Source organism: Nicotiana sylvestris, chromosome 6, assembly GCF_000393655.2.
Source record: "Nicotiana sylvestris chromosome 6, ASM39365v2, whole genome shotgun sequence".
Classification (NCBI taxonomy): Eukaryota; Viridiplantae; Streptophyta; class Magnoliopsida; order Solanales; family Solanaceae; genus Nicotiana; species Nicotiana sylvestris.
In genome coordinates this window covers 150,317,457-150,389,545 of record NC_091062.1, presented here as the reverse complement: position 1 = coordinate 150,389,545, position 72,089 = coordinate 150,317,457, and the positions used below count along the sequence as shown (strand labels likewise).

Below are 72,089 nucleotides of genomic sequence, written 5' to 3'. Positions count from 1 at the left end.
AGTTCATGTCCGCGCCCACAGTTAAACATTGGGAGGCTTTAGACCAGATCCTATGTTACTTAAAAGAAGCTCCTAGACTTGGCATATTATACAGTAATCACGGTCATTCTCCCATTGATTGTTTTGCAGATATAGATTGGGCTGGATCCAAGATTGATAGAAGATCTACTACTGGTTACTGTGTATTTGTTGGTGGAAACTTGGTATCATGGAGAAGTAACAAACAAAGAGTATAGAGCTATGGCACAATCCACATGTGAGATAATGTGAATACATCACCTTTTAACTGAAATTGGGTTGAAGCATCCTACTCCATCAAAACTCTAGTGTGCTAATCAAGCTGCACTCCATATTGCCTCAAATCCAATGTATCATGAAAGAACCAAACATATTGAAGTTGACTGTCATTTTATTCGTGAGAAGATTCAGGAGAACTTGATTTCTACTGGCTACGTGAAGACAGGAGAGCAGCTAGCCGATTTGTTCACTAAAGCATTGAATGGCACTCGAGTTGATTACCTTTGTAACAAGTTGGGCATGATCAATATATATACTCCAGCTTGAGAGGGAGTATTACAGAATGAACCTAGACACTTTACACAATGAACATAGACTGGTTTTTAGTAGTGTACATAACCCATATATATATAGCAGATTTGTAGGAATCTCTTTTATTTCTTTCCTTAGTTAGCACCTGATGTACATGTATATATATGTATCACTACATGGAATAATATGCCAATTTGATTCTTTCATACCTTGTTAATTACAATTTTTAAGCCAAAAGCCATAAGTTACGAATTTTAGCTTTTGACTTTTGGCTTATTTTTGTCATTTTAGCTTAAAAACAAGTGTTTAAAAGCACTTTTTTACTTTATCCAAACACTACAAAATGGCTTAAAAGCCATTTTGGCTTAAAAGCACTTAAAATAAGTCAATCCAAACGGGCTCATAGTCTACAAGAAGTACAATTATCAACAGTTAAAATCATGAACTTATGACAGAATTTCTGATAAGAACAGATCCATTCTAAAACAACAGAAAGAGAAACAGAATGGGATAATCTTTGAAACTAAGTCGGTTTCCTTTATTCTAGTAGGTTACGCTCTTTGACGTTCACCACATTATGCCATTTTCTGTCTTAAAGCATAGTCAAATTCAACATCTGCTGAACCTTACACAGTTGGTTCTGTCAAATGATACAGTATAAAAGAAGGAACTTTCAATTAATGTTCAGTCAGCTACAAACATTTTCCTGAAGTTAGTAATTTTGTAACATGACAAGATAGGTAACGAATTAAAGAGAATCTTCAATTTGCAACTAACTATTGATGAGTTCAGATAAAATTAACATAGAATTTATCTTTCAGAGGAAGGCATATGATGATAGGCTATAATTGCGTATTTTAGTCGCTTATTACATTCAAATTTACTGCACTTTAATTGAGTTTGAGCTTTAATCGCTAGTGTCTTGCACTAATTATGTGTTTTATGCCTTGTAGGATTGATTCCGAGCTATGTAGATGTTATGGAATGAATTCAAGTGATTTGGAGCTTTAAAGTCTGAGTAAAAGCCCAAAGAATTAAGCTGGGATCGTATTCAGGGATCAACGGATGATAAAGCAACAAAACGAAGACTCGAGTAGGCATATTGCATACTGTCTAGTAAAATGCACATAACTTTTTGCTCAGAACTCCATTTGGGCTCCACAATATATGGTTGGAAAGCTAACTTAAAGGGCTACAACTTTCATGTTTTACGTTTTTTCAAATTCCAAACGGAACAGGGTGAAAAGCGCGGTCGAAACCGCGACCGCGAAGCTGAGGCGGGCTGAGGCAGTATACCTGCCATATACCGTGGTTGACCGCGTTTGACCGCGGCCGCGGCAGTCCAGACGTGAAATATTGTCCCTTTTCGCGTAGGAGAAGTTATAATTGTTTGGGCCCGACCCTACTTGGTATATATAGATGGAAAAACGGTATTTTTAAGGGGGGGACACACTTTTGACATAAAAATTAGACCTAAGGAGGCTAAGAACACAATAGGAGCAAGGCGGGGAATTCTTCAACGAGTTTTTCCTTCCTCTTCCTATTTTTTATTGTTGGTTATGATTTTTAGTATTGTAGTTTTACATACTATTATGAATAGCTAAATTGTTATCTAGGGTTTTGATAGAACCTTTTGTAGGATAAATTCTTGTTATGTTTTTATATAATTGAGCCGTTGGATTTCTCTACTTGTTCAACTACGTGTTTATTGTTGTTGATTGAATGGCCATCGATTGACTATGCCTATTTATTATGTGTTGCTTGAGAAAGGATACATATTTAGGTGATTGTTGAACAACGTCACTCCTAACGTATGTAAGAAATCAATACAGCGGGTTTAAAGGTAGGTTTAGAAATAACAAAGCCTTGACGTGGTCATAATGAGCGGTTAGATAAAGCCAACTAGCGTAGTTCGAGAGAATATGTCTAGTAAATTGTTGTAGTTGCTCGACAGAGAATTACGGCACCTAAAGTGCTCACGATCAGTAGATAATACATTGGCGAAATTGTAGGGAATATAGCTAGAAGGATTCCGACAATTGGGGAAATCATAACTCTAGACCTCTTTAATTTAGTCTCCAACCCTTTGTCTCGTTAGTTGATAATTTTACCGTTTTCTAGTATTTGCTAGTTAATTAGTTAGAAATATAAATCTCAATCTTTATAATTTAGAAAATTGTTCAAACTAGTCTTTTTAGTGATATTAAACAGATATAGCTAAGCCTTAGTTCTCTGTGGGATTCGACTCCGGACTTTTAGACCGGATTATATTTGCAGCAACCGCTTATCCTTTTTAGGACTAGAGTTGGGCGTGATCAGCATACCTTTTGGTAGGAAAGTCCAAGTTGCTATCTTCTCCTCTATCCCAGAAACAATAGGATCCTGCAGCACGAGAGGCAAGAGAAGATTTCACAAAATCAGAACGGGAAATGCAGAAGTTATCAAGTATGAAGCAATGAGTTTGTCTTAAAACAACTGATACCATCTGAAGCCTGTAAGAAGTCATCAGCTATTATTAAAGGGAGCAATCATCAAATTATTAGATTAAAACAACTGTGTCAGGGATGGGGCGGGTATTGCCAAGTGGATCAAAGGCAGTGGATTGTGAATTCCGAACACGCGGATTGAGTACCTGTCGTTCACCATCAGTAGAATATGTGTGAAATACTCTGATACATAAAGGAACCAAATCTTGTTTAGAGATGTTTAAGATACTTTGCAAAATAAAGAAAAATAAAACACACACCCATAAAGCTCAATTCTTGGATCTGCCTCTGTGGACAAGGATACTTCAACCAATTCCCCCTTATCTGGTACTGACATCATGGTTTAAGAAATAAACCAGAACGTAGAAAATAAACTACTTGGTATTTGGATACTTAGAAATAGTAGGGGATCAATACCCAATTTGTGGCTTGCAGAGAAATTACAAACTACCAGACACATCAACTGGGAAGAATTACGAATCAAAGACTATTATCACCGGGGATCATCTAACCCCAGCACGATCTCCTACCAGACTAAGTGATGGAAAATGTTCATTCAAAGCTTGAAAAGTGAAGATCCAGAAATTCCAAACACTAGCACAATGATAATGCAAGTGAGCATATGGAAATTCGAGCTGTATAATCACATTATTGACAGATATAGCACTAAAGTCGTCAAATTAAATGTATCAAAAGGAAGATACAATATAGTAAGATGGATAAGTGTGAAAACGAACCTTAGCTTTGGGAATGAACATTCCGGAGCTAGTCCTAACCTCACTGGTCTTACTATTTCCAGACTCATTATCTGCCACAGCCGATCTCTTCAGCTCCGATTTTGCCTACCGCAATCCCCAAAGTCAATACAAAATTCAGCTTCGAACACAAAACAGATCAAAACATACTATTAAATAGAAAATGACACTCACGAGAGATATCAAGTGATTGCATTCTTCATCCGTAAGAAATCCTTCATATACAAATGCTCTGCAAGCAATCAACATATTATTTGGCGAAACAGAAACAATTTCATTAAAAAGTTGAAAACATAACACGTTTAATTACGATTTTTTTATTTTAGTCCCTATGTTTCAATTTACGTGAACTTATTTCCTTTTTAGTCCATGCTAAAAAGAATGACCTTTTTCCATATTTGGAAACAATTTACATTTATCCAATGATTTATAGCTACACAAAATATATGTGCTTCATTTTATACCACAAGTTCAAAAATCTTCTTCTTTTCTTAAACTACGTGCTCAGTCAAATGAGTTCACATAAATTGGAACGGAGGGAGTATCATTTTAAATAGGGAATTAACAACTAGTAGAAGCAAAAAATACCTAGGTTTCCATGAAATTTGCTTGGCTTTGGATGGATTGATGATCGCTGAGCTGGACGATTCGCGCACGAAAGTTATGATGAAGAGGAAGAAGAAACGAGCGAACTGCAAAGAGTTGTTCATGAGTTCAAGCAGTTGAGTTAGGGGAAGTGTTCCAGTTTCGAACGTATCTAATTCTGAATCTAAATCCAGTTGACTTGAAGTAGTAAACTGACAGAAGAGATAGAGATAAGTTCCTATAGGCTGGCTGCTATAGACTGAGCTACAAAATTACAAACCACCGTGTCGGAGAAGTTTTATTGCGTTGTTTCGTAAAGTTATGTACCCTAATTTTCCACAAAATTATGAGATAAAAAAATATGAGACACAAAATAAAAAGTTTCGCCGTATTGTGTGGGTAATTTGTATTCACTTATCTTTTTCACTATAATTACATCTCTCGCCCTAAGAACGACACTAATTGAACTATCTTTTTCTAGTAATAAAACCAATTCTACCGCCGATTGTTAGTTTTTCTTTTTCACGAAAAATAGGCTAGGTAGGTATAAACCCTTAACCGCAATGAATAAATAATGATCAGACTTAATAAATACTACATGTATACAACATTTTGTTTGACCAAAAAGTTTTAGGTCATTTTTGTTAAACGAATTTAATAAGAAGATAGAGGTCAAATCTTAACCAAAGACAATCACTTCTAGATCAGGAATCACAAACAGATATAAACCACTATAGTTGAGTGTGAAAGGCCAATATAGTCCTACTTGTACTCCACAATATAACGAAAGAAGGCAATTTACATAATATCAAATCGAAAAGAGAAATAGCAACAGAAATAATTCACCCGACTGTGGGCTAGACCGATCTGTATTTTCTTGAGAAGGTTGAATTACAGATAAATACCAAGATTCTAAGCTTTTTTCTCATTTTGGCGATGGATCTGAGGTCATGGACCATCTTTCCTCTCTGAAAGGTGTGTTCTTCTTGGATCTTTGGACTGCCCCCTTTTGTTACTCTCTCTCATAGTATTTATATAAAACACTTTCATTACCCATTGGTCTTTAACCAGTGTACCCCCTCTTTTGTATATCATGTGGAATAATCTTTTAAAATGGCTAACTGTCGAACTAGCCGCACGAGCCTCATGAGTGCTCGACTTCAGCTATAGTTGTGCCGGTGTGTTGCTTCCTAACCGTGACTTCGGCTTGGCCGACCCCAGGCCGTTCTCCCTTAAATAGACTTCTTTTGATCAGATTTTGACCCATACAGTTAGTCCCTCCGCCTATCGAGGTCGTCTTCGGAAGAGCTCGATGGGCGGACCCCGCCGATTTGCGAGTTGAGAAATCTAAGCATCTTGATCGAGGTGCGAACCCTTGATGGCGAGATAATGATGTGACACTTTAAGATCTGATCCTAACCGTTACGTCAGTTTCGAATGACATTAATCTGTCATGCGTCATTATGGCGCACGTTTCCGATGCGTTACGTTGTTACCTGTGCCTCTTCCGTTCTGGAGTTAATGTGGCGGCATTTGGTTTTCCCGCTCGGGATGTTTGTGTTCTTATAAATAGAGAAGAAAATTTCTTATTTGGGTTACTGAGTTTCTTAATCCTTCGAAAAGCTTCAAGTTTTCCCTTCTCCTTCTTCTGATTCTTGTGTTTCCATCTCCCTTCCTATAAAGTTTCCTGCCATTATTACCCTCTTCTCCTCAGCACTCCTCATCTACGCAACCAACAAGGAGATGACTAGTGCATCCTCTAACTTTGATAGAGCCGCCGGCGCCCCTATGTCGGAAACTGATATACCCTTTCATGAAGAAGGGGTAGTCATGGCGGAAGATGAGAATTTCCCCACTGTGGATGAAATAATTCCACGTTCGGGGAAGACCAGGACTAATTTCAAAAACTTTCCTGACGGTGAGCCTGAACCCGTTGTTTCTGAAATGGATGTTGCGGCGCTCACTGCACTCAAGGCTAAATGGAGGATTCCTGACTACGTCGAACTTATACCTGTGGGCAACGATGTCGTGCAAATACATCTCCTAGGGTATTGCGCGTTTTACGCTTTCCCGTTCGTCATTGGTTACACACTTCCCTTCTTTCTCTAGAGGAGGACTTCTGTCGTTATTATGAGGTGTGCCCGACTTAGCTCTCTCCGTATATATACAAGCTCTTCCTCATGCTTACCAAGTACACGGAACTTGCCGGACGGGGGATTTCTCTCTGTCACTTGCTTTACCTCTCCGTACCCAATTCTCACAGGGGTACTATGATACATCTTCATCACCACGGGGCCAAGGGCTTGGTAGTGAAGATGGATGATAAGACTAATCGCCGCTTTTGGGCGAACTTCTTCTTTGCGAGGACGGAGCACGTGGTGTCAAATCCTAATGGGTTTCCTGAGGAGTGGAATTATGCCCATAAGTTTTTATTTTTTTTCTCAAACGTCTGCTCGTTGTCCCCTTTCGATGATCTGATTGTTCTTCTTTTTCTCTTTTTGTTTGAAGTCGAGAAGGAACCTCCTCCGCTAGTTGCTAATATCCGTGAGTGGGTGAGCTAGGTTTTGCCCCATTCGATGAGGATTCATGAATGGTCGTCGTTCCCCGAGAGATTCGGGCGTAGACCCTCTGCTAGTGAGTCATCTCGTCTTGCCCTTGGTCACTTTACCCTTTGTTTTGTATTTTCCTCCCCCCTATTTCCTCTTTCGTTTAAGCTTCTCTTATTGGTAGGTCGAAGGGTCACGAGGAGGGCGAGGGCTCCCATACCTGCTTTCTGTCAGTCGAGTCTCTCGATTGAACCTGTACCTATTGCGGTTGCAAGTGAGAGCATTCAAGCCGCTACTACTTTAAAGACTACGGCCCCTCCTAGACTCGGCCGTTGGGAAGTTGCTCGTCAGGAGGAAGCTCTGATTCCCGCAGTTCATTTGATAGAAGAATCGTCTCAGGACGATGGCGAAGAAGCTCCATTAAAGAGGCGGAGAATAAGGGCTTATGAGGTACCCGGGATTGAGGGGCCTTTGAGGGGCGATCCCGTGTTGGCAGTGCCTGATCCTGATGGTGATGCTAATTTAGACGAGGAGATCGTATTACCCTTGGGTGTGGAGGTGGTGCCCATTTCTGGCATGGGGGATTCTACCGTGGTAGGGGGCAGAGCTCAAAGGCTGTTGCGATCATTCCGAGTGGTCCATCGACTTCACAACAGGCACGTGCTCCCTCTTCGGCCAGCGAGACGGAAAAGGGCATGGTTACAGATGACTATGAATCTAGTTCAGATATTGACCCTGAGGACATAAGCATGTTTGAGGCAGGGTTCACTCGAGTTGAGGTGGGAACAACCGGTTCCTCCCGCGTGATCGAGATTTCTTCGGATTGCGATTTGTTAGAGGACACAGTAAGCCTGGTGCCCCAATTTGCCCTTCTTTGTTCCACCACTGAAAGTATGGCCCTTTAGGAGATCAGCGATGCTGGCCTGTCACGGGGCGTAGCTGGAATGGCTTTGAGGGTGAGTTCTTTATTTCTTTCTTCATTTTACGTCTTCCACTCTTGCTGACTTTTTCTTTCTGTTCTCTTTTCTTTCTTTAGACTTTCATTTTGGAGACTGAGAGTATCCTCCATGAGGAGGGGCGGGCTACCGCTTTTTAGAAAATAGTTTCAAAGTACCGCCGATACCGTGACAAGTGCCGCGAGATGCATGCACGATTTAGGGCGGGCGGCGATTTTCAGTCCCTTAGGGAGGAGTTGGAGCGGAAGGACGAGGACCTGATGCGGTCCATTGGCAGATAGAGCGAACTCGAAGGGCTTCTTAGGGCTAAAGAAGAAGAGCTCGAGGTGGGCAAGGAGGTTGCGACTGAGTGTGTTGATCTTCAGGCGAAGGTGGTGGCCCTGCGGGCGGAGCTTGAGCAGAGTGCCACCAGAGTCTCCGGTCTAAGTATTGAATGGGCGGAGAAGGTGACCGAGTTGGAACGGAAGGCGACCGAGCTGGAGATGGCTAAGGGAGCCTGAGTAACGGCTTTGGCAAGGGTTGCGGCACTGGAAGATTCTATCCGCATTTTTAGGTCTGAACGAGCAACTGAGATGGAAATGGCCGCTCTAAGGGAGGTGCGACTTGATGAGCGAATTGGTGGGCTTGAGGGAGATGTATTGAGCCTAGGTGATCAAATTGCTACTCTCAAGGCTGAGAGGGCACGATTGTTGGCTTCGACTCCTTCTCTTGCGTCCACCTCTGTTGACGTTCCTTGCCCTTTGTACGAGATGTGGATCCACGTTAAGGCTTAGCGGGATAAATATAAGGGCTTGTTGGCAGTGGGGAATGTTCCTGAAGCCGCTTTCGAAGAAGTTCTTGTTAAAACGCATGAGGCCCGGCTTGCCTGCGGCTATGACCCCGCAACACCAGAGGCCGGTGGAGATGATGAGGTAGAGGACGGGCTTACCTTTGATAATGAACATTCTGATGGAGAGGGTGATGGTGGAGGTGAAGCCGCTGAACCAAGTGGGGAGAGAGATGACAGCGTGGATGGGGATAATGCTAAGTGAAGCTTTTGTACTTAATTTTTCCTCTTGTACTTAGTTAGTTGGGTGGGGCCTCCTTTTGGCCCTTTGTAAAACGCTATTTTTCCTTTGAATGGAACAGTTTATTTGTCCTTGATTGTACGTCTTTGGCCTTTCCTTCTCTTTTCTTTTTGAATTTCTTGGATCTTCTTGCAATAAGTCCCTGACTTTTGGTAGTTAATTCGAGCGGGGTCGAATGTAGCTTGTTAATTTGAGCGAGGTCGAATTTGACTTGTTAACTAGAGCGAGGTCGAATTTGTCTTGTTAATTTGAGCGAGGTCGAATTTGACTTGTTAATTTGAGCGAAGTCCAATTTGTTTTGCTAATTCGAGCGAGTCGAATTTGACTTGCCAATTAGAGCGAGGTCAAATTTGACTTGTTAATTCGAGCGAGGTCGAATTTGACTTGCTAGTTCGAGCGAGGTCGAATTTGACTTGCTAGTTCGAACGAGGTCGTATTTGACTTGCTCATTCGAGCGAGGTCGAATTTGACTTGTTAATTCAAGCGAGGTCAAATTGGTCTTGCTAATTCGAGCGAGGTTGAATTTGACTTTCCAATCTGAGCTAGGTTGAATTTGACTTGTTAATTCGAGCGAGGTTGAATTTAACTTGCCAATTCGAGCGAGGTGGAATGTACATTTCCTGTGTTGGTGTGATGTGTAAACTTGGTGGAGTTACGTAAGAATTCCGTATGCTGCTTCGCTTACTCATTTATTGGAGAATACTACATGTTGCTATACGGTCCGTACATATATTCAAAGAGTCCCAGTCTATCTAGTCCCTTCATCGCTCGATCTGGAGAGGTAGTTGATAGGTCGGGCGATGGATGTCTTGCTCAAGCTCTAGGACGTCTTAATGTATGTACGAGATCGAATTTTAGCTAGTTGTGTCGTCGCATAGTGGCTTTGGTGAGCGCGTGAGTGAGTTTCACACACTTGTGTTCTATCTGCATGTTGGAGAGATTCGTATGTTTTCGGGCTAGTGACCTAGTCCCAGTCTATACAGACTTTTCCTTTATGGAATTGAGTACCAACTTATTTGGGGGGGGGGTTCACTCGACCGTTGCCTGCCGAATGATATGGTGCGGAGCGTTTTCTTGGTGTGCTATTTTGATGGCATTTGTTACCTGTTCGCGTGTCTGTGAGGATGCCCCTGTTCCTGTCCCACTATAAAAAGAAATAGCAAGTTAAAGTCAAACAAAATCATTTGTTACCTCGACTGATTGGTTGACGAGTGGAAGGGAGTGACTATGTTCCCTTCTTTGGCTATGCTTCGTAGCTGCTATCATTGGTTGAGTTGATATCCATCGAACTCGGATGACATCTCGTGGGTCTTTGTCTTGGTGTTTTTTCCATCTCTGCTACTTGTATCTGGAGAGTCCCTTCGATCTGATTGGCAATGAACTAAGAGTGCTAGCTTCAGATCCGAGCGAGGTCGAATTTGACTTGTTAATTCGAGCGAGGTCGAATTGGTCTTGCTAATTTGAGCGAGGTTGAATTTGACTTGCCAATCCAAGCGAGGTCGAATTTGACTTGTTAATTCGAGCGAGGTCGAATTGGTCTTGCTAATTCGAGCGAGGTTGAATTTAACTTGCCAATTCGAGCGAGGTGGAATGTACATTTCCTATGTTGGTGTGATGTGTAAACTTGGTGGAGTTACGTAAGAATTCCGTATGCTGCTTTGCTTACTCATTTATTGGAGAATACTACATGTTGATGTACGGTCCGTACATACATTCAAAGAGTCCCAATCTATCTAGTCCTTTTATCGCTCGGTCTGGAGAGGTAGTTGATAGGCCGGGCGATGGATGTCTCGCTCAAGCTCTAGGACGTCATAATGTATGTACGAGATCGAATTTTAGCTAGTTGTGTCATCGCATAGTGGCTTTGGTGAGCGCGTGAGTGAGTTTCACGCACTTGTGTTCTGTTTGCATTGGAGAGATTCGTATGTTTCCGGGCTGGTGACCCAGTCCCAGTCTATACAGACTTTTCCTTTATGGAATTGAGTACCAACTTATTTGGGGGGGGGGTTCACTCTACCGTTGCCTGCCGAATGATATGGCGCAGAGCGTTTTCTTGGTGTGCTATTTTGATAGCATTTGTTCCCTGTTCGCGTGTCTGTGAGGATGCCCCTGTTCCTGTCCCACTATAAAAAGAAATAACAAGTTAAAGTCAAACAAAATCATTTGTTACCTCGACTGATTGGTTGACGAGTGGAAGGGAGCGACTATGTTCCCTTCTTTGGCTATGCTTCGTAGCTGCTATCATTGGTTGAGCTGATATCCATCGAACTCGGATGACATATCGTGGGTCTTTGTCTTGGTGTTTTTGCCATCTCTGCTACTTGGATCTGGAGAGTCCCTTCAAACTGATTGGCAATGAACTGAGAGTGCTAGCTTCAGATCCGATCTTAGCCACGTACTTAGCTTTGGCGTTAGTCGAATCTGGGCACCTTATGGGCTGATGACTTACTTCCCCCATTGGGATCTTCGAGTTCAAGTCCCAATCCGATCCAGTCCCGAGTGCATGCAGATACGAAAACATAAACCACACCACAAGCACACATGCGGGAACGAGTTTTATCATTTCGAGGAATTACACAACAGGTTATTATTTCTTTCTAAGAGGGAGAGGCTGTATGCACAAGGTATAGATTAGTATCTAGTGCTAACATGGTGACAGGATTGTGGACGTGCTAAATACATGACGGCCACAATCCTAGTCCGATAGCTTGTATTCACAACGTGCCGGAACTATAACTACGTCGAAGCATGGTTTTCGTATAGATATCAGACATAATTTCAATATCATGCAAGGGTCTAGATTAAAAATTGGTTTGGCTATTTCAAGATCTTGCCTACGAATTCCTCAAATTTGTATTCGTAGCGAAAGGATGAAGTTACAACAAACGGGAAGTAGAACTAGAAACGAGTTTAGATCTAGAGGAAGCTAAAACTTCGGCTAGGAAATCCCCACAGACGGTGCCAAATTGTTTGGCCAAAAAGTTTTAGGCCCTTTTTGTTAAACGAATTTAATAAGAAGATAGAGGGTAAATCTTAGCCAAAGACAATCACTTCTAGATCATGAATCACAAACAGGTATAAACCATTATAGTTGAGCGTGAAGCCAATATAGTCCCGCTTGTACTCCATAATATAACGAAAGATGGCAATTTACATAATATCAAATGGAAAAGAGAAATAGCAACAAAGATTATTCACCCGAGTGTGGGCTAGACAGATCTGTATTTTCTTGAGAAGGTTGAATTACAGATGAATACCAAGATTCTAAGCTCTTTTCTCCTTTTGGCGATGGATCTGAGGTCATGGACCATCTTTCCTCTTCGAAAGGTGTGTTCTTCTCGGATCTTTGGACTGCCCCCTTTTGTTACTCTTTCTCCTAGTATTTATATAAAATACTTTCATTACCCATCGGTCCTTAACCAGTGTACCCCTCTTTTGAATATCCTGTGGAATAATCCTTTAAAATGGCTAAGTGTCGAACTAGCCGTACGAGCCTCATGAGTGCTCGACTTCAGCCATAGCCGGACTGCTTTACGGTGTGTTGCTTCCTAAACGTGACTTCGGCTTGGCCGACCCCAGGCCGTTCTCCCTTAAGTAGACTTTTTTTTATTAGATTTTGACCCATACACATATCACATATATAAATTCGAAATATTCAAAGTTATGATCTGGAGTATGAAGTTAGTAAACAATAAAATATTGTAAATTAATATGCGTCATAACAAAATACATGGTCTCCGTGGACCAATGGTTTATGTGAAGTAGACTCAAAAATTAAAGAAGTAGAACAAGCAGATAATTATCTAGCAAAAGTAGTTCCTAATTTGTCGGAGTATGAAAGTTACTTAAATGATTATGTACATTCACGAAATAAGTCAACATGGAATGCTTAACCAAAAAGTACTTACATGTATTCGGTTTAGCACAAAATCAATAGTGCATCACGGGTATCTTTTATATGAATTTTACCTCAATTTATTACTTAACCGTGATAAATTGACATGTTTTGGAGCGTACAACAATTGGTGCAAGTATTTCCGTGTTTTCCCTCGGCTGATCCATGGTAAAGACCCCTTTGTTTTTTCATATGAATTGGGCATGGATAGGATGTTGACAATTTGAACTTCCAATTAGTAAATATTATCTGCCAAAGCCGTACAACTGGTGGAAATCTTTTTTAGGAAACGAGGATGGCGATCAAGCACTCATTTACCCTGAGTATCCGTGTCTGTTCTTGAGGGACTGAAGTTCACATTATAAGGGTGCGACAAATTGTCTTTGAAAGGGTTGCCTAGTTAAAATCCAATTAACAAAGTAATCTGCAATTGCTGATGTAAAGCATATGTTGTACATGTAATGTTTAGCAATTAGAAAGCCGGTGTCAAACACACAAGTTCACCCTAGTATGCGTTCACCTTCTAAAGTTGATAGTTGTATACACATTTCATTACAGATCAATGTCCAGTGAGATATTACTGAATGCAGTCAAACAGAACAAGGGTTAAAATAATCACTCTCCTATGCATACTGTACATTATGTTGGCATCTCTTGCTTCTTCAATATAGTACTGCCCAACATTAAGCTAAAGAAACCTGCTAAACCTGTCAAAACTTGAAACACTGAGTGCTGCACTTTTCAATTTGATTTCTCAGACCTTTTAGATTTTTCACAAGGGAGCTCTGGTTCCATCTATTATGGTAGAATAGAACATTAATAACTCAGACTTGCGTGTTGTGAATTCCGACAGCCCCATGGCAGTGAGATGTACGTCCAGCGTTTCCAGATCACAACAGAGATCTTCATTGTACCAAGGGATTATTTCCCCTACACTGCCTGATTTTGCTGGTTTGGATTATCTTTACACTTAGGTGAGGACGACTCGAGCAGTAAATTCAATCTATGGGATATATCCTCTTGACGGCTAGCATTTTGGAACGTTTTCATTCTTTGGAGAATGCCTCCACCACCTTTTAACATCTCCTGAACCTGCATGGCATGCATCAAATTAATGAAATTACTACAATTTTTCCTTTTAATTGGGAAACTACAGTATATTGGCATCTTTTATCTTCCTTGTGACATGGTATGTTAATGTTACTGAATAAGGTGCCAAGTTCTCTTCGAATTAGCCTAACATTTCCAAGCACAGTTGGACAAAGCTCTATGTACTGAGAACAAAAAATGAACCAAATAAACTCAGAAAGCCAAATCCTTTAGAATACTAGTATTAACTTGATCCCAACTCAAATTACTGCACTGCTAAATTTTAGTTGCCCTTCCCCTTTATATAGCCGGAACTGTAATTCACATCAGATTTGTATTTAGCCTAGGGTAAGAACAGGATCAAGGAACTGTCTTTTTCCTTTCTTTTTTTTTTTTACCTATAATGGCTTTGAATTGAAACAGATGAGAGGTTCTGCCTCTGCCAGTAAAGTTTTCTGGATCACTGCAAAATTTTAGAACTATCCAGAGTAGAAATAAACTTTCTTTCCTGTAAAATACTGACTATCCCTTCAGGAGTATCTTTATACTCCTATAATTAAGAGAACATAAAAAACTTAGATACTAGAAGACTGGACAATCTGAGGAAAAACCCAATCTTTACTTTCAAAAGGCTACCATCCGCATTCTGTTATTATTATTCATACTAGTAATGTGCTCCCTAAAAATTCAAATTACATGCCTGGCTCATATGAGGCCGATCTGTCGAATTTTGCTGTATGCATAATGAGGCAACCATAACCATACGATTCATCTGTTCCGAGTCATAGGCATCACCAAGTGATGGATCAACTAACCCGCTGTGGTTCTTACTAAGGAGCAATGGTTTGGCCTGCAACATGGTGATCATAGTAAGTTTCAATTACGGTTGAAACATGATCCGTTGCCAGAAGAAGTGGCAGTCTTAATCTACTACATTTGTTCCCTACTAACTGAAGAATATAGAGTTGAGATGATTGCATACCCACATCACAACACTATTGCGAGATTCATCCAAAGCTGGACGTCCAGAAATGAGCTCCAATAATAAAACGCCAAAGGCATAAACATCTGTTTTTTCATCCACAATACCATGCATGAAGAACTCAGGAGGGAGATATCTGTCATGGCATTTAAAATGATATGTCACCTATGGGAGATTATTATAGCATATATGTTTTGTTGGTTGAGATTATGTCTCCACAAACCCGAATGTGCCTTCAAACTGAGATACAGTGAGGTGTGTCCACTGATCAGGGAGCCATTTTGCAAGTCCAAAATCAGATATCTGCAGAAAACCAAAAGCTGAGCATCAAAATGCTGCAAATTGAAAAAAATAAAATAAAATAAAACCCCTATAGGTTATATTAGTTCTATTAGAAGTTCATGGACTATGGATTTCCTGACTGGAAGAGTGCAGCTTAAGTAGCGCATAAATAGAACAGAAACAAACCCCAATGCATTTTTATCCCTAAGGCAATAAATATTCTTGTGTTCTGTCACTTCGAAGAAAACTTCATGTTTGGGACAAGTACAGAATGATGAAGGTATTCTGACAAACAACGTTCAAGTATCGCAGAAAGGTACTCAAATACAAGACAGCAAAGCAATTTTAAAACATAATACAATGGCTATTAAAATCATAAGCACTGGTTCAAAGAAGTACCTGAGCCTCAAAATCTTCCGTCAGCAAAACATTAGCTGTCTTGATATCTCTATGGATGATTCTCCTCCGGCAGCCCTCATGGAGATACGCAAGGCCAGCAGCAGTGCCTAGAGCAATATTATACCTATGGCACCAAGCCAACTTACCCTTTTCACCTGAAAAGAATAATGCATAATAGAGAAAAGTAATTCACGATTTAAAATCTACAAAAGGAATAAATTCAAATGAAGATATAGTGAACAGACCATTAAGCAGAGTTGCTAAGCTCCCATGTGGAGACAGAGGAAGGACAAGGTGCATCCCTCCTTCAACTCCATATCCAATAACACCAGCAACATTTGGATGGTCAACATGTACTAGAATTCCGAGCTCAGATAAGTAGTCAGCTACCATCTCCTCTTGAGTTCCCCTGATCAGCCTTTTAACTGCAACTAGTTGGCCATCTTCAAGATGTCCCTTATATACTTCGGATGAACCTCCCTCACCGATCAAGTTTTCTTTGAGAATGACATAAAGAATAATTAGCATCACAATATGGTTTTTAATCTGGTAATTTGCTAAATAAATGGAAGATACAAACAAGCCCATAGCACAAAAGCAGTTGAAAGTTAAAATTTTGAGTTGTTTTTGACGTTCAAAGTGATATTTGCTTTCATGTTGGCTGCCTAAGAATCAATTAGTTGCAGGGACTACGATAAAATTAAATTGTCTAATCATCATACCACGGCTAAAGTTGTCAGTAGCTTTCTGAAGGTCGGAGAGGAAGAAGTTTTTCCAGTGCGCTTGAAAGCAGTGACGTAAATCAGTATCTAGGCTAGGAGCAGGCACCATTGGCATGTTCTGTTCTGTACTCTTACTTTTCCTTTTCGCTATCATCTTAATAGAAGGCAGTGAAGGTATGCTAGGATGGAAAGTATGCAAATGTATGGAAGACCCAATCTTTAGTCTTTTAATGAATCCTTTCCACTGAGATTGAAATTTTCCATCTGAATCTGAAGTGCTGGACTTGGAAGTTGTTGTTTCAGACTCTGATCCATCTTCGGAAGCATCTCTTGTAGACTCCTCATATTCATTATCTTTAATAACTTTTCCAGATAAATCATCTCGAAATTGAACCTTGTCCAAAACTTCTCCAGTTGAATCCTTGTCTACTTTTCCTTCCGCCATAGTGAGACACCGCAATTCTAGCATAACATGATGAAATGTCACATATTACAAAGGTAAAAGAAATTAGCTGTAGAGAAGTAATAGGAGCAAGAAATTTTACAAAGGTAAAAGAAAGCATCCACCTAAAGAAATTTTACCTTCAGCAGAGATAGAAATGGAAGCACAAAAAAGCAGCTTATTCTGCCCCATCTTCGGAAGCCCCTTCTCTGGGATTCCTTCACTGACATTGCAGGGAATCTCACTGTTAACACAATTAGAACTATCAGTTATTTCGATGAGTCATTTAATCAAACACATTGTATTAGGCGATTCTCGAAACACCGAGCAAATGGATTCTTCCTCCATTTTTCATTCGTATCTCCGGCCCTCAACTTATCTCAGCTACCATTCTCTTACATATGTCTTTTCGACTTCGACGATCTGCAGTCCTCTTAGGAAAACTACTCAAAGATCCCAAGTTTTAAAGACAACAGTGGCTTGAAATGTCATTGTTGTCCACACATACAGCAAAGAGCATTTCCATTTATATACCCAAAATAGTTCTTATTATACTAATAGGTTTGTATCTATATTATCCACCATTCTTGTACATATTTCATTGCATGACAATGACACAGATGTATGTCTGGATTAGAAACACATTATGTCTGGATTAGAAACACATTACGCATATATTAGCTAACCATCTGGTTAATATTACAAATTAGCTACACCTACAACATTTCCCGAACCCCCACCCCAACCAAAAAATGAAAAAGAGGCAGCAGCTGCCTAACTGCCTGAATATGGTATAACCAATAAAAGGGAGATTCATAAAGTGTATAATGAAAATTAACAAAAATGGTAAGATGGGAAATTAAAATCGAATATAGAAGATACCATGGAGAAGCTGAAGGTTCACGAGTAGTTTTCATGGATTCTCAGGGAAAGAACAATGAATCGCCAAATAACCTGAACCCTGGGTGGCCCGGGCAGGGGAGAGCCTCTTCCAGAGCAACCAAAAATGGAGAGTTTTGCTAATGAATGAAAGAGAAGGAGATGAAACGGAAAGAGGGAAATAGTGGTTGTCATGTTAACCTGAATCTTGCCTCTTGCCGGATCTCTATGCCCAAAATTCGGAATTTTCTGCATATTTACGTGCATGCATTTTTTTTTCTTCTTAAACTACGTGGTGACGTGCATGAAAATAACGCACGTTTTCCTAAACGACATAGTTAGTGCTCAGACTCTCTCCCTATATATATATATATATACTCCCTCCATTCCAATTTATGTGAACTTGTTTGACTGGACACGGAGTTTAAGAAAAAACGAAGACTTTTGGAATTTGTGGTGCTAAACAAGTCAAAAAGGGGCCAGAGTATTTGTGTGATTATAAAAGCTTCTCATTAAGGTTAAAATTGTAAGTTTAAGCTAAATTGTTGCCTTTACAAAAGCTTCTCATTAAAGGTAGAATTGTAAGTTTAAGCTAAATTGTTACCAAATTTAGAAAGGAGTTATTTATTTGTAAAACAGACCAAAAAGGAAATAGATTCACATAAACTAAAACAGAGGGGGTATGATATATGTGTGTGTAATTAGTTCGATCTTGGAACGGGAACGCATATCACTGTCAGTAATTTACAACCTTATTGGAAAAATAAAGCACTTACTATCATTATCTAAGTAGAACAAAATTATATAAACAAAAAGAAAATTAGAGGCTGTGAATGCCCAATGGCCACTGCCCAGTCGTCTAGACCCTAACTGACGTGGCAGATATTATCGACAAAAACAAAAGCTACTAATAGAATTCTTTTGGTAAAGAAAGAAATGAGAAACAAAAAAGTGACAAGAACCTGAAGTAGCGGAACAGAAGTATATTAATTTATGAGTACCCTTAATTTGAGCTTATGTCAACCACTAAAAATGCTAAAAATCAAACAAGGCGGTCCAAATTTACCCTAATACAAATTGCAACCAAGTATATTAATTTATGAGTACTCTTAATTTATTATAATTAAAATATGAAATTATAATACGACTGCCGCCGATTAATTTATACACTTAATTGCAAAATTTTCTATGACAAACTATGTATTATACACTTAGGAAAAACGCTTGAAAGATCATTTGCTTGGAGGTATTAGCAAACATGACCACAGCGCAATATTTGATGCAGTATTAAATTTCGGTTTTTATTATTATTCTTGATATAATAAAATACTTAATGTGATATCAACCTTCCCATAACAATTTATTCATTAAAATCCATGTAGGACTAGTTTTTGAACCAGAATATTTCAAAACAAAAAAAGAAAAAATAATCACCACAGCCCCATAATCACCCCCCCCCCCCCCGGCCGCGCGCTTCTCGCTCCCACATCTCTAATCTTCTTTCTCTCCCCCTTTGTATTTAAATCTTCTACCATCCCCACCCAATTCTTCAATCTAAACCGAGCAGAACAAATCAAAACTGTTTTTCCTTTTCCTTGATAGAGCAAAAAGAGAGAAATTTTTTCTTCCTTCCTTATCACAAGGAACTGGAAAAATCAAAACTAATTTAAAAGCTTCTTTTCTCATTCCTGATTCCCATTTCCGGCAACTCTGTTAATTTTCATTCCTCTTAATCATTTTCTCCTTTATGCTTTTAAATTAGTTGAATTCATTTTTGCATTTCGTTGGAAAAATTCAATTTTTGAGCGGAAATATGGGAACGGAGGTTTTGCGGCCACAGGATATCTTAATTGAAAGATTGAGAGTTCCGCCGTCGGCGTTCCATCGCCGGAGAAGCAACTTTGGAAACGGAAATGGCTATTTTTATCCTAAGAACAGAAAATCGGTGGTCAGAACGGAGAAGAAGAAGCCGAATAACCAACCTTTGCCGCCGTCGATCACGAGGAGATGTGCGAGCGCCGTGGAATTGAGACAGGCTCACAACGACGGCCTAGAAATGGGTCGGGTGACGATTCTGAGGAGAGGCGAGTCTTTCAATTCGCTGGTTCAGCCGGAAATGCTGCCCAAGCAAATCCGGGTCGGGTTATCATCGGCTGACGTGTATGCTGGTTCGGCATTTTCAAATTCGCCATCGCCTAGAGCTCTTCCCTTGCCCTCATTTTTCAACAAAAAGCAGGAAGATTTCAAGTCCTTTGATGACTCTGCCACTAGAGATTTGAGGCGCTTGCTCCGACTTGAATACTAGCGGATCCGGTTTTAACGTTCCCGACCCGAATATATGCGGACAAAAGTTCTCAACTTTTTGGGATCTTAATTTCTCCATGAATATTTTGTAGACATATGGAGAGATGAAAAGGTCTGAAATTTGAGAAAATTAGAAAGAAATGCGTTTAAATATTTTTATTTTTCTTCAAAATTTTGTAAGATATGAATATATAAAATTGGGAAAACTATAGGGTTTGGTTAAATTGAAATACGGGAATGGAATGTTGTAATATCATAATATGGGAATTGGATTATTATGGGAAAGTGGTTGGAGGGAAGGCTGGGAAAGGAGGTTTAAAATCAATATGAGAGTAATGTGGAATGTTTTGCTGCTCTGTTAATGGTGTTAGTGATGACTAATGACGAGGATGATGAAAGAGGAGCTTTTTCAGTTCCTTCTTGTAAGATAATTCTATGATAAATACTCAGTAATCAAGAGCTATAAATTTAGGTAATGTATATGTGTGTTCAGCTTAAAGTTTTCTCTATGTTTCTCCTCTTTACTTGTTGCATATTAGATTCTTTCTTGACCATGATTCACACAGCCATGGAACCTCTTCATTAAAGCCAAAGTAACATGAAACTTTAGGCACATGAATCTACGGGACCAGCAAATTTTAGGTCATCTTCTGATAGTCTTTTTCTAAAGCCAGATTATAATAGATGTTATTTGGTTTCGGCAAATAATACTCCAGATTAGGGGTGGACATAAAATCCGAAAAATCGAATTTCGAACTGAACCGAATTAATTTGGTATTTCGGTTTCGATATTTCAGTTTATTTCGGTACAGAAATTTCGATATTTCGGTAATTCGATACGGTATACGGTATTGGATTATTGATATTTCGATATTTCGGTATACCGAAATACAACAATAGTTTAATGAGGTGAGATCAATATTTCGGTGTCCCGAAACGAAAGCAAATCTCACTACTGTCAACTTGCTTCTAAAATTTCTCGGACTTCGCAGAAAAGTCGGAGTCTTGGGATTTAACTCTATATTGAAAGGTAGCTATACGCATCATCCCAGATCAAAGGCAAGACTTTCCTCTGGCTAAGCAAATTACTCCCATATATTGGTGCCACTATTAATAGTATCTCACAAAACCATGGCGCCATTCTAAATTGGCTACCAGCATTGACCTTAATGTAAAAAGTCGATGTAACTTTTGGAATACTCTAGATCTTATAGGCTCAAGCACATAAATGTAGATATCAAACGAATGACAAAAGATTCCGTGAACAACTTTAGAGGATCAAGAAAAAGAAAGCACAATATTAGAGTAATTGAAGGTAAAATAATGTTGGCGCCAGATTTTGCTAGTTAATGGAGGGGGAGACAGTGAAGATTTGGTTTAAACCGAAACCGTACCGAAATAGTAGCGAACCAAAATAAGAAATACCGAACCGTACCGAAATATTACGGTACGGTATTTGGTATATACAATTGATAAACCGAATACCGAAATACCGAACCAAAATTCTTAAATACCGAACCGAAATACCGAATGCCCACCCCTACTCCAGATAAGTTTGGCCAAGATTAAACCTCTCGTCCACTCTCTACTTAAGAAGCCTCATTTACCCGTATTATTCCTCCTCCTCCTCCGCCAATTAGAAATAGCTGAAACCATCTCTCTTGCACTTTCATCTAAAGGTGTCAAACGGGCCTTGCTGGCCCGGTTCCGGAATGGCCCGAACCGATTTTAGACCGGATCGGTAGTAAGGGGCCCGGACAAGGCTGGGTTGGGATGGGAACCGGCCTGTGTCGTGTAAAAGTTTGATGCCGGCAAATCGAACTGGTACGACCCGGTAAGGTCATGCCATTTGGAAACCGGTTAACCGGACCGATTCAACGGTAGTTCGATGTTTATTTATTTATAAAGTTGATCGTTGGCAACGGTCAGCTGCCATTTTGACCGTTGCCCAATGGCTAATTTGCAAAAATAGCCCTTTTTGGCATTTGTTTTTCAAAAATAATACTTGTATTATTTATTTAATGCCCCGGAAAATTTCGCTAAGTAATTTAGGATTTCGTGGTACCAGGTAGGCTAATTATAATATTTTACGTGCTATTAACATGATGGACATCAATTGAATTTGGTAAATAAGTGTATAAGTCATATAATTAGTAATTTGGGGTCCAAGGAAAGGCCTAAGTCTAAGTCAAATTGGAAAATTACAAAATAGGCTAAAAATTCCAAATGAGTTCGCACAAGTACAAACTTTGGACGAGCATACATAAATATATATAAGGTGTTATGTGATGAACAACCTATCAAATGAAAGATTTTCGAGTCTAGTTAATAACGCTTCAAACCGCTCGTCATTTGGACATTCCTACACAAAGTTATGATCAAATTACCAAAGGCTGGATTTGCAATCAATTTCGTGATCGCAAAAAGACATAAATATACATAATCGCATAATGATTATGCTGCAAGTCTGCTGCCCACATATCGATTATGCTATAGTATAATTGCACCACATAATTGACTTCGGGGGTCATTTTTAAAAATTTTCATATCCGAACCCACTTTGATAAATAAGCTTTGGGGCTTCATTTGAGGCTATTTTATACTAAATCTAGAGAGAGGTGAGAGCATTTTAGAGAGAGAAGGATGAAGCCTAACATTATAACCATTTAATCTTTCATCAATCTTCAAGAATCAAGAAAACCAATCACAAGATCTTCATTTAAGAGGTAAGTTTCTATACACTAGACTTTAATTTCGAGTTTTGGGTATAAGATGTGTTATTGAGGTATGATTCTTGGGTGTGCTAGTATTATTGGAGAAGAAGAAGAACAAAGCACAGAAATTGGAAATAAAATCATTCTAACCATACAAACGAATAACAAAACAAACAAAAAAATAGAACAAATAGAAAGGGAAAAAGAATACCTCAAGTAAACTAGATGACCCAGGTCCGAACTCAGACTCGACCTTTTTGAGGTCGAATGGACCTTAATCAAGTGTTCTCAACGGAGAACACTTTGACTAAGGTCTATTAGACCCCACACCCTCTACTAATTTGGACAAATTCTTGGTTCTTGGATTTCTAGGGTTCTTGGGGCTCAGATTAGGGGTTCGAGCTTTTCATGGTTCGATTCGAACCAAACCAGGCTTGGTTTGATCACGAGGGAGGTCAGGGGAGTAACTGGTGTGAATTTGGGGTCGGTTAGTATAGGTTGAGGTTTGGCTCGAATCTTCAGATGAAGATTCGAGACAATGTAGGTTGATTCGAGCCAAACGGTTTGTAGATTTGTGTCCAGGGGGTCAAGGTGCACTAGGGGTGTTAATTTGGTGGTCACCGGCAACGTTGCCGCCGGGTTTTAGGCTTAGGGGTTCAACGACGGCTAGGGTTTGCTGATTGGTTTCGTCTCTGAGTTGATAGAGACGAAGGGGTGCAGGGGGGTGTTTGGTTACGGGGGCGTGGGGTGAGAGATGAGGGTTTATATACGGGACGAGGGAGTTGAATTTCGGCCGTTGGATCATTGATGATCAACGGCCTTGATCTTTTCACTTAAGGGGACGACGTTGTTTGGTCTCGCGTGGAGACTGGGTCGGTCTTTGGGTGAAATGGGTCGGGTATCTGGGAAAGCCTGGAGCCGTTAGATGAAGTGAGATGAACGGCTCAGATCAAAATACACCTAAACGACGTCGTTTGGAAGCCCAGGTCGTGGATTGGGTCAATGTAATGGATTGGGCCTGATTTTCAATTGAATTTTTGGCCCAAATCCGGTATTTTCTTCCCTTTTCATTCTTTTAATTTAAACAAAAATTCCTAATTAAATTAAAACCAAAATTAAACTACACAAATATTAATTAACATTCAACAATAATTAACACACAAATTAAAACGTTTAGTTAAAATAAAATCACACAATGACGACAGATAGAATAAAAATGCATATTTTTGTGATTTTCCCCTTGAAAACCAAATTATGGTTTAATTAATTCCTAAATGCACAATTAAATCCTAAATATGCATGCGACCTGTATTTTTTTTAATTAACTACAATAAGGTAAACATTTACGGACAAAACAATTACCAAAATGTCACGTAAATTCTCAAAATTGTACCCAAAGGTAACTTGTTTTTTTTTCGATTTCTTTTGGAGTAATTTCCGTGAAGCAAAAATCACGTGCTCACAGCTGCCCCTCTTTGTCCGAAAATGCAAAGAGTTTTCGTGCAAAGATAAAGTGAGCGGATACCAGCGATTTTTGCCCGTTGAAATACTCCGTGTGAAGCATTTTTTTTTTTGAAAGATTTGACCGAACCTTTGCTTCAGAGGTTTCCTACATATCCTGGGCTAAACAAGAATCAGGTCAATGTAGTTCGGGAAGTTTTGGTAGCTGGGACTACCATGACGCTGCGACTTTACTGTTACTGCTGTTGCTGTTGCTGCTACTGCTCACCGACCTCCTTATTACATTAAAAAGAAAAATCAAAGCTAAGCTAGCTATGCCTATCAACTACTAGTTACAAGATTCCTATCTATAATTCTTTCGCAACTTGATCTTGAGTCTTAGATGATTCTTCTTGTAGACTTCGATCTGAATCTTGATGCTCGCAAGTTGTAGGCGCTTGTTTATTTCTGCAGCATTGAGTGAAGCGGGATTGGCGGAGCTCGTGACTTCAATCAGATTTTGAGCGATCTGCACTTGTTTGCTCCAGTATTTGGGCTCATCGTCTTTTTTGTTCTTTTCTTCCTTTCTTTATTCTGGATTGAGACTCAACCCGTAGGTCATCTCGATCCCTGTGCCTCGAGGTCAAACTTGCTTAGACAACAAAACAAACAAACGAACGAAATTTTTCTGCCCTAGTTTCACTAGGAAAATTTCGTGAGTTAATTGCCATAAAAATCTACAGAATTGATTAGGGGATTGGAAACCTCAAGTCTAAAAGGCGCAACTCAGGGATTGGAGCCCTAATGTTTGCAAAAGGCAAAACGTTCAACTCAGGGATTGGAGCCCTAATATTGGCTAAAAAGGGAAAACCGCTCAACTCTGGGATTGGAGCCCTAATGTCGGCTAAAGGAAACTTGCTCAACTCAGGGATTGGAGCCCTAATGTCGGTTAAAGGAAAATTGCTCAACTCAGGGATTGAAGCCCTAATGTCGGCTAAAGGAAAATTGCTTAACTCAGGGATTGGAGCCCTAATGTCGGCTAAAAGAAAATCACTCAACTCAGAGATTGGAGCCCTAATGTCGGCTAAAGGAAAATTGCTCAACTCCGGGATTGGAGCCCTAATGTCGGCTAAAAGAAAATTGCTCAACTCCGGGATTGGAGCCCTAATGTCGGCTAAAGGAAACTTGCTCAACTTAGGGATTGGAGCCCTAATGTCGGCTAAAAGAAAATCGCTTAACTCAGGGATTGGAGCCCTAATGTCGGCTAACCTAATGTCGGCTAAAAGAAAATTGCTCAACTCAGGGATTAGAGCCCTAATGTCGGCTAAAAGAAAATTGCTCAACTCAGGGATTGGAGCCCTAATGTAGGCTAAAGGAAACTTGCTCAACTCAGGTATTGGAGCCCTAATGTCGGCTAAAAGAAAATCGCTCAACAAAGGGATTGGAGCCCTAATGTCGGCTAAAGGAAAATTGCTCAACTCAGGGATTGGAGCCCTAATGTCGGCTAAAGAAAAATCGCTCAACTCAGGGATTGGAGCCCTAATGTCAGCTAAAGAAAACTTGCTCAACTCAGGGATTGGAGCCCTAATGTCGGCTAAAAGAAAATCGCTCAACTCAGGGATTGGAGCCCTAATGTCGGCTAAAGACGACTAGGGAATGGAGGCCCTATGTCTAAAATCTCAACTTAGGGATTAGAGCCCTAATATTGGTAAAAGCGACTAGGGAATGGAGGCCCTATGTCTAAAATCTCAACTTAGAGATTGGAGCCCTAATATTGGTAAAGACGACTAGGGAATGGAGGCCCTATGTATAAAATCTCAACTTAGGGATTGGAGCCCTAATATTGGTAAAGGCGACTAGAGAACGGAGGCCCTATGTCTAAAATCTCAACTTAGGGATTGGGGCCCTAATATTGGTAAAGGCAACTAGGGAACGGAGGCCCTATGTCTAAAATCTCAACTTAGGGATTGGAGCCCTAATGTTGGCAAAATGCGACTAGGGAACGAAGGCCCTATGTCTAAAATCTCAACTCAGGGATTGGAGCCCTAATGTTGGCAAAATGCGTACAAGATTGATTTTGGGGCTTCTAAACTACCCTTTTTTTCTTCTTCTTATCTATTTTCTTTCAATTCATTTTTTAGTAAAAAAAAATGCAGGAAAGAATTTGGAGGAGACTTCCCTTTTGGGTTGATTCCTTGCTGCAAAGCTGTTTCTTGCACTTGTGCATTTCTTTTCCCTTTTGGTTGCACCTGCTTCTTGCACGGTTGCTTTGGATTGCACCTGTTTCAATTTTCCAAACAAAGAACAATTGTCTGTTTGAAAACGGTGGTTGGTTCAGTGGCCTTGATCATTCCAATTGCTTGGTCCCAGCCTCATTTCTGTTGAGAAACTTCGTCATTGATTGGCTTCAAAGGTGACCCCCTTTCAAACTGATAAGACTCAGATTTCAGGATTTCATGATGACTCGCCCGTGTAAGGCTTTGGTTCTCATTCCGCTTTCCAGACCATTGCCTTTGACTTTCTTTTTCTTTTTCCAATGCCTTTACTTTGGAGGTAATCAAACATCATGATCAGTCGGGATTGGACTGACGCACCACTGAGGCTGGGTATTTTCTTCACCTCTTGCCAAACGGAGCTCTGTGAAACCGGTCCTGCCACCTTTTCTTTCTAACACATTTTGGAATTTAGGGTTAAGCCGAAAGGGATTCAAGGAAAGGTAAACAAAGAGCGGAAAAACGAATTTAAAAGAGAAGCGTCCCTTTCGGGGGAAAAGAAGGACTTATCTGAGGTGCATGCTGGCTTCAAACTGACATGACATGCTTTTTGGACTGGAGGCCCGAACCTCACGAACTTGCATTTCCTTATGAACCAAAACGGATCTATGTTTCCCAACCAGGGAACCTTTCCAGAACTTTCTGTGGTGAAATCATCTTTTCGGCCGACAACGCCCTTTGCGGGTTTTCGCTAGTCGACCTCTCTCATTTCTCTTCTCACCGTCGCCCGATAGTAATTTTTGCAGGTTTTCACTAAACAGACTCTCTCATTCTTAGTTTCTCTACTCTCGTCGCCTTATGGTGCCTGAAGGTTTTCACCGACAAGACTCTCTCATTTTATTTCTCTCAATTTTAGAATGCATCGGCTTCCAACCATGATATTTCTTGGTTTCCCCCGCCTTTGGCAATTGATCCGAAGGACTTGTACTTGGTTTTTGGTAAAAAGAATTGTGGATGAAAATTACAACTTCGGAACCATTTGGTGTGCCCGTGGTTGAACCATTATAACATCTGCCCCAGTTTTAACTTCAGGGAAAATTGTATTTTTGTTTTGGTGTGACTGAACCCCAGAGAGAGGCTGCCTACGTATCCTTTCGGAATCAAGTCAGACATAGTTCAGGCAATTTTTTTTTGGGTTCAACGGTGTTTTTGGATTCCAAAGAGGTTAGCCAAAGAAATGTAACCGGCTCAAAAGGTTTGTAAAAAGAAAGTTGATAGTGTCTGGGTAGCGGGAATAAAAGCCTTCATCATCTCAAATGTGCCAAGACATCACCGAAGTAAACTCAGACATAGTACCTTTTGACTGCATCCGCATTCACAACTGTTTCAGGATCATTTCCTTCAATATCACCCAGATATAACGCTCCTCTTGGCAATATCTTCCTGATGATGTACGGACCTTTCCAATTAGGAGCAAATTTTCCTTTCACTTCCTGGTGATGTGGAAGAATGCGCCTTAACACTAGTTGACCTACTTCAAAATTCATGGGTCGCACTTTCTTGTTGTAAGCACGGGCCATTCTTTGTTGGTACAACTGCCCGTGACAGACCGCATCCATTCGTTTTTTGTCAATTAAGGTCAACTGCTCCAATCGAGTCTTAACCCACTCGCTATCTTCAATCTCTGCTTCGACAATGGTCCGGAGCGAAAGAATTTCTACCTCTGCCAGTATCACAGCCTCGGTCCCATAAACCAACAAGTATGGGGTTGCGCCTACTGATGTGCGCACTGTAGTGCGATATCCCAGCAAGGCAAAATGTAACTGTTCATGCCACTGTCTGGAACTCTGGATTGTCTTTCTCAAAATCTTCTAGATGTTTTTGTTTGCTGCTTCAACAGCGCCATTGGCTTTGGGCCGATAAGGAGTGGAATTCCTATGCGTTATTTTGAACTGTTCGCATACATCCTCCATCAAGTGACTATTCAGGTTTGCCGCATTATCTGTGATGATAGTTGCAGGAATACCAAAATGACCGATAAGATTTGAATGTATAAAATCCACCACGGCTTTCTTAGTGACCGATTTGAGAGTGACAGCTTCGACCCATTTTGTGAAGTAGTCAATAGCGACCAATATGAATCTGTGTCCATATGAAGCTTTCGGCTCAATCGGACCAATGACATCCATACCCCAGGCGACAAAAGGCCACTATGCCAACATAGGATGTAGCTCTGTTGGAGGTGCATGAATCAGATCTCCATGCACCTGACACTGATGACATTTACGGACGAAGCTGAAGCAGTCTTTCTCCATAGTTATCCAATAATACCCGGCTCGAAGGATTTTCTTCGCCAAGACATACCCGTTCATATGAGGTCCACACACTCCTGCGTGTACTTCATGCATGATTCTTCCTGCTTCTTCGACGTCAACACATCTTAACAAGTTGAGATCCGGGGTTTTTTTATACAATACCTCGCCGCTCAAAAAGAATCCACTCACATACCGCCTAATAGTTCTCTTTTGATCTCCAGTAGCATGTTCGGGGTATTCTTGTGTTTTCAAGAACATCATGGTACCATGGCGGGGTACTTGGTCCCGCCTCGATTATATTACCGTAACCCTGTCTTTCCCTGATTTGGATTTCCAAGGGATATACGTGAGCATTGCCTGGATATGGCAGCATTGAGGCCAAAGTAGCAAGTGCGTCGGCTAATTCGTTGTGACAACGAGGAATGTACCTGAACTCCATTGATTTGAATCGCTTGCCGAGATCTTCCACGTTCTGCCGGTAAGGAATAAGCTTGACATCTCGAGTTTCCCATTCACCCTGGGCTTGCCGGATAATCAGATCAGAATCCCCCATAATCAACAAATCTTCAACATCTTGATCGATCGCCATATTCATGCCCATGATGTAGGCTTCATATTCAGCTGTATTGTTCGTGCAAAAGAAACGAAGCCTAGCCCTAGCCGGATAGTGTTGACCAACGGGTGAGATCAAGATTGCCCCAATTCCTACACCTTTGGCGTTTACGGCCCCATCAAAGAACATCTTCCAAGCATGAGCGTCTTCCGAGACTACTTCTATGGTGTTTATCTCTTCATCTGGAAAATAAGTACTCAATGGTTGGTATTCCTCATCAACTGGGTTTTCAGCCAAGTGATCCGCCAATGCCTGGGCTTTCATCGCTGTGCGAGTGACATAGACTATGTCGAATTCAGTAAGAAAGATTTGCCACTTTGCTAATCTCCAAGTAGGCATCAGTTTCTGGAATATGTACTTCAAAGGATCCAACCTGGTTATGAGGTAAGTAGTATGAGCTTGGAGATAATGTCTCAATTTTTGAGCGACCCACGTCAAAGCACAACACGTTCTTTCCAACAAAGTGTACTTGACCTCATAACCGGTGAACTTCTTGCTTAAGTAATAGATCGCCTGCTCTTTCTTTCCAGTTATGTCATGTTGTCCGAGGACACAACCGAAAGAATTTTCCAAGACCGTCAGATACAAGAACAGGGGTCTCTCTGGCTCTGGCGGGACCAAAACTGGAGGATTTGAAAGATATTCTTTGATCTTGTCAAAAGCCTCTTGACACTCAGCCATCCATTTGATTGCTGCATCTTTCCTCAATAGCTTGAATATGGGCTCACATGTGCTAGTCAGTTGGGCAATGAATTGACTGATATAGTTTAACCTGCCCAATAGACTCATCACGTCTTTCTTTGTTCTTGGAGGAGGTAGATCTCGGATAGACTTTATCTTTGTTGGATCTAACTCGATACCTCTCCTGCTTACTATGAAACCTAGAAGCTTGCCCGATGGGACTCCAAAGGCGCACTTAGCCAGATTCAGCTTCAGGTCGTACTTTCTCAGCCTCTCAAAAAATTTCCTCAAGTCTCGAACATGATATTCCTGAGTCCTGGACTTGACTATCACGTCGTCTACATACACCTCTATCTCTTGATGCATCATATCATGAAAAATGGCAGTCATGGCTCTCATGTAAGTTGCCCCGACATTCTTTAAACCGAACGGCATAACCCGATAACAGTAAGTACCCCAAGGTGTAGTGAAGGCGGTTTTCTCGGCATCTTCTTCATCCATCAACACCTGATGATATCCAGCGTAACAATCTACGAAAGACTATATCTCATGTTTGGCACAGTTATCAACAAGGATGTGGATGTTGGGCAACGGGAAATTGTCTTTGGGACTTGCCCTATTTAAATCTCGATAATCCACACACACCCGAGTTTTCCCATCTTTCTTCGGTACAGGAACTACATTAGCCAACCACGTAGTATACTGGACTACCCGAATTACTCCTGTTTTTTCAACTGCTTTGTGATTTCTTCTTTGATCTTATCACTGATATCAGTCTTGAACTTCCTCTGCTTCTGTTGAACTGGAGGACAATCAGGGTAAATTGGCAATTTATGCACCACTAGATCAACACCTAATCCTGGCATGTCATCGTATGACCAAGCAAACACATCTTTAAATTCAAAGAGGAGTTGAATTATTGCATCTCGCGTTTTCTCATCTGTGTGAATGCTTATTTTGGTTTCTCGGATTTCTTTAGGAGTTCCCAAATTAACCGGTTTGGTGTCATTCAAATTCGGCTTAGGTTTATTCTCAAAGTGTTCCAATTCTCGATTTATTTCCCTAAAAGCCTCTTCTTCGTCATATTCCGGTTCTTGGTTCATTATCTCACAATTAGTGAGCTCGTTTGGATCTGGGCGTGAAGTCCGCAAGCATGTCATATTATTTAAAGCCCCATTATTATAACTGAAAGGAAAAGATAAAATAAAAATAGCAAAAAACAGAAAGAATAAAGAAAAAATGATGAAATACTGATTTTATTCCTTGGAATTGGGAAGATAACAGGGTTTATATTTCAGGAAATTAAAACAGGAAACTAAAGTAAAACATCTGAGTTACACCCTGGGATAACTCGTGATGCAGGAAAGGTGGCAGGACAAGTCTACCCGGATTCCTGCCTGACTGGGAACAGTGTAGCCTCCCAATTTTGAAGCTTAGCATTTGGCCCCATGTATAGCACCTCAGCGGTGCTTGTGCCTTCTCCCAGTTGAACAATGTGGGTTTCGTACAGCATTTCTCTCATCACCCCATATATTTCCTCAATCTTTTCGGTCGTAAAGGCCTCATCATCTTCTTCTTCAGTGTACTTTGGTCTGACGAAAGTTTCGTACAAATGTGGAAATGGTTGAGGCAACTTCCATCCCTCATTTTTTCTCTTCTTTGCCCAATCTTCATCTTTTGGAGTAGGGTGGAAGCCTATCCCAAAGATTTTCTTAGTGGAAGACAAGGTGATAGGTTCAGTTATTCCTTGCAATGATTTTCCAAGTCCTTCTCCCGGTTTGAATCCCCGTCGGATCATTTCTTTAGCAACCATGATTGAAGCGTTGGACAAGAAAGGTTGGGGGCAAGGGCTCCCTTCTTCATACTGCTCCGCCAGCACAACTTCAAAAGCCTGATAAACTGTGTGCTCACTCCCTTCTTTTGCTTCAAGATATGGGATGGATGGGTCCCTATAAATAGACTGTTCGTCTTCTCCGTGGACCACAATTTCCCGATATTCATATTCAAACTTCACCATTTGGTGGAGAGTGGAGGGTACAGCCCCTGCAGCATGAATCCAAGGTCTTCCGAGGAGAAAGTTGTAAGATGTGTCTATATCCAGTACCTGGAAAGTTACTTCGAACTCCACCGGCCCGATAGTTAATATCAGGTCTATTTCTCCGACGGTGTCCCTCTTGATGCCATCAAAAGCTCTTACACAGACATTATTGGGGCGAATCCTTCCGGTCCCAATTTCCATTCTTTGCAGCGTGGAGAGAGGACAAATGTCAACACCCGAACCCCCATCCAACATTACTCGCTTGACGTAGTAGTCTTCACACTTGACTGTCAGATGTAAAGCCTTGTTGTGAGCTGCTCCCTTCGGAGGCAAATCGTTCTTGCTAAAAGAAACTTGATTAACCGCAAAGAACCTTTCCGTCATTCTTTCAAGTTGTTCAACTGAAGTCTCAGCCGACACATACGCTTCATTCAAGGTTTTGAGCAGGATCTTCTGATGTTCGGCGGACCTCATTAGCAAAGATAGCATAGACACTTGTTCAGGGTATTTGCGCAACTGATCCACCACTTCATAGCCAGGCATATTCATCTTCTGGAAGAAAGCCTCTGCTTCTTCAGCGCTTACAGGCTTCTTGGGTGGGAAGCGCTTCCGTGTGGCATTGTTCACTTCTTGAATGTCTGAATATTTTCCAGCAGAAGTATTTTCTGGAAGTTCCCCCATGATTTCTTTGCCTTTGTATGTAACCAATGTTTGTTGATAATTCCACGGTACCGTAGACGGGTCTGTCATTGGCTTCTGTGGCACGCGTTCGATAACCGCTGGCTCATTCAGCCGAGGCGGTTTAATCGTCCCCCGGACCACATAGGCCCCTTTCGACACGTACATCGGTATTCCCCTTTTCATTTCGAATCTCTATGGCTTCTCTGATCGACCTCGTGGAATATAGAGAACCTCATTCTTCGAAGGCACCATCGTCTCTGTCTTTGTCTCAACCTTCTTTTCGAGCTCAGCCTTGACAGTATTAGTCTTCTTTTCCCTTTTCTCTTGCTTCGGGGCTGCTTTAGGATTTCTCTCTGCATCGATAATGGCGATTATAGCTTTCAGGGAAGGATCAAACTCCTTGTCCTCACAGATCATCCCAATCAACAGCCCATTATTGTGAGTGGGCAACGGATTGTTGGTCACATTTAGGACCTCCTCGTCCCTTAATACTATCTTTCCCTGTTCTATTAAGTTCTCTACCTCCCTTTTTAAAGTCCAACAATCATTGGTATCATGACCTTCTGCTCCCGAATGATAAGCACACCTGACACCGGCTCTGTAAGCAGGTGATGCTGGATTTTGCCTTATCTGAGGGACTAGTTGCAGGAAACCCATTTGGACCAGTTTTAGGAATAGGGTAGAATACGGTTCACCAATGGGTGTGAAAGTTTGTCTTCTAGGTGGTTCTTGAGGACGGAAGTTATTCTGGGGTAGTTGTGGATTATAGTAGTTTCGGTAAGGAGGCTGATTTCTGGGAGGTGGAGCTTGGATCCGATTGGCTTGTTGCGGTGGTCGGCCGTAAGGTTGAGCATTCATGACCATGTAAGGTTGAGGAGCATAGGCCACATCCTGGTGGGGGTAGTAATGTTGTGGGTTTTTTTTTGGAAAACGGGGCCTGGGATTACGATATTCTCTTACTTCTGACACCGCCATAGACGTCTCTTCTTTTTTGTTCCCTCTTGCCATTCCTCTGGATCCGCCTTGGATGGCTTGGGAGGTCGCCCTTATGGCCGCCTGACTCAAGATTCTACCCGTTTTCAAGCCATTCTCTACCATTTCCCCGATCTTAATCGCTTCTGCGAAAGGTTTTCCCATGGCCGACATCATGTTTTGGAAGTAATCTGATTCTTGAGCCTGGAGGAAAGTAGTGACCATTTCTATTTCATCCATGGGAGGTTTTACCCTTGATGCTTGCTCGCGCCATTTAGTAGCGTATTCTCTGAAGCTTTCTGAGGGTTTCTTCTTCAAGTTTGACAAAGAATTCATGTCTGGCGCGATGTCAATATTATACTGAAACTGCCTTACAAAATCTCTGGCAAGATCGTCCCAAATGTGCCATCGAGATATGTCCTGATCCATCTACCACTCTGAGGTTATGCCCACCAAGCTTTCTCCGAAGTATGCCATCAACAATTCTTCTTTGCCGCCAGCCCCATGCAATTGGTTGCAATACTTTTTGAGGTGAGCAATGGGATCGCCATGCCCATCATATTTCTCAATCTTCGGTGTTTTGAACCCTACGGGCAGGTGCACGTGAGGGAACATGCACAGATCAGTATAGGAGACACTCTTCTGCCTGCTTAAGCCTTGCATATTTTTTAAGCTCTGCTCGAGGCTCCTCATTCTTATCGCCATTTCATCTTGTTCAGGAGCTTTGGGATTTCAGTCTTGCCCAGGCGTAAGCTCGCATTGAGGCTGCTGAGGGTGAGCGCTGGTGGTAAACCGAGTTGGTTCCAGCGAGAAGGATGGTGCTTGAAATGTGAATGAGGAAGAGTCAAAATTAGGCCTGTGTATAGCGGGTTGTGCTGCAATTGGACAGGGCGGTGCAGTGAATATGTTTGTAGCCACATCTGTCGTTGACACCCGGGGATAAGAATCGGAGGGTGATCCAGCGGAGTGGGCTAAAATGGCAGGATACCCGAATGGGGTAGTTGGATAACTTATGGGGACGTTGGAAGTCCCACTTGTCCTAGAGAACAACTCGGGGAATCCAGGGATTACACTCGGCGACTCTTTTCCATTGTTCCAGTCATCCAACATTTCCAACATGCGAAGCCGCAAGATTCTATTTTCTTCAGCAGTTGCTGATTCGGAAGTTGGGATGGCCGAGATTGAACTCTCTTCGGAAATAGGAATCGTTGGCAAAGGAATTTCTGAAGACATCTCTACACTTCCCTTTGATCTCGTGAAGTAAGTGTGAATACTTCCTCTCGACTTAGTGACGGGCAGCTGAACACTTCCTTTCGACCTCGTAAAGTATGAATGTGAGGCCAGACCTCCACAAAACCAAACCACCTTTCTAAAAACCTGGACTTAGCAGCAAGCAAACGGTTAGTTTGAAACAAATAACAGACAGGTAATCTCACGTTGGGGTGTGATGCACCTATACAGTTAAGTGAGTTTCTACATGTTTGCATCGATGGCATGCGTCATTCCGGTTTCTCTTTATGCTCCCCTTTATTTATATTTTTTTATTTATTATATATATTTTTTTATCATTATTATTATTATTTTGGTTTTACAACCTTTCTTCTTATTTAAAGTTCCGGTCGAATCTTACGAAGATTGCCTACGTATCACGGCCCCGCGTGAATCAGACCAAGCGTAGTTTGTGACAAATAAGTGCAAAAATAAAGAAACATTTTTTTATTACTAAAACATTCTATTACAAACTAAACATTTTTGAAAAAGGGAGAATAACAGATTTGAAATAAATACAAACTCAAAAACTACTGATACACCCTGATGCGAAAAGACAAACAAAAGACGCCAAGACGGAAAATACAGACTCGACCTATAAATACATTAAAGCTTTAAAAATTGGCGCCCGCGAGGCATCATTCAGCCTCGCCGCGGGCTTAGGTGCGACGTCCCTTTCAAGTTGTTCCAGCTCATACATGGTTCGCTTGACATAAATCATCACTGCCGAGAAGAAGGTAGTGCGGGTCATATCTTCGCACCGTAGACACCTCCTAATGATGGCATGAGCAATGGTCATAATCTTATCCCTGGTTTGCCCCTTTTCTATGAGTAGGCGCTCTATTTGATCATTACGGGCCTTTAAAACCCGAGAATCCTGGAGATGTTGATTCTGCCACTGCTGAATTTCTACTTCCATCTGGGCCAGTAAATCATAGCAATGTCTATTTTCAGCTTCAAAGGTTCGGGCTTGCTTAGCCGCTTTGTCCTCAAGAGTGGCCACCTTTCTCTTCAAATTGGCAATGGTTTGCTCGTGATCCCTTTTCAACTGCTGCAGGTACCGGTTGCGCTCCTCTGTTCTTTTTGCCCAGTGTGCCTCGAGTCCTGCTATGGTATTCTCTAAATTCTCCAACTCACTCCGGCACTCACTAATTTCCATTTTTATACCTTTTATCAGTCGCTCATCCGACCGACTCCTTTGTTGGTTATCAGCGGCTATCCTTATTTGCTGGATTTGGGCCCTAAGCGCCTCATTTTCCTGGGCCAACCTGTTCTTTTCTCCCAGATCAGTAGCAACTTGCACGTTGTTCTCAAATTTTAGACCTTCCATTTGTTGTTTCAGCTTGATGATTTCAACCCGATAGCCTTTTTCTTTTGCTAACCAATCCCATTGCTCCTGTGATGACTCGGCAAAATTCAGGATATGGGGTCTTTTAGCCGGCCTTTTGTGCTCAAGTTCTCTTCTGTACCACACAAGGTACCCTGGTGCTATTTCACCTTTAGCCCGATCCTGCACGCAAGTATCTGCTTTTAAACATTGGCATTCATTCCAGATCTGGCGGACTTTTGCTTCACGAAATTGTCCGTCAGGGCTAATCTCAATTGCTTGAGCACTAAGGTCTTCCTCGTGTGGAACTATCTGGCATCTCCCGAGTTGTCTCAAAACTCGATAGGGCGCGTAAGGCTGAATGCTCTTAAGTCCCATCAATAGAAAGTGGGTCCTATCTGCCGGCATATATATGACCTCATCAACAGGCAACCATCCTAGTGTCCTCTGTATTTGGCTGGTGGTGAGGGTTCGAAAGAATGACGTCCATGCCATAACTCCCTCGGGCAGACTGACCTCCTTGATTCTCGTGTAAAACTCTTCTATGCAAGTCTTTTTCGAGGAACCATAACTCAAAAGCTCGGAATGGTGGCAGAGATGTTCAGTCATCCATATTTGTAGCAGCAAATTACACCCCTCGAAAAACTTCCCATCTGGCTTTGCAGGCTGTGAGAGCTCGAAAGATATTAGATACTACCATAGGCGCGAGAGTGCTTTCATTTTGAGTGAGCAAAGTACTGACGACCCCGGATATTTTCAGATCAATGTTTCCGTCTTTCCTTGGAAACACCAAAAGGCCCAAAAATGTTATCATGAAAGCCACTCGTCTATGCTCATCCCACTTCTGACGGTTACCTTTGCTGCATAACTTGTTACCCAGATTGTTGAATCCTCCTACATGACCATATCTGTCGTATATGAAGCGCGAATTACAGAAACCTACTGACAAATCTGGGTTATGGACCGTCCTGGGTATCTTTAATGAATCTAGAAACCGATGCACAGTGACAGCTCTTGGGGCAACCAGGTATTTTTGCCTTAATGGAACTTCAGCATTTCCGATGTACCCGGCTATTTCCTCCAGAGTCGGGGTAAGTTCAAAATTGGAGAAGTGGAAGACATTGTGTGCCGGGTCCCAGTAGGTGACCAAAACTCTTATGATATCTCCCCGAGGTTGGATTTCCAATAAACCCGTGAGACCTTTCAGATATTTCTTGACCTCATCTTGCCCTTCACCAACTAGATCATCCCACCATAGCCGCAACTTGATAGGGACTTTAGTCATTATCGAAAAGTGTTCATTTTGCATTGTGCTCATCCTGCACATTTATTAAGGTGATTTAAGCAAAAATTATTTGACTCAAAAATGATTTGACTATATTTTAGAAAGAAAGATCCGATTTTTCGAACACGACCTTTCAGCACTTCGGGGATGAAGATTTTAAGGCTGTGAGGGTCAACCGATCAAAACTCTAAAGGATGATCGAAAGTGGCCGTTTATGAAAAGTCAGCCTTCCGCCGTCCCTTTCGGGAACATTTGGCTGCATTACTTGATTTATTTATGACTCTTTTTTTTTCAAAATAGTGTCCCGACATTGGGAACACGTCCTCACAGAGCCTCGGGGACGAGGATTCTAAGGCTGTTGGGCAAATTGGTCAAAATTCAAAAAATGACCAAAAGCGGCTATTTATGCAAAGTCAGCCTTCCGGCGCGTCCCTTTCGGGAACATTCGGCTACACTTGACAAAAGCGGCATCACCCGACTCATTTATGATGAAATTAAAATTCTGACATTTTGGCTATTTCTGAAAAAGGGGAGGTTGGACCCGATGAGGGTTGCCTACGTATCTCACACCCTGTGAGAATCAAACCGGCGTAGTTCGGGCAGATAAAACAAACTTTTTTTAAAAAACAAGACTCTTTTTCCATTGGCAAACAAAACCATTTTTCATAAACAAAACTCTTTTTTTTCTTTTTTTTTTCGGTAGAGTTTCGACACTATTTGGACGTTGATTTTTTTTCAAAGCAGACGATTAACTACCTCTATCTCTCTTTCCTCAAAGTATTCAAAAGCCGGTCAGCATGCAAGTCCGAAGCAAACAAATGCACAGGTAGCAAGTTGGATGCATCAGGATGGTCTTTTGTCGTTTTGGTACACCTGTCCTAGACAGACCCAACCCCTGTGTTGAGCCTCCAAAGTCAAATGCACATGATGCAAACAAACGTTCCTACTAGGGATCCGGCATGAAGCTGAGTTATTCTAGGTTCGTAACCTGGGTATTTGTTCTAGACTGTGTACCCGAGCGGACAACTCGAGTCGAGGAGGGGGCTACGTACTGGGGACCCGCGAGATCGTCCGACTTTGTAACTTGTCCGGCCTCTTTCTTATTTCAGGGTATGACACTAACATAATAGGGAGTCTCGACCAGCAAGCACATCCCCGAAGATGAGAAGAGGAGGGTTTCAGCACAGTTTATATACAGTTAAGATAATATCAAAGCGGTAAAAGGCAACATTTAGCACGTTATGCCTAAACATGTAATAAAGATCAGATAATAAAGCCAAATATAACAATTATTCTAAGCTCAAATTCTTGAACCCTAAACCAGATATTCTGGTTTCTTATCCCCAGCAGAGTCGCCAGAGCTGTCATACCTCCTTTTTGCGCACCTGCCCCGAAAGATAAATGCGTGAGGGAGTTTTTCCATTTTAAGTGACATTATTCGAAAATGGGATTATTTATTTATTTCAGAGTCGCCACTTGGGAAAGGTTTGGCTTTTGGTGTCCCAAGTCACCGGTTTATCTTGAATCCCAAATCAAGGAAATTTTCAACTTTCCAAATGAAGTCTGCGAACCAGAAATTCTAAATAAGGAATTCTGTTGACCCGAGGGAAGGTGTTAGGCACCCACTGATCCCGTGGTTCTAGCACGGTCGCTTAAATTGTTATAATGGCTAAATATCTGATTTTAATACATGTTATAACTTGTTTGCTTTTATTAAGTTTAAACCGCTTTTATTATTATTTTTTAATAGAATTGCAACGTCGTGAAAACGTATCTCAAACCTCGTCACAATCAATGTACCCGTGGTCATAGACACGTTTCGACTCTGTTGAAATTTGGATTTGGGTTGCATAAATGCACACCCATACTTAGGGAAGTAATTTTATTAAAGACGTGCCCTAAGCGATTGGCATATCGTTATTTTAGGCAAGGCCGTGAAACTTTGCTAAATGGCCCGTCCCGGAGTCTAAGCAACTTTACAAACACGTATAGAGAGCCCCGCAGCTTGTGCATTTTTGTTTGGCAAGGCACGCCTCATTTTTATTTTAAAAGGATTGACCTATAGTGACTATGTTTTCTATTTCGTTCGTCTCTATAATGAAAGAAAAAGAGTTCTAACTTATTTACATGCTCACGAGTTATTATAGTTGAGTTTCGAAAGTGAGTCGTTAAATCTGAAAAAGATACAATAAGGGCAGTCGGTTAACAATTATGGGCCCAGGTCCAATGTATAAGGGGTAAAACTGGACCTGTGCCATCCTTATTCAGATGTTGGGCTTAGCTAAATGATTCTACACATGTTCAAACTTTAAGAATCCGAAATGAAAGTGATACCTAATGAAACCCGTTTTTTACGAATTTAGATGAGCAAGTTGTTAACTAAAATAGTTTGAACTATTGAGTAATCAACCTAAGGCCTGATGTGTATTTGGAACATGCTGTTTAATCGAACAAATTGAACTAGCAGAATGTTACAACTACACTATTAGTCCTTTTAAACTAAAAGCCTACGGGAAGAAGTTTACAACTTAAACTGCTATAGGATAGATGCCCATGTTATACATAACCAACAACTACCTGATTCTAGTGAAGGCAACTAGCTAACATATATACAACCAAGATTCAGTATATAACCAGAGTTTACATGGGCAGCACATAGAATGTTCTAAGTACAGACAGTAAAAGAAAGAAAAGACTACATTAAACTACAGCTTCAAATCTTTCCCATTTTTTGCATTCATGCTTCGAGTAGCTTACAAGATGTACCAGTGTATCAGTTTGTGTACCTGGTATTTGAAAAGCAAGGAAAGAAGATGAAGATCAGTAGAAGCAGCAGTAGTGTAAATACACAGCAACAACAGGTTCAGCAACACAGCAAAACCAGCAAAATCCAGTAAATGATCAGTAGAATAACCCAGTAACCGATTGAAACCCAGCAACACCAAAATGCAATCACTGTCAAAGCAGAAGAGAGACAGGTACAAGACAACAATAGTTTACTGATTTTTGAACAACACTCAAAGAAAAGCAGCCTGATATTATTAAAGTGAAAGTTCAGCCTCTTTTTCCTTTTTTTTTGCTCTCAAATTCTGATTTTTCAAAATTCAGTCCACTCTCCCCCCTTTCCAGTCTATTTAAAGACTAGAATTGGCCATTCTTTTCTTCAAACATTTCACTTTCAGCCTATTTTATTCCCTCCTCATGTGCATTTCTACCTTTTTATCATTAAACCCATGCTGTTACTGATTTCCCACTAGTAAAGTCACTAAGCCAACTCAAGTAGTACCTTTTCCACTAGTTAATTTAAAAACCTGTCAGTCTTTTAACTTGCCATTTCTATTTTTAAAATTAAACCCCATGCTATTTCTGATTTTCAGCCACTAAAGGCACTTAACATATTATAACTCCCACTATTGATCCCTATTTTATTCATTAGCTTAGTGGTATATTAGTATTAAACTAATAGACCATTAAAACTGAACAATTTGCAGGTTTCTAACATCCCAACCTGTTAAAACTAATTGACGACATTTATCCAATCGACTATATGAATTACAACATATATAGTCAATAGCTAATGATCAAAATCGAACAGTACACACAGGTGATTCAAGTTGTACTGACAAAACAGGGAATTACCCTAGAAACTAATTAATCGACCAAACTCATTCCAATCTATTATATAGTTTAACATATACACTTAACAAAGAACAGATGAAAATTTCGACCAAATAAAAGGTCTAATTTGGAGAAGAAGAAGAACAAAGCACAAAAATTGGAAATAAAATCATTCTAACCACACAAACGAATAACAAAACAAACAAAAAAAATAGAACAAATAGAAAGGGAAAAAGAATACCTCAAGTAAACTAGATGACCCAGGTCCGAACTCAGACTCGACCTTTTTGAGGTCGAATGGACCTTAATCAAGTGTTCTCAACGGAGAACACTTCGACTAAGGTCTATTAGACCCCACACCCTCTGCTAATTTGGACAAATTCCTGGTTCTTGGATTTCTAGGGTTCTTGGGGCTCAGATTAAGGGTTCGAGCTTTTCATGGTTCGATTCGAACCAAACCAGACTTGGTTTGGTCACGAGGGAGGTCAGGGGAGTAACTGGTGTGAATTTGGGGTCGGTTAGTATAGGTTGAGGTTTGGCTCGAATCTTCAGATGAAGATTCGAGACGATGTAGGTTGATTCGAGCCAAATGGTTTGTAGATTCGTGTCCAGGGGGTCAAGGTGCACTAGGGGTGTTAATTTGGTGGTCACCGGCATCGTTGCCGCCGGGTTTTAGGCTTAGGGGTTCAACGACGGCTAGGGTTTGCTGATTGGTTTCGTCTCTGAGTTGATAGAGACGAAGGGGTGCAGGGGGTGTTTGGTTACGGAGGCGTGGGGTGAGAGATGAGGGTTTATATACGGGACGGGGGAGTTGAATTTCGGCCGTTGGATCATTGATGATCAACGACCTTGATCTTTTCACTTAAGGGGACGACGTCATTTGGTCTCGCGTGGAGACTGAGTCGGTCTTTGGGTGAAATGGGTCGGGTATCTGGGAAAGCCTGGAGCCGTTAGATGAAGTGAGATGAACGGCTCAGATCAAAATATACCTAAACGACGTCGTTTGGAAGCCCAGGTCGTGGATTGGGTCAATGTAATGGATTGGGCCTGATTTTCAATTGAATTTTTGGCCCAAATCCGGTATTTTCTTCCCTTTTCATTCTTTTAATTTAAACAAAAATTCCTAATTAAATTAAAACCAAAATTAAACTACACAAATATTAATTAACATTCAACAATAATTAACACACAAATTAAAACGTTTAGTTAAAATAAAATCACACAATGACGACAGATAGAATAAAAATGCATATTTTTGTGATTTTCCCCTTGAAAACCAAATTATGGTTTAATTAATTCCTAAATGCACAATTAAATCCTAAATATGCATGCGACCTGTATTTTGTATTTTTTTTAATTAACTACAACGAGGTAAACATTTACGGACAAAACAATTACCAAAATGTCACGTAAATTCTCAAAATTGTACCCAAAGGTAACTTGTTTTTTTTTCGATTTCTTTTGGAGTAATTTCTGTGAATCAAAAATCACGTGCTCACATGTATTGTGGTGCGTCGCGTATTGGTCTCAGCACGGTGTTGATGTAATACGGTAGGGTGATTGCCTACGCGTCCATACAACTGAAGGAGAGAGATATGGGTAACGTTTTATGAACTTGGTCACTCTATAGGAGTATGACATTTTCCCTATTATTGCAATTGCCTCCATGTCCCGGTGTTTCATGTGTCTATGTCGAAGGAGGTAATTGGATATTCTTTGTGTATCATTCCGGTGGAAATTAGTGAAGGTGGAGGTAATGGATAGTTGGCCTATGAAGGGTATCTATCTGTCATCCTTGTTAGGTAAGTTTGGAGGTGGAGGTTGTTTCTGCGGATGTCTTATGGCAAAGTCTGTAAGTATAAGAGGCCACATTGAAGGTCGAGAGTATTGTGGAATTAAGGTATTTTCTCTTGATTGTATAGCAATTGGTTTTGACTTGAAAGGTACCTTCTAGGTGTTATGATTTAAAAATGTGCAATTCATGTCCAGGTATCCTTATGATAATGTAGTGCTTGTAATGCTGAGATTAGTATTATTGATATATACATTGTGGTGCTTTGTCTCATTGTGGATGTGTTGTTAGGATGGTTTTGGTGTTTCTCTAGCAGGTGGATAGACCTAGTTACAAAGGAGACTCTGCCGAAATTTCTGAAAAATTTAGGAGTTAGTCTAAATTTAGGGACTTGAGGTAGGTGAGAAAAGAGATATATTATGTTAAGTGTTTGGAGTAGAATTTACTCCTCATTCGAGGACGAATGATCCTAGGGGGGGGGGAGAATGTAAGGCCCCGAAAAATTTTGCTAAGTAATTTAGGATTTCGTGGTGCTAGGTAGGCTAATTTTAATATTTTACGTGCTATTAACATGATGGACATCAATTGGATTTGGTAAATAAGTGTATAAGTCATATAATAAGTAATTTGGGGTCCAAGGAAAGGCCTAGGTCTAAGTCAAATCGGAAAATTACATAATAGACTAAAAATTCCAAATGAGTTCGCACAAATCCAAACTTTGGACGAGAATATATAATTATATATAAGGTGTTATATGATGAACAACCTATCAAATGAAAGGTCTTCGAGTCTACTTAATAAAGATTCAAACCGTTCCTCATTTGGACATTCCTACACAATGTTATGATCAAATTACCAAAGGCTAGATTTGCGATTAATTTCGCGATCGCAAAACGACTCCGCGGACCGCATACGCTTCGCATAGTGAAACAGAGTAGGGCAAAATATTATGTTGTCGCATAATTGATTATGCTGTCGATTATGTTATCGCATAATGATTATGTTGCAAGTCTGCTGCCCACATATCGATTATTCTATAGCATAATTGCACCACATAATTGACTTCGGGGTCATTTTTGGAAATTTTCATATCTGCGGGAGGCGGTGTCACGACCCAAAAACCACTAGTCGATGGCACCTAACTCGATCGGCTAAGTAAGCCAACTAACAGAAAAAAATACAACTCGACTTAGATTATAAGAAAATAGAAAATGAATAACTGATCGTTTACAAATTTATCCAAGACCTGGTAGTACGAATCACGAGCTTCTAAGATTTGAAATTTCAAAACTGATACAAATAAATACACGTTCTGTTTGAAGGTTACTTAAATAGATAAGCAATAATCTAGACTACCAAGGACAAGTGGTAGCTATAACCATACGCACGAACATCTTTTAAATCAGCACCCTACGTCACCAGCTGCTCTGCTCCAAAATCTGCACGGAACATGCAGAAGTGCAGTATTTGTACAATCGACCCCATGTACTGGTAAGTATTTTGTCTAACCTCGTCGAAGTAGTGACGAGGTTTTAGTTAAAAAGATGCTTATTGCTATAACCTGCACAATAGATTAGCAATAAAGCAGTTCAAAGTATAACGGATAAAAGTATAACATACAACTCGGCGAGACATTCAATAATTACTAAAAACACCACAGTAGAATATTTACGATCTTTCCTGGTATGAGATATATGTCCAAAATGTCAAATGTCAAATCACATGGCACAGTAACACCCTTCGTGCTTTTATCTCATCCTCACCATGTATAAATAAATTTATGTAACAGTTCAATTAGCACAGCAACACCCTTCGTGCGTTCAACTCATCTTTCCAAATGATCGTATAACATAGCCAACCATATCACAGGAACACAATAATAGGAATTACTAAGTAAGAAATACGCAAGTAACAACGGTGGGCAACGATGCACATATGGGTCACAGTAAAGGACTAAGTGGAAAGCACAAGAGTAATACCAACAAATGAAAAACAAGGAATATCAACTTCAATTAACTAGCATATTGGAGGCCGAGTACAAATATAACAATTAAACCGGAAACATACGATCTTTGCAAGTTATCAAGTAAGGGCATGAATGGCTAGCATAGTGGAAGGCTTAGACTAAAGTGCAACAGAATAGATACAACATGAATATAATTACAAAATCAGGAAATAGGTACGGTATTCGCAAGTTAATCAAGTAAAAGACATGGACAATGCAACAACAATTGAGATAAAGGTCAAGTACAGGACAATAACAACAAGTCATACAAAATATATAAATACAACAATAACAGAACAAGGTAAGGGCACAAATGTATACACGGGAAACATATATCACATCATAATGCATGTCCCTCGTGTTCACCTGCACGGAAACACCCATCGTGCCATGACCTCACAATAACATACAAGCATAGCAATATAAATAAAATGGCACGACATCGCCCTTCGTGCTTTTAGACTCAAAAATGTGGCACGACATCACCCTTCGTGCTTTACTCTAAAAAATGTGGCACGGCATCACCCTTCGTGCTTTACAATCTCCCTCACATGATAATGTATAAACAATGGCACGACATCACCTTTCGTGCCTTACACTCTTCTTTACCGCGCATATGTATAACAATGACAACCAATGCAGGAAGCATAAATGACATCAAGGAGAGTGTTTTAACGGATATTCTAAACAATTCCAAAGCACAACCTTCCAAGTCAACAATGATTCTACAACCCTTAAGAACCGTATTATTCCAATACTTCCACAAATCTCACAAATGATCCACAACACAATTATATAGTCTAGTATCTCAAGAATATCAGCTGTAGTAATGTAGTAATGATTTTGCATGGAGGTAACCGAATTAGACACATCAATGTATTCTCTGAATTCCCGTTAATTTTGATCAAGTTATAATAAGCTAAGTCTTGATTTCTATCATTTAATATCATGTTTTTGGTAATTAAGAGTCAAGTAAGGCATGAAGCAACAGGTCACAAAATTCTACAAACATAAATGTAATATAATCCACTCCCCGAGCATGATTAACCCTGGCACATACATATACGCTCGTCACCTCGTATATGTATCACCCCCGCATGTGGAAAATAATGACAAATAGGAGGAAAAAGTCCCTCAACAAAGTTAAGCAAAATATTTACCTCAATTCGGCCAATCCAACACTCAATTTAGCCTTTTCCTCAACAAATTCGCCTCCGCTCGACTCAATCTAGCCAATGACGACTTGAATACACCACACAATGCAAGAGAAAACAATTTCAATTAATAAAGCTTGATCTTTATTCAATTTCTAAAAAGTTAACAAAAATAAAACCTAGGTCGGCCCGGTCAAAACCCTGGTCCAAAGGTAGGTCTTGACTACCCATAGCCCCACGAGTTCAAATATGTATTTTATTTTCAAATCCGAGTCTTATTCGACCCTTAAATCTCAAATTTTCATTTTTTCTAAACTTTGACAAAATCCCCAAATTTTTTCATAGTTTTCCCATGAATTTGATATTAAATCTTGTAGAAAATCATGAAATATAGTTGAAAATTTATTAAAGATACTTACACAATGATTTGGCATGAAAATCCCCTCTCAAAATCGCCTCACCTTGAAACTAGGGTTCAAAAATATGAAAAATGAAGCAAAAACTCAGAATTCTCAGCACTTAACAGGTTGAATATGTCGCATTTGCAACAGGGGGTTCGCAAATGCGAACCCAGCAATTGCGAAAAACTCATCACAATTGTGAACCTGAAGGATTTCTGATGAGGTCCCATTTGCGACAAAAACTTCGCAAATGCGAAGACCAGCCTTCGCAAATGTGGCTGGTTCATTGCAAATGCGAAAAGCTGTCCAGTCGCCCAGGCTTCGCAAATGCGATGGCCGCATTTGCGACCATAACATTGCAAATGCAAAGAAACTAGAACTATAAATCAAAACTATGCAAGAACAATCTGTAACCAATCTTAAACCAATCTGAAACTCACCCGAGCCATCGGGGCTCCAAACCAAATATGCACACAAGTCTGAAAACACAACACGAACTCGCTTGCACTCAAATCATCAAAATAACTTCTAAAACCACAAATCGGATGCCAAAACGGATGAAAGTCAAACTAAACTTCAAGAACTTCTAGAATCACACCGAGCGTCCGAACCATATCAAATCAACTCCGAATGGCACCAAATTTTGCGGAAAAGTTCCATATGACAAGATGAACCTACTCAAAGCTTCAAATCACGCATGACAACGTCGAAACGATAAATCACATGCAAGTCGAAATCAATGAACTTTGAAACTTCAACTTCCACAACCAATGTCGAAACCAACCAAATCACCTCCGATTGCCCTCAAATTTTGCACACAAGTCACATTTGACATTACGAACCTATTCCAACTTCCGAAATTGAAATTTGACCCCGATATCAAAAGTTCACTCCTGATCAAACTTCCCAAAAATTCAACTTTTGCCATTTCGAGCCAAATTTAACTACGAACCTCCAAATCACAATCCGGACGTGCTCCTAAGTCCAAAATTGCCTAATGAAGCTAACAGAACTGATGAAACTCCATTCCGAGGTCAAATGCTAAAAAGTCAAACTTCGTCAACTCTTCCAACCTAGTACTCAACTCTCGAAGTTCATTCTTCCAATTCGATTCCGGATAACTTGAAAACCAATACCGACGATTTACGCAAGTCATAATACACCATGCGGAGATACTCGAGCCCTCAAATACTGAGTGAAGTGTAGATACTCAAAATGACCAGTCGACTCGTTACATCCTCCGCCACTTAAACACACGTTCGTCCTCGAACGTGCCAGGAGTCATTCCAAATCCACTCAATCACGGTGTAACTTTACTAAGCATAAATCCGGGGGTGATCCCACATCACCCTGCTTTACATAAGTCCACCAACACAATGCCATTAGAGATCCTTGCTTCGACCTTGGTCCTTAAACTTTAGAACTCCATATCTACCATCTATAATTCATTACAAGACCCGAATCCCACAGCCATCAACTGTATACGTATGAACAAGCTGTATCAAGTCAAATCATAATACAAGATGTAATCACATGATATAGCCCATCACTTAGACACTCACAATAGGAATTGATGACCACCAATACTACCCAAACACAAATCCGGTGCCGGTAGCAAACCTCATACTGATTAAAACCTCGTTCAAAACCTTCATACCCTACAGATAATGAAAGAAACATGCATAATCGTTTAACCACTCATCTGATTAATAAGCCAAAAAACTCACTTGACCGACTAGGGACATTGTCCAAATCCTCAACAAATCATAGTGTTATTCTTCCAAACCTTCCTCGTCCCAATACAATAGCGCAAATCTCAGGTCTATAAACCTCATCTCAGCCAATACAAGCAGACACGCCGATAAGCATCAACAATAATCATATGGAGCCACACGCAACCCGGTTCCGTACACTAAAAATTAATAACTCAGACATGACAGATACCACAGAAAGCTAAATAAGAAGACTACTAAATAAGCTAAGCAGACAAGGAAATTTTAGCACTTCACTATGAACTTTTCTAACAAGGTGAAAGCAAAATACACAAAACAGGAATAAGGAGTCACATTTCATCATTGTACCGTTGCGGCGTGCAATCCGATCCCATCATATCAATCCACATAGGGTACCCATTGATCCATAATACTCGGGCTCACTGATCACATGTGCGTCAACATCAAGCATAACAGAGTGCACCAAATATAACTATGGGGAAATCATTAGGAACAAATAATACTGAGAAAGACAAACACAACTATGGTCCAATAAGCTAAGCAACATCACAAGGCCACCTCGCCCATAGTGCCACGAGGCTCAAACTGAATAACAACATGCGTGCGAAGAATCATGTAAACCTAAGAACCCATCGTAGTATGAGAGAGAAACACATGACATAAACCAAGGCGCGAATAACATCCACTCCTCCCAACGATATACATATGGCACCAACTGTGCAAGAGCAAGCAAATCCAACCTGATATAGAATACACACCCTCACTGGCTCAAAATAATCCCCAAACTAAATTCCTATCATCCTCAAACACGTAATAAACCTTCCAAAAGTCTATAGCAACCTTTCCATAACACCTACCATTAATCATCCAATCCTCTACACTCCTTCACAACTCATAATCGAGGAATAGTCTGCCAATAAGAACATTCAATCTCTGAGCCTTGCGAATACCAGAATTTTCATACCCAATCTCAACGCCGCTTCTCAAATAGCTAACACGTAACTCATAATACATCATCTTTCAGTAATGCACCCATAAATCAAAATACAATATACCTGCCAACAGGTGCTCCAGTGAAAACACATAGTGCCAGCAAAACCTTAAACACCGAAAATCGTCCGAGACATCAAGATCTCGTATCCTTTCCTCCAAAACTAAAACGCAACCTTGCACATGCAACTTCTCAACCCCACATGGCACATTGCATCTAACATGCTAACTCGCAACACTACGAAAACCTCATAGTCGACTCTGTACCTTATGCAAATTGAACACTTTACCAACCGAGAATCTTCCATCTATCTCAATCCAGGAGAACACCACCACACAGAATATAGCTCCTATACCAGTAGAAAACATTAACTCTGACCGTGGTCATAACCATAATAAATTCTCCTGAACTCAGTAACATATAATCGTGTAATCAGAACCAATTACCTCTAACTTAATCGAGTCACGCAGACAGACAACTCAAAAATAACTCAATCTGATATGATCGCCCCTGAGGAAACTTCTAGGAACCCGAAGCCATTTCTTGTGTCACCCCAACATTGACTTATGGACCTTTCTTGACAAGGAAACACTACAGATCAGATTACCATTCACTACCATTTTCAAGCCCACCTGTAGACGAATTCAAAAGTCCTTAAATCCACTTATCTTATTCTGATCTTCAATATGCAGCTAAACACATGGAGCAACTCGTGCTTCACCAGCATATGCCCATTCAAAGAAATAACCATGAAATCTCTCGGTCCGAAAACTGATACTGCCCATGATCCTACAATTGGATCGTTATTAGTAGACTCCACCACTTAGCTCGAAGCCATAGAACACCTCAGCAGCAACCCAAAGTACCATATATTCACAGCATGCCCCGATACTACACGACTATTTAGCTGAATACATCAAAACTCATGCAATGCTGATCATAGAACACCCCGAAGACTCTGACAAGCGCTTACCCATCATTACATTAGTCAAAAAACATTCCCCAAATGCTATAAAATGATGACATATGCACCCCACCGAATTGAAACCTAATACGAGACACACGATCCAAACTCATCATGCAGGAGATGGCCCACCGGTTATACTCAAATTGACACCTTGCCATGAAATTACCTTAATCACAATAGCCTGGCCACCAGCCAATCTTTCTCAAATCTGTGCTTACCAACCAGACATATGAACTTGCCTCCTACCTCAAATGAACGACTAGAGGATTTAATACAGCATCTGCTTCTGACGCTAGACAGCACATCGCGATGATAATCAAACATCCACAACCCATCGTAATCTATCTTCAGCATCACCGATCGTCCGCACATAGTGAATACTGAGCGCACAACATCACATATAAGTGATCAGGAAGAGTCAAAGTCATAGGTTTCAAGCTGAAACAAGGCCGAACGATAAGGAGAGAAGAAAGGGAAAGTTTTTCCTAAATGTCCTGTAGCCTCCCGAAGATAAGTGTGGACGTCATCATACCGATCCGCAGTTGTACACTTTCTCATGACTCGTAGAACCTCCGAAACTAGTGCTCTGATAACACCTTGTCACGATCTAAAAATAACTAGTCGTGATGGCACCTCACTCGATCCGCTAGGTAAGCCAACTAACAGGGAAAAAAATACAACTCGACTTAGATTATAGGAAAATAGAGAATGAATAACTAATCGTTTACAAATTTATCCAAGTCCTGGTAGTACGAATCACGTGCTTCTAAGATTTGGGATTTCAAAACTGATACAAATAAATACACGTTCTGTTTGAAGGTTACTTACACGAATTAGCAATAATCTAGACTAGCAAGAACAAGTGGCAACTATAATCAAACGCATGAACTTCTTCTGAATCAGCACCCGACGTCACCAGCAGCTCCACTCCAAAATCTGCACGGAACGTGCAGAAGTGCAGTATTAGTACAACCGACCCCATGTACTGGTAAGTATTTTGTCTAACCTCGTCAAAGTAGTGACGAAACTTTTAGTGAAAAAGATGCTTATTGCTATAACCTGTACAATAGATTAACAGTAAAGCATTTCAAAGTATAACGGATAAAAGTATCATATACAATGCGAAATAGTCAATAATTATAAAAAGAACTACAGTAGAATATTTACGATCTTTCCTGGTATGAGATATATGTCCAAAATGTCAAATGTCAAATCACATGGCACGGTAACACCCTTTGTGCTGTTATCTCATCCTCACCATGTATAAATAAATTTATGTAACAGTTCAATTAGCACGACAACACCCTTCATGCGTTCAACTCATCTTTCCAAATGAACGTATAACAAAGCCAACCATATCACAGGAACATAACAATAATAGGAATTACTAAGTAAGAAATACACAAGTAACAACGGTGGGCAAGGATGCACATGTGGGTCACAGTAAAGGACTAAGCGGAAAGCACGTGAGTAATAGCAACAAATGAAAAACAAGGAATATCAACTTCAATTAACTAGCATATTGGAGGCCTAAGTACAAATATAACAATTAAGATGGAAACACACGATCTTTGCAAATTGTCAAGTAAGGGCATGAATGACTAGCATGGTGGAAGGCTTAAACTAAAGAGCAACAAAATAGATACAACATGAACATAATTACAAAAGCAGGAAATAGGTACGGTATTCCCAAGTTAAGCAAGTAAAAGACATGGACAGTGCAACAACAATTGAGATAAAGGTCAAGTACATGACAATAATAATAAGTTACACAAAATATGTAAATACAACAACAACAGCTCAAGGTAAGGGCACAACCGAATACACGGGAAACAGATATCACATTATAATGCATGTCCCTAGTCCTCACCTGCACGGAAACACCCATCATGTCATGACCTCACAATAACATACATGCATAGCAATATAAATAAAATGGCACGGTATCACCCTTCGTGATTTTACTCTCAATAATATGGCACGACATCACCCTTCGTGCTTTTACTCTCAAAAATGTGGCACGACATCACCTTTCGTGCTTTACTCTAAAAAATGTGGCACGGTATCACCCTTCGTGCTTTTACTCTCAATAATGTGGCACAACATCACCCTTCGTGCTTTACACTCTCCCTCACATGATAATGTATAAACAATGACACGGCATCACTCTTCGTTCCTTACACTCTTCCTTACCACGCAAATGTATAACAATGACAACCAATGCAGGAATCATAAATGACATCAAGGAGAGTGTTTTAACGGATATTCTAAACAATTCACAATCACAACCTTCCAAGTCAACAATGATTCAACAACCCTCAAGAATCGTATTATTCCAATACTTCCACAAATATCACAAATGATCCACAACACAATTATATAGTCTAGTATCTCAAGAATATCGACTGTAGTAATGTAGTAATAATTTTGCATAGAGGCAACCGAATTAGACATATCAATGTATTCTCAGAATTTCCGTCAGTTTTGATCAAGTTATAATAAGCTAAGTCTTGATTTTTATCATTTAATATCACGTTCTTGGAATCTAAGAGTCAAGTAGGTATGAAGCAAGAGGTCACGAAATTTTACAAACATAAATATAACATAATCCACCCCCCGAGCATGATTAATCCTGGAACATACATATACGCTCGTCACTTCATATATGTATCACCCCTGCATGTGGAAAACAATGACAAATAGGAGGAAAAATTCCCTTAACAAAGTTAGGCAAAACACTTAGCTCAATTCGGTTAATCCAACACTCAATTTAGCCTTTTCCTCTATAAATTCGCCTCCGCTCGACTCAATCTAGCCAATGATGACTTGAATATATCACACAATGCAAGAGAAAACAATTTCAATTAATAAAGCTATGATTTTTATTCAATTTCTTAAAAATCAACAAAAATTAAACCCCAAGCCCTCCCGGTCAAAACCCGGGTCCAAAGGTAGGTCTTGACTACCCATAGCCTCACGAGTCCAAATATGTATTTTATTTTCAAATCCGAGTCTTATTCGACCCTTAAATCTCAAATTTTTATTTTTTCAAAACTTTGACAAAATTCCCAAATTTTTTCATAGTTTTCCCATTAATGTGATATTAGATCTTATAAAAAATCATGAAATATAGCTGGAAATTGATTAAAGATACTTACCCAATGATTTGGCATGAAAATCCCCTCTCAAAATTGCCTCACCTCAAAGCTAAGGTTCAAAAATATGAAAAATGAAGCAAAAACTCGGAATTCTCATCACTTAACTGTTTGTAGATGTTGCATTTACGACAGGGGGTTCGCAAATGCGAACCCAGCAATTGCAAAAAACTCATCGCAATAGCGAACCTGAAGGATTTCTGCTGAGGTCTCATTTGCGACAAAAACTTCGCAAATGTGAAGACCAGCCTTCGCAAATGCGGTTGGTTCATTGCAAATGCAAAAAGCTGCCCAGTCGCCCAGGCTTCACAAATGCGATGGCCGCATTTGCGACCAGAACATCGCAAATGCGAAGAAACTTGAACCAGAAATAAAAACTATGCAAGAACATTCTGAAACTAATCTAAAACTCACCCGAGCCATCGGGGCTCCAAATCAAATATGCATACAAGTCTGAAAACACAACACCAACTCGCTTGCGCGCTCAAATCATCAAAATAACTTATAAAACCACGAATTGGACGCCAAAACACATGAAAATCAAACTAAACTTCAAGAACTTCTAGAATTACAACCGAGCATCCGAACCATATCAAATCAACTCCGAATGGTGCCAAATTTTGCAGACAAGTTCCATATGACAAGACGAACCCACTCGAAGCTTCAAATCACGCATGACAACCTCAAAACGATGAATCACACCTCAAGTCAAAATCAATGAACTTTGAAACTTCAACTTCCACAACTGATGCCGAAACCTACCAAATCACATCTGATTGCCCTCAAACTTCACACACAAGTCATATTTCACATTACAAAACTATTCCAACTTCCAAAATTGAAATCCAACCCCGATATCAAAAGTCCACTCCCTGTCAAACTTCCCAAAAATCCATCTTTCGCCCTTTCGAGCCAGATTCAACTACGGACCTCCTAATCACAATCCGGACGCGCTCCTAAGTCCAAGATCGCCCAACAAAGCTAATGGAACTGACGAAACTCTATTCCGTTGTCAAATGCTAAAAAGTCAAACTTGGTCAACTCTTCCAACTAGTACTCAACTCTCGAAGTTCATTTTTCCATATCGATTCCGGATAACTCGAAAACCAATGCCGACGATTTACACAAGTCATAATACATCATGCGGAGATGTTTGAGCCCTGAAATACCGAGCAAAGTGTAGATACTCAAAACGATCAGTTGGGTCGTTACAGGTGGAGAGGGGCAGGGGAGGAAATAAATGATAAGCATTGTGAATTAATTCTTGGAAGAGTCTGTTTGACAGTTGTTGGTCAACACTCTGATCTGTCTTGATAACTGATATATTGCATTCTCATACCAGTGAATCCTATTGAGCATGGACCCGTAGGAGGCAAGAATGTCTTTAAAATTTAGCAGATCTCTAAGCTTCATAGATTGTAATTTGAAAGGAAAATTATCTTGAGTTCTTAATAACCTTTACTAGAGTCCTCCTTGGTAGTGTAGTCTGGTGCAGACTTCTTGGCTTATGCAGTTACGGGTGAGACCTGTCAAATGAAATAATAGATGCTAACTTCATCTCTGTCGTGATTGCTGAATTCATTAGGTGAATACTGTATATTCTATTTTACATCATCTTATGCTACAAGGATAAGGTTGCATACAATAGACCCTTGTGATCCGGCTTTTCCCGGACCCCGCGCATAGCGGGTTCTTATCTTACTCCATTGTATTCTAGAAGTACTGCAACTCCCCTTCACAATATTTTTCTTCCAATGTTAAAACCAAAGAGTACTACTAGGTTTATTTTTAGCACTCTTCTAGTTTTTTTTTCTTTTAATTGATTCGTATTTACTTGCATTTTATAGGTGCTCCAAAACTTATCCTCATGTTGTGGTTTTTGGGGTGGCAAAGTTTGCTATTAGACTGACGAGACGAATTCAGACATGAACTGAGACGTGGTTATGATGTATTTTTAGATATTTTCTCTCTATTTTCAGGCATATGGCTAAATATAGAATGATTCTACTGGACAATGTATTGTCCTTTTGCACAAGATGAGAGAGTATCATACTCCCGTTCGGCACATGTATAGAAAATTCTTATGTATGTCAAAGAAAATAAATTTAATCACAAAATAATCATTCCAACTCTCACAATATTGATCAATACCTAGTAATAAAAAAAGAAGAGACAATTTCAACCACTCTTTTAATCTTCTTGCTGTTGTTTCTCTTTTAAAATCCCAACAATATAGGACCAGATAAAAGTATGGGTGTTAAGGGGCTGGGCCGGGCTAGAAGAAAAGGAGACCGGCCGGTCTCCGTACCGTTTCGGTTACCGGTCTCAAAATACCAATTTTATCGGTTCCGTGCCTCGCCGGTGAAATTTTGTAAGGGGCCGTGTCGGGCCGGTTTTATTTAATTTTTTTGAGTATTTTGTATAACTATCGTAATTTATATTAAGATAAAGTAAAAATGTAAAACATAAAAATAATCTTATAAAGAGTGTTTGAATAAATTTTAAAGGCTTTAAAAACCTTATATTTGGAATTTTGAATAAAAACTTCGAAGGCTTTAAAGCCTTTATATTTGAATATTTCATCAAGAATTTAAGATAACACAATGAAGTTGAAAAAATATTAACTTATAATTTGCAAGTTCTCTTTTTAATTCAAACTTGCAAATTAAAATTTATATTTTGCAACAACTAAATTTTAAAAAAAAGAGTAAATTCAAATTTGAATTATTAAATATAAATCAAGAACTTCAAAGGTTTTTCATTGCCTTAGTAAATTCTTCATAATCAATATGAACTCTTGGCCATCTTCTTGAGTGTTAAATTCAGATAGGTTATCATGTGTTAATATATCTCCAACTTCCTCGTTTTATGGTTTATCAACATCTTCAAGTCCTTAATTTCTTCGTTCCGATCTTATCCAATCTCTAAAATATACTAAAACTTCCAAAGCATTGGTTCCCAATGAGTGCGTCACGACCCCAAATACCCAATCGTGATGGCGCCTATCACATTACTAGGCAAGTCAATCCTAAACCATTAATCACAACGAATTTCTTTTATAAAATCATTTTCTAACACGGATTTAAATCTCAATTTTCATAAGAGATGTATAAAACAGCTAAAAATGTGCGGAAAATCAATAAAACATTAAACCAACACAGCCCAAACATCTGGTGTCACGAGTCTAGAGCCTCTAAATATACAAATCCGACTGTCTAATACAAAACAAGTCTAAAATTCCGGAAAACAAGGATAAGAGGAAGAAAGTAGGGCTGCGGACGCCATGCAGCTACCTTGTAGTCTCCGGCAAACTCTGACAATGTTAAGGACCCTCATTTTGCCGCTTGGGCACCAAGATCTGCACACAAGGTGCATGGAGTAACGTGGGTACGCCAACTCAGTAAGTAACTAAAGTAAATAAGGTTTGAAAGCAGTGACGAGCAGTAAGAAAATCACATAAAAGAGTAAACAACAGGACATCAAGCCAAACTCAACAGTTTAAAAACCAGTTTCCTCATAAAGCTTTAGTTTCAACTGAAATACTTTGAAATCATTTACTTAGTTTTCAATAGAGGCTTATTTTAAAAGAAGAGTGAAATCAGCAAAAAATGTCATAAATGGGCCTCTCGGGTAAGGTATCACTCATAAATATGGCCTCTGGGGCAGCCTCTCAGTCAGTCGTGACTCAGCTCTCATCACTCAGTACTCACTCTCAGCACTCAGGCTGAATAATATCTCATAATAGTAATAATCATAGTAACTGCTGCGGTGTGTAGCCCGATCCATAGTTTATAGTTGACTACGCTCACTTGGGTGTACAAACTCTGGAGGGGCTCCTACAGCTCAAGCGTCATATCGCTGCGACGCGCAGCCCAATCCAATATATATATCGCTGCGATGCGCAGCCCGATCCAATATATATATCGCTGCGGCGTGCAGCCCAATCCATATAAGTATTAATGCGGCGTGCAACCCGATCCATAATATATATACATATAATATTTATAATCCTCACCATTAGGTCCTCAACCTCTCTCAGTCATTAACCTCACAACCACTCGGTCATAACAGAAGAAATCAGGGAACTCAGTACGAACAGTTCTCGCATTTTAAGAAGTAGAATGATAAAACCAGTTTTAAACAAATAGCAGGTAAATCATGACTGAGGATATGCTTTCAAACAAATAGAGTGAGGAAAAACAGTAAAAATGCCCCTAAGAGTCTCAACAGGTCGGCACAAGGCCCCAAACATGGCATACAACCCATAATACAGTATAAATTTCTAAAACATGAGATATCAAAAGATTTCAAATCAAGTATGCGGCTTAATAGTCACTATAGGATGGACCAAGTCACAATCCCTACCGATGCACGCCCATACGCTCGTCACCTAGCATGTGCGTCACCTCATTTATCAAAACAATTCGAAATACCTGGGTTTTGTACCCTCAGTTCCATATTTACAATGGTTACTTACCTCAAACTGGGTGAATTACTACTCTGCGATGCCTTTGCCTCTCGCCGAATCTACCCAAAATCAGAATCATAACATTAGAATATGCTAAAGGGACGAAGCCCATGCGAAATTAATCAAATTATACCAAAAATTTCGAAATTAGCCAAACCCAACCCTCGGGCCCACATTTCGAAATTTGATAAAGTTACATCAACGGAATCCTTATCCTCCCACGAGTTCATACATACCAAGAGTATCAAAAATCCAACCACAAATGGCCCCTCAGATCCCCAAGTTTCAAGGTCTCCAATACCAAGCCCTAATCCCTCAATTTTCTTCCTTAATTTCAACAAATACCATGATTAAAAGATGGTAAAATGATCATAAACTCAAGTAATGAAGCTTAGGAAACTTACCCAACTGATATTCCTCGATTTTCCCTTGAAATCCACTGCCTTAGCCCCTTTCCCGTCTTCAAAAATGGAGAACTTAGCAAAAATTCGCGAAGGAAACATTATATACCTTCTGGCCTAGGGAATCCGCACATGCGGCCCTTTAACCGCTTCTGCGGTCTTGACCACCGCACCTGCGGTTTCCACTTAAATGACCAAAATCGCATCTGCGATCAAATAACCGCACCTGCGCCATCGCAGGTGCACTCAACATACCACATCTGTGGCTCCCGCCCCTCGTATCCTTGACCACATCTGCAGCCATTTCTTCGTGATCACGCCCAACTATTCCTTATAAAAAGGACAATGCGGTCGTTGCAAATATAATCCAGTTTACAAGTCCGGAGTCGAATCTCACAGAGAACTAAGGCTTAGCTACAGCTGTTCGCTATCACCAAGAAGACAAGCTTGAACAGTTCCTAACTTATAGATATTTAGATTCTTGTGTTTAACTAATTGATTAAAAAATTAAAATAATAAATTAACAACTAAAGATACTAAGAGTTAGAGACAAGATTAAGCAGGTCTAGAGTTATGATTTCTCCAATTGTCGGAATCCTTCCCGCTATGTCTTCTATAATTTAACCTAAGTATTCTCTACCGATCATGGGCACTCTTATTACCGTAAATCTCTCCCGAGTAATCACGACAATTTACTAGACGCACTCTCCCGAGCTACGCTAGCTGGCTTTTGATACAACTCACTTCAGATCGCACCCAAGGCTTCGTTATCCCTAATCCCGCCTTTAAACCCTCGGTTATTGATCCCTCATATACTCTGGGAGTGGTGTTGTTCAACAATTACCTAAATATGCACTCTCTCCTGAGTTATGCATACTAAATAGGCACAGCTAATTGAGAGCTCTTCAATTAACTACAATAAGAACGTAGTTGAACAAATAGAGATTATACTATGGCTCAATTATATAAAAACATAACAAGAATTTATCTTACAAAAGGTTCTATCAAAACTCTAGATAACAAATTAGCTATTCATAATAGTATGTAAAATTACAATACTAAAAGTCATAACCAACAATGAAAAATAGGAAGAGGAAAGAAAAAACTTGTAGAAGAATTCCCAAGCCTTGCTCCTATTGTGTCTTTGCCTCCTTAGGTCAAATCTATGTCAAAAATATGTCCAATTCCTTTTCTTGGCCGGCTTCCTTGGTTTAATATAGGGTTTAGGGCTTAAAATCCCGTGTTTTGCACTTTGGTCCCTGAAATTTACGCATCCTGCCGCGGTTCCACCGCGGTTACGCCGGAACCGCAGCCAAACACCCTCTCAGGTTCTTCATTTGTCCGCGACTGCCTTTTGCCGCGGTCCTACCGTAACCGCGGTTTTTCACCCTGTTCCGTTTGGAATTTGGACAAACGTAAAACATAAACATTGTATCCCTTTGAGTTATATTTCCAACCAGATATTATGGAGCCCAAATGGAGTTCTGAGAAAAATGTTATGTCTATTTTACTAGACAGTGCGCAATATGCCTCTTCATGTTTTCGTTTTGTTGTTTTATCATCCGTTAGTCCCCGAACGCGATCCCAGCTTAATTCCTTGAGCTCTTACTCAGACTTTAAATCTCCAAACCACTTAAATTCATTCCATAACATCTATATTGGTCGGAATCACACCTACAAGGCATAAAACACATAATTAGTGCAAAACACTAGCGATTAAAACGCAAACTCAACTAAAGTGCAATAAATTAGAGTGTAATAATCGACTAAAATACGTAATTATAGCCTATCATCAACACCCCACACTTAAACCATTGCTCGTCCTCGAGCAATCAAACTATATTTTTTTATAGACACGACCTTTTTAAACAATTCTCCTTACTCATCACACCAAGAGTATTTAAAATAGACTAAGCATAAAAGCGTTACACTTTTTTTTATAGACACGGCCTTTTTAAACAATTCTCCTAACTCATCACACCAAGAGTATTTAAAATAGAGTAAGCACAAAAGCGTAACATTTTCACCTCAAGATTTGACTCACAAGTAGCACGTTATTCACAACTCACCTACTTACTCTAACATAGAGGTCACTGACATTACCTTTCCTTCATGAATCAAGTGCCCTCACACAACAAAAGAGAGTAGTTCCACACAATAAAATTTAAGAACACTTAGGAACTCAAGATAGAAAGAATTCACTCACTCTCAGAAATAACATTCATATGCCACAAAAAATGCACCATAAGCTTGCCCGTAGTGTACTACTCCACTAATCGAGCTCATTCAATCTTGGATCAATTAGGACTTTATTTGGTTGTAATGTAGGCTACGGGACGGGTAGGATACATTTAGATATAAGAGTGACTACACCTCCCAAAGCACTTTAATACATATACTTTAACATTCAAACCTCATATTTATGTCAAGCCAAACTCCACCTTCACATCAATATACATCAACTCCCAAATTATTTAAGCCCAATTATATCAAGAGTCACCACTATCAAAGAATATATTTTTTTTTACAACAATACAACTTTTTTTCTTTTTCAATTCAAGAGGCTCTTGCTTTTCAAATCAGTGCACCCTTTCTCCTTAATTCATTAGTTCCACTCAAAAGCCAAACCAACCACCCCACACTTTAACTTTTACAAAGTTCATAAACAATTCAAGTGCTCATGAGAGGTTACAATGATTCAATAGATGATTAATTTAAACAAATAGGTAAGGCTTGTAATGTGGTTGCCAAAGAAACAAGATTACAAGCTCAAAGGGGTTAACTACGATACATAACAATTAGGTGGGTAAAATATACATATTTGGCTCAACAAAGAAATGCCTATATCACTTCATAGACTGAATAAAACTACTATTTCGCTTTGCAAACACACGAGACAAGTTCTAGGCATCAAATGCAATGCACAGAATATAACAAATTCTTACACACACATGACACATAACTCACTCAGGATTGGATTCATGGACACTCTAGTCAAAGCAGTTAAGCAATTTTAAGATCATACAATTTAAGGTACTTCTACAAGAGTTAAAAACTGAGCTTAAGCGTCACAACCAAAGTACTCACTATTCTCAAGGCATAACAAAGTCAAGAGATATTGCTTCACTTCAAAACACAACACAATGGCTCCTACTCCCAAAAAAACTAACTACACCCGGTTCAAATAAAACCCTTGGAAAAGAACCGTGGTTTAAAGAAAAACCAAGGGGGAATTATTACACTACCTAACAAAAGAAAATATTTTTGTACTTTTTCTTTAGACTTAAATCCCTCAAGAAAATTGTCTAATAGATCCATCGTCGGGAAAAATCCAATCTTTTCTATTTAAAAAAAATAATTATTCAATTAAACTAACACAACTAAAATAGCATAGAAAGTCACTCAGACAATCTCCTCACCCGACACTTAAAATTGTGCATTGTCCCCAATGCACACCATACTAATAAGAGGGTAAAAGAAACTCCCTGGTAGGCCAAAGGCCGAAGCATTAACAGCTCATGGGGTACTCAGACTTCTCCAAGCTTGGTCCTTTGTGCGGGTACTTCACACTTAGTTCCAACCATTTGGTTTGCTGTTGCATCCTTCCAATACCTTTGCTTTCCATGCTTCTAGAAAATAAAAAATTGACACTACAAAAATAATACAATTAAAAAAATAAAAAATAAATAAAAGAAAGAAATAAAGTTAGGTTGCCTCTCAATAAGCGCTTGATTTAACGTCGCGACACGACGCAGATCACTTTTTACCTCCACCTCGAGCTTATGAATTCAACCCCAAGTTTTGATTCAAGCTTATGATTATGGTCATGGGGCGGTGGAACGAATCTGACTGGCCCAATAAAATAATGTAGTATTCTGCACTTCTTGGCCTTTAGATGAGGTGTGTAATCCCGACTTTCTGGAAAGAAGAATTCCAGAATGTAAGCACTTTGTTCCTCATTCCTTGACTCCTCAAGTGGCTCGGACGACTCTATTTTCATATCATCATCTAAACACAATGTGGAAAAATGCTTGGAGTGGGGACCAATGCGCTCAACTACATGAACATTGGGACAGTCTACATTCTCAACACTAATGACAATAGAGTCAACTAAATATGTATCCTCAATATCGTTAGTTGACTCTAGTATCTCCTCTACGACATCGGCATCGTCAAAATCTAGTTCGATTGATTGTTGGTGTTCTACTCTAGCCTCCTCCTCTAGCTCATCCTCGTATTTTTTTAAATCCTCCAGTAATATGGCAATTTCTACAGCCCGTTCTTGCTCATATTGGTTACTATCCACAATATCAACTTGTTGCACTTTAGCAGGTTCAATTAATTTATTCGCTTGAGCCTCCAAGTTTTGAATAGTTGCCCCTTGCCTTTGTACCCTCAGTTGTATCTCATCATATTGTTTCGTAAGGCACTTTAACATATCCTCGATCTCTTTCAGGTCCTCATACCTGGGTTCTTTGCTCCTATTATCCTCACAAGAAAACATAGAATCATCATAATAAGGGGTTGGGGGAAGATAAGAAATATAGGCACAACCATGAAAGTGACCATGTTGACCACCACACATATCACACACATTCCATACATAAGATTGAGTTGGTGCACAAAACTCGCTCTCGGAAATATTTTGATAATTTTGCCAAGGGTGGTTTTCATCACAATATGCATAAGGAGGATTAAAAGTAGAATTACCAACATCAAAACTTTCATAATTCCATGATGCCATGTTTTTTTAATCAACAAGTAAAAGAAAAAATAAAAGAAAAAAAAATCAAATACAAAAAAATAAAAATAAAAGTTCAAACTTGAAACCTAGTAATATGTACACCTACAGCTACACCGTTAGTTTCCCGGCAGCGACACCAAAATTTGATCACGCCAATGCCTTATAAAAAGGACAATGCGGTCGTTGCAAATATAATCCGGTTTACAAGTCAGGAGTCGAATCTCACAGAGAACTAAGGCTTAGCTACAGCTGTTCACTATCACCAAGAAGACAAGCTTGAACAGTTCCTAACTTATAGATATTTAGATTCTTGTGTTTAACTAATTGATTAACAAATTAAAATAATAAATTAACAACTAAAGATACTAAGAGTTAGAGACAAGATTAAGGAGGTCTAGAGTTATGATTTCCCCAATTGTCGGAATCCTTCCCGCTATGTCTTCTATAATTTCGCCTAAGTATTCTCTACCGATCATGAGCACTCTTATTACCGTAAATCTCTCCCGAGTAATCACGACAATTTACTAGACGCACTCTCCCGAGCTACGCTAGCTGGCTTTTGATACAGCTCACTTCAGATCGCACCCAAGGCTTCGTTATCCCTAATCCCGCCTTTAAACCCTCGGTTATTGATCCCTCATATACTCTGGGAGTGGTGTTGTTCAACAATTACCTAAATATGCACTCTCTCCCGAGTTATGCATACTAAATAGGCACAGCTAATTGAGAGCTCTTCAATTAACTACAATAAGAACGTAGTTGAACAAATAGAGATTATACTACGGCTCAATTATATAAAAACATAACAAGAATTTATCCTACAAAAGGTTCTATCAAAACTCTAGATAACAAATTAGCTATTCATAATAGTATGTAAAACTACAATACTAAAAGTCATAACCAACAATGAAAAATAGGAAGAGGAAAGAAAAAACTTGTAGAAGAATTCCCAAGCCTTGCTCCTATTGTGTCTCTGCCTCCTTAGGTCAAATCTTTGTAAAAAATATGTCCAATTCCTTTTCTTGGCCGGCTTCCTTGGTTTAATATAGGGTTTAGGGCTTAAAATCCCGTGTTTTGCACTTTGGTCCCTGAAATTTATGCATCCTGCCGTGGTTCCACCGTGGTTACGCCGGAACCGCGGCCAAACACACTCTCAGGTTCTTCATTTGTCCGCGACTGCCTTCTGCCGTGGTTCTGCCGCGGTCCTACTGTAACCGTGATTTTTCACCCTGTTTCATTTGGAATTTGGAAAAACGTAAAACCTGAAGTTGTAGCCCTTTGAGTTATCTTTCCAACCATATATTATGGAGCCCAAATGGAGTTCTGAGCAAAATGTTATGTCTATTTTACTAGACAGTGCGCAATATGCCTCTTCAAGTTTTCGTTTTGTTGTTTTATCATCCGTTGATACCCGAACGCGATCCCGGCTTAATTCCTTGAGCTCTTACTCAGACTTCAAAGCTCCAAACCACTTAAATTCATTCCATAACATCTATATAGCTCGAAATCACACCTACAAGGCATAAAACACACAATTAGTGCAAAACACTAGCGATTAAAGCGCAAACTCAACTAAAGTGCAGTAAATTAGAGTGTAATAATCGACTAAAATACGTAATTATAGCCTATCATCACTTCGCATCTGCGACGTCGCACCTGCGGTCCCCAATCCGCAAGTGCGGAAACAACAGAAGCAGAAAAATTCTGCAGCTTCCCAAAAATTCCAACTCTCCGTCAACCATCCGAAAACACCATGAGGCCCCCAGGACCTCAACCAAAAGCACAAACACATCATATACCACCACTCAAACTCGTACCAATCTTCAAAACACCTCAAACAACATCGAATCAACCAAAACACATCAGATTCAAGCCTAAGTTTCCAAAATCTTCCGAATTACACTTTTGAACAAAAAGTATACCAAACCACGTCCGAATGACATGAAATTTTGCTCACACATCCCAAATGACCCAACAGAATTACTACAACTCCCGGAATTCCATTCCGACCCCCATATCAAAATATCACCTATCAACCGGAAAACGCCAAAATTCTAACTTCGCCAATTCAAGCCTAAATATTCTGGATCTCCAAAACACATTCCGATCACGCTCATAAGTCCCAAAACACCTCCCGAAGCTATCCAAACCATCAGAACTCACATCCGAGCCCTCTAACACATAAGTCAACATTATGTTGACTTTTCCAACTTAAGCTTCCTCAAAAGAGACTAAGTGTCTCAAACCTTGCCAAAACCTCTCCGAACCTGAACCGATCAACCCGATGACAAGAAATACAACTGAACAAAGCAATAAGAAGCAGGAATGGGGGAAACAGAGCGGTAACTCATGAGACGACTGGTCGGGTCGTCACATGCTCCCCCTCTTAAACAAACATTCGTCCTCGAACGAGTCAAAAAACATACCTGAAGCCTCAAATAGGTGAGGATATCTGCTCCGCATCTCCCGCTCGGTCTCCCAGGTAGTCTCCTCCACGGGCCGGTCTCTCCACTGCACTTTCACTGAAGCTATATCCTTTTGACCTCAACTTTCGAACCTGTCGCTCCAAAATAGCCACTGGCTCCACATCGTAAGTCAAATCATCATCTAATTGAACCGAGCTGAAGTCCTAAACATGAGACAGATCTCCAATATACTTCCGAAGCATAAAAATATTAAATACCGGATGCACACTCGACAAGCTGGGTGGCAAAGCAAGCTCATAAGCCACCTCTCCAATCCTCTAAAGCACCTCAAAAGACCCAATGAACCGAGGACTCAATTTCCCTTTATTCCCAAATCTCATAACACCTTTCATAGGCAAAACCTTCAATAGAACCTTCTCGCCAACCATGTAGGACACATCCCGAACCTTTCTGTCAGCATAACTCTTTTGCCTCGACTGCGCTGTACGAAGCCTCTCCTGAATCACCTTCACCTTCTCTAAAGCATCCTGCACCAAGTCAGTATCCAATAACCTCGCCTCACCCGGCTCAAACTAACCAATTGGAGATCTACACCGCCTCCCATACAAAGCCTTATATGGAGCCATCTGAATACTCGACTGGTAGCAGTTGTTATAAGCAAACTCTGCAAGTAGTAGAAACTGATCCGATGACCCTTAGAAATCAATGACACAAGCATGAACATGTCCTCCAATATCTGAATAGTACGCTCGGACTGCCCGTCCATCTGAGGGTAAAATGTTGTGCTCAACTCAACCTGAGTACCCAACTCTCGCTGCACAAACCTTCAAAACTGTGAAGTAAACTGAGTGCCCTATCTGAAATGATGGAAACTGGGACACCATGCAAACGAACAATCTCCCGGTTATAGATCTCTGCCAACCGCTCTAAAGAATAAGTAGTACACAAAGGAATGAAGTGCGTGGACTTGGTTAGCCAATCCACAATCAATCAAATAGCATCGAACTTCCTCAAAGTCTGTGGAAGTCCAACTACAAAGTCCAGATTGATCCTCTCCCACTTTCACTCGGGGAATATCCATCTACTAAAGCAAGCCACCCGGTCTCTGATGCTCATATTTTACCTGCTGACAATTGAGACACCGAGCTACAAATCCCACAATATCTTTCTTCATTCTCCTTCACAAAGAATGTTGTCTCAGATCCTGATACATCTTCGTGGCACCCGGATGAATGGAATACCGCGAGCTATGGGCCTCTTCCAAAATCAACTCCCAAAGCCCATACACATTGGGCACACATATCCGTCCCTGCATCCTCAACACCCTATCATCACCAATAGTCACATCTCTGGCATCATCGTGCTGAACTCTGTCCTTGAGGACAAGCAAATGAGGATCATCATACTGGCGCTCTCTGATGCGATCATATAAGGAAGACCGAGAAATCACACAAGCCAATACCTGACTGGGCTCCAAAATATCTTACCTTACGAACTGATTGGCGAAGGCCTGAACATCCACTACAAGAGGACTCTCCCCAACTAGAATATATGAAAAACTCCCCATACTCACCGCCTTCCGGCTCAAAGCATCGACCACTATATTGGCCTTTCCCGGATGGTACAAAATAGTAATATCATAATCCTTTAGCAACTCCAACCATCTCCGCTGCCTCAAATTGAGATCCTCCTATTTGAACAAGTGCTGGAGGCTACGATGATCAGTAAACACCTCACAAGACACACCATACAAATAATGCCTCCAAATCTTCAACGCGTAGACAATGGCAACCAACTCCAAATCACGAACAGGGTAGTTCTTATCATGGTGCTTCAACTGACAGGAAGCATAAGCAATAACCCTACCCTCCTGCATCAACACACATCCAATACCAACTCTCGAAGCATCACAATACACGGTATATGAACCTGAAGCGGATGGCAACACTAACACTAGAGCCATGGTCAAAGAGGTCTTGAGCTTCTGAAAGCTCTCCTAGCACTCATCCGACCATACAAATGAAGCACCCTTCTGAGTCAACTTGGTCAAGGGCGATGCGATATATGAGAATCCCTGAACAAACCAGCAGTAATAACTCGCCATCCCAAGAAAGCTACAAATCTTTGTGGCTGAGGATGGTCTGGGCCAACTCTGGACCGCCTCTATCTTCTTTGGATCAACCTGAATACCCTCGCTGGACACCACGTGCCCCAAGAATGCCACTGAACTGAGCCAGAACTCACACTTGGAGAACTTTGCATAAAGCTTCTCCTCCCTCAATATCTGCAACACAACTCTCAAATGCTCCGCGTGCTCCTCTTGACTACGCGAATACACCAGAATATCATCAATGAAGAATATGACAAACGAGTCAAGATAAGGCCGGAACACACTGTTCTTTAAATGCATGAACGCTGCTGGGGCATTGGTTAGCCCAAATGACATCACCAAGAACTCATAATGACCATATCGGGTCCTGAAGGTCGTCTTAAGAATATCCGAGTCCCTAATCTTTAATTGGTGATAACCTGAACGAAGATTAATCTTGGAGAACACTCTCGCTCCCTGAAGATGGTCAAACAAATCATCAATGCGAGGCAAAGGATACTTGTTCTTAATTGTAACCTTGTTCAACTGTCTGTAATCAATGCACATCCTCATAGTGCCATCCTTCTTCTTCACAAATAGAACCGGTGCACCCCAAGACGACACACTAGGCTGAATGAACCCCTTATCAAGGAGTTCCTGAAGCTACTCCTTTAACTCCTTCAACTCTGTTAGTTCCATACGATACTGTGGAATAGAGATGGGCTAAGTGCCCGGCACCAGATCAATACCAAAATCAATATCCCTGTCCAGTGACATACCCGGCAGGTCTACAGGAAACACATCGGGAAAATCCCTCACAATTGGAACAGAATCAATACTGGGAGTCTCTGCACCGATAGCCCTCACAAAGGCTAGATACGAAAGAGAACCCTTACCAATCATACACTGGGCCTTCAAAAAGGAGATTACCCTACTGGGAACATAATTAGTCAAACCTCACCACTCAATCCGTGACATACCCGGCATAGCCAAAGTCACTGTCTTAGCGTGGCAGTCCAATATAGCACGACACTAAGATAGCTAGTCCATGCTCAATATGACATCAAAGTCCACCATGCATAACAATAAAAGATCCACTCGGGTCTCCAGACCCCCAATAGTCACCACACACGACCGGTACATACGGTCTACAACAACAGTATTGCTCATCGGAGTAGATACACGAATAGGTGAAAAAAGAGACTCACGGGGTGTATCCAAATGACGAGCAAAGTATGATGACACATAAGAAAAGGTGGAACATGGATCAAATAACACAAAGGCATCTCTGCGGCAAACTGAGATAATACCTATAATCACAACATCTGAAGCAACAACATCTGGTCTACCTAGGAGGGCATAGAAATGAGCTTGACCACCACTTGATCGACCTCCCCCTCTGGGACGACCCCTAGCTAACTGACCCCCACCCCTAATTGCCTAAGCGGGTGGTGAAGTAACTGGAGCTGAAGTCGAGGGCTGACCCCTCTGCTGAGACGGACCCTCAAGAAGACGAGGACACTGCCTCCTCATATGCCCAAACTCTCCACACTCATAAAAACTCCCCGATGCTGGAGATGGGGACTGATGGGAACCCTTAGCACCAGAATGACTAGTAGAAGGACCTAGCATGGAAGAACCCTGAACTGATGGAGGACGGGATGAACTCTGGGCTGGAAGGGCATTAAGTGATGAATGGCCCTAATGAGAACTATGAGAACCATGACCCGATGATGCCCCACAGTAACCTGGGTGAGCTGACTCAGCCTTCCTGAATGGACAGCCTCTGCCCTACTGAAACTGACCCCTCGAAGGAGCACTACCAAAGCTACCAGATCCCCGAGGCCTCTTGCCCTCCCTCTCCTCTCGCTCCTAGCGACGATCCGACTCAATCTCACGGGCGATGTCAATAACCTCCTCGAAAGTAGCACCTGACACCCTCTCCTTAGTCATGAGAATCCCAAGCTGATATGTGAGGCCATCAACGAACCTCCCTATCCTCTCTCGATTTGTGGGAACCAACTAGACCGCATGACGAGCTAACTCAAAAAACCGCATCTCATACTATGTCACAGTCATCTCTCCCTGACTCAACTGCTCGAACTGCCTACGCAGCTCCTCTCGGCGAGATTGTGGCACATACTTCTCCAGAAAGATAACAGAGAACTGATGCCAGGTAAGGGGCGCTGTACCAATAGGCCTACTCTACTCATAATCCTCCCACCAAGTGAAGGCAGCTCCAGAAAACTGAAAGGTAGTGAAAGCGACCCCGCTGGTGTCTAGAATACACGTTGTACGAAGTATCCTCTAACACTTATCCAAGAAACCCTGGGCATTCTCGCCCTTTGCATCACTAAAAGTCGGAGGCTGAAGTCTACCAAACCTCTCTAATCGACATTGCTTGTCGTCCGGTATAACTGGTACCACATACTCCTGAGCTGGTGCAACCGGCTGGGCTAGAGGTGGCCCCAATTTCTGAAGTCCCTGCACAACCTGCTCAGGTGTACGAGCAACGGGAGTCTGGATACCTCCCCCGACCTGAGAAGTAGCTGCAGCCGTAGTAATTGAGACTGCCTGAGCCAAACCGGTACGCACTGATAGGATCTGAGCTAAAGCCTCCAGAAGGCCTGGAATCACAATAGGCACAACTAGTGCCTGAGCTGGTGCTGCTGGAGCATCCACAACTAGGACCTAATCCTGAACTGGGACAGCTGGTAGATCTACAGGTGTTGACCTAGCTGTTGTGTGAGCCACACCCCTACCCCTACCACGGCCTCGACAACGTCCTCGGCCTCTAGTGGCCCTAGTTGGTGGTACTGGTGGTCGTCCATCCTGACTGGTAGCACGTGTTCTCACCATCTGTGAGAGAATGGAATAACAGAAGTTTAGTACTCAAATCAACAGATTCGCACGACAAAATTTCAAGAATATGAAGTTTTTTCTAAAGGTTCTGCGTCCTCTCAAGGATAAATATAGACGTCTCCGTATCGATCCACAAGACTCTACTAAACCAGCTCATGACTTGCAAGACCTATGTAACCTAGGCTCTGATACCAACTTGTCACGACCACAAATACCCGATCGTGATGGCGCCTATCACATTACTAGGCAAGCAACCCCAAACCATTAATCATAGCAGATTTCTTTTATAAACCATTTTCTAACATGAATTTAAATCTCAATTTTCATAAGAGATGTATAAAACAGTTGAAAATGTGCGGAAAAATAATAAAACATTAAACAAACACAGCCCAAACATCTGGTGTCACGATTCTAGAGCCTCTAAATATACTAATCCGACTGTCTAATACAAAATAAGTCTAAAATGCGGGAAAACAAGAATAAGAGGAAGAAAGCAGGGCTGCGGATGCCATGCAGCTACCTTGCAGTCTCCGACAAACTCTGACAATGCTGAGGACCCTCACTTTGCCGATCGGGCACCTAGATCTGCACACAAGGTGTAGGGAGTAACGTGAGTACGCCAACTCAGTAAGTAACTAAAGTAAATAAGGTCTGGAAGTAGTGACGAGCAGTATGAAAATCACATAATTCCCTAAACAACAGGACATCAAGCCAAACTCAACAGTTTCAAAACCAGTTTCCTCATAAAGCTTTAGTTTCAACTGAAATACTTTCAAATCATTTAGCAGTTTTCAATAGAGGATTATTTTAAAAGAAGAGTGAAATCAGCAAAAAATATCATAAATGGTCCCCTCGGGCAATTTATCACTCATAAATATGGCCTCTCGGGAAGCCTCTCAGTCACTCGTGACTCAGCTCTCGTCACTTAGTACTTACTCTCAGCACTCAGGCTCAATAATATCTCATAATAGTAATAATCATAGTAACCGCTGCGGCGTGTAGTCCGATCCATAGTTTATAGTCGACTACGCTCATTGGGGGTGTACAGACTCCGAAGGGGCTCCTACAGCCTAAACGTCATATCGCTGCGGCGCACAGCCAGATCTAATATATATACCGCTGCGGCGTGAATCCTGATCCATATAAGTATTGATGCGGCATGCAGCCCGATTCATAATATATATACATATAATATTTATAATCCTCACCATTAGGTCCTCAACCTCTCTCAATCATTAACCTCACAACCACTCGGGCATAACAAAAGAAATTATGGAACTTAGTATGAACAATTCTCACATTTTAAGAAGTAGAATGATAAAACCAATTTTAAATAAATAGCAGGTAAATCATGACTGAGGATATGCTTTCAAACAAATAGAGTGAGGAAAAACAGTAAAAATGCCTCAAAGGGTTTCAACAGGTCGGCACAAGGCCCCAAACATGGCATACAACCCATAATACAGTATAAATTTCTAAAACATGAGATATCATAAGATTTCAAATCAAGTACGCAGCTTAATAGTCGCTACGGGATGGACCAAGTCACAATCCCTACCGGTGCACGCCCACACGCTCGTCACCTAGCATGTGCGTTACCTTATTTATCAAAACAATTCAAAATGCCGGGGTTTTGTACCCTCAGTTCCAGATTTACAATGGTTACTTACCTCAAACCGGGTGAATTACTACTCCGCGACGCCTTTGCCTCTCGCCTCGGCCTCAACTAGCGCCGAATCTACCCAAAATCAGAATCATAACATTAGAATATGCTAAAGGGCCGAAGCCCATGCGAAA

General features: G+C 40.6%; 4 protein-coding genes across 5 annotated transcripts in view; 1 reads left to right on the top strand and 3 right to left on the bottom strand.

Moving 5' to 3' along the window:
* Positions 1–4,667, bottom strand: part of LOC104213227 (probable prolyl 4-hydroxylase 4) — a 10,160-nt gene extending 5,493 nt beyond the window's left edge. Inside the window, exons 1-4 of the mRNA XM_009762679.2 lie at positions 4,379–4,667; positions 3,965–4,022; positions 3,773–3,877; positions 2,874–2,931 (exon numbers count right to left, since the gene is read on the bottom strand). Of these exons, the coding sequence (XP_009760981.1) occupies positions 2,874–2,931; positions 3,773–3,877; positions 3,965–4,022; positions 4,379–4,500 (343 nt within the window). The 5' untranslated portion in view covers positions 4,501–4,667. The remainder of the gene's footprint in view (positions 1–2,873; positions 2,932–3,772; positions 3,878–3,964; positions 4,023–4,378) is intronic.
* An 8,583-nt stretch (positions 4,668–13,250) lies between these two features.
* Positions 13,251–20,151, bottom strand: LOC104213228 (receptor-like cytosolic serine/threonine-protein kinase RBK2). Of its 2 annotated transcripts, none has more exons than XM_070147590.1 (9): positions 19,617–20,151; positions 16,896–16,999; positions 16,314–16,775; positions 15,837–16,088; positions 15,592–15,746; positions 15,134–15,213; positions 14,911–15,046; positions 14,629–14,778; positions 13,251–13,931 (listed from the first exon to the last, which is right to left on the bottom strand). In XM_070147590.1, exons 2-9 carry the CDS (start codon positions 16,945–16,947, stop codon positions 13,770–13,772), a joined length of 1,449 nt encoding a protein of 482 aa, XP_070003691.1. In that variant the 5' UTR covers positions 16,948–16,999; positions 19,617–20,151; the 3' UTR covers positions 13,251–13,769. The 2 variants fall into 2 exon arrangements, with proteins under 2 accessions (XP_070003691.1, XP_009760982.1); XM_009762680.2 differs by lacking the exon at positions 19,617–20,151 and adding an exon at positions 17,638–18,240.
* Positions 19,448–19,939, top strand: LOC104213229 (uncharacterized). Its single transcript, XM_009762682.2, has one exon. It carries the CDS (start codon positions 19,448–19,450, stop codon positions 19,937–19,939), a length of 492 nt encoding a protein of 163 aa, XP_009760984.1.
* A 15,253-nt stretch (positions 20,152–35,404) lies between the features above and the next one.
* Positions 35,405–62,756, bottom strand: LOC138871467 (uncharacterized). The gene is made up of 3 exons (XM_070149348.1): positions 62,253–62,756; positions 35,645–36,867; positions 35,405–35,417 (listed from the first exon to the last, which is right to left on the bottom strand). Exons 1-3 carry the CDS (start codon positions 62,754–62,756, stop codon positions 35,405–35,407), a joined length of 1,740 nt encoding a protein of 579 aa, XP_070005449.1.
* Between the last annotated feature and the right edge of the window lie 9,333 nt (positions 62,757–72,089).

What these genes read in the sequence shown, in the direction of transcription:
- LOC104213228 (XM_009762680.2), bottom strand. Translation starts at nt 17,672, where the DNA reads ATGAAAACTACTCGTGAACCTTCAGCTTCTCCATG. An exon ending in GAACCTTCAGCTTCTCCATG is followed by an intron (nt 17,000 to 17,637) that starts GTATCTTCTATA and finishes TTGTGTTAACAG; the next exon opens with TGAGATTCCCTGCAATGTCA. An exon ending in CGGAAGATTTTGAGGCTCAG is followed by an intron (nt 15,214 to 15,591) that starts GTACTTCTTTGA and finishes GGTTTTCTGCAG; the next exon opens with ATATCTGATTTTGGACTTGC.
- LOC104213229 (XM_009762682.2), top strand. Translation starts at nt 19,448, where the DNA reads ATGGGAACGGAGGTTTTGCGGCCACAGGATATCTTAATTGAAAGATTG.
- LOC138871467 (XM_070149348.1), bottom strand. Translation starts at nt 62,756, where the DNA reads ATGTGTGGTGGTCAACATGGTCACTTTCATGGTTGTGCCTATATTTCT. An exon ending in TTGTCATTAGTGTTGAGAAT is followed by an intron (nt 36,868 to 62,252) that starts GTAGACTGTCCC and finishes GAGCTCTCACAG; the next exon opens with CCTGCAAAGCCAGATGGGAA.